Below are 72,089 nucleotides of genomic sequence, written 5' to 3' on the forward strand. Positions count from 1 at the left end.
TGTGTACATTTCAGGTGTACATCATTATAGTTCAGTTCTTGTATAGACTGCAATGTGTTCACCACCAAAAGTCTAGTTGCCATCTGTCACTGTACACATGTGCCTCTTTACCCCTTTCACCCTTCCGCCATCCCTTCTCCTCTGGTAACCACCAATCTGTTCTCCTTATCTGCGTGTTTGTTTGTTTATCTTTCACATACGAGTGAAATAATTTTTACTTTATTTTCATAGCTATGCGTTCTCAGTAAGTATGTATGCTCCTTTATCTCTGGGCAGGAATAGCCCCTCTGGGATTGATAACCATCCTCGCTCTCCACATCCCCCCTTCTATATATGTGCAGTTGTCTAGTGGCAGCCATTTTGTCTCACTTTCCTCCTGGTCCCCAGCCCTGACATGACTTCCAGTGCTCTTCCTCAAACGTGGCTGCTAAGTTGTTAGAAATCATTGCTCTGACCAATGTGTGCCCAGTGTGGTATATTTTGTTGTAGATGATTTATCCAGATTCCAGGCCTTGTAGCAACCTCAACCCAAATGCAGACTCAGCTGCAGACCTCAGTCCCAGTTGCCCCCGAGTCATCTATCTGACCTTAAATCAGTGATTCTCAGTGTGGTCTGAGGAAGACAAGAATCAGAGTCACTTGGAGGATAGTGTTAAAATATAGATTCCTAAGGGGCTGGCCCCGTGGCCGAGTGGTTAAGTTCGCGCGCTCCGCTACAGGCGGCCCAGTGTTTCGTTGGTTCGAATCCTGGGCGCGGACATGGCACTGCTCATCAAACCACGCTGAGGCAGCGTCCCACATGCCACAACTAGAAGGACCCACAACTAAGAATATACAACTATGTACCGGGGGGATTTGGGGAGAAAAAGGAAAAAAAATTTTTTAAAAAGTCTTTAAAAAACATATATATATAGATTCCTAAGTCCCCCATAGGAACCCAATCTGCTGGATCAGAATCCCTAGGCATGGAGCCTGGGGATCTGATTTTTTTCTTTTTCTAAGTAACTCTCAATTGCAAGTTTGCTTTGGGATGGAAGGAAGGGTAGTGAGAGCATGGAGGAGTCTATAGAAAATGTAGGTGATAGTGTCAAAGGGAAACTCTGCTCATCTCACCCTTTTTTTTTAATTATTACTCTTTTGCTCCCCCTCAACCATGAAGGGCAGAGCTTAGGCAGTGGAAGAAGAGTTGCTGGTTGTTCTGAACCTGCATTCCAGAGCTGACTGGGAAGCCTGGTCCCGTGCCCAGATTGTATCATCTTAGGACAATTTGGCTAATCAGGTTATGGTAATATGATAAAAAGAAGTAATACAATGACGTGTTCTCCTCCTAGGGCTATAAGCTTTTTAACAGAGATTCTAAGAAATAAATCTTAAATGCAGGAATGACCTATGATAGAATTTCAATCCTGCAGCAGGCTGGTGGAAAGAAGAGGCGGCTACTAAGAGGTGGAGACAGAGAGAGAGAAGATAAAGGAGAATCGTAGCAATTCTGCTGATACATCATGTTGGCAACTAACCTATAAAGGGACTCATTTTCTGTGTTGCTTCCTGAAAACAACCCTCTTAGGCAATCTCTGGGTGCTGCTGGGTGGCATCGTTGTTTAGCCTGAAACCCCTGACCTAAAGAGCATCGCGTTCCTAGGAAGTGGGTGCCCCTGTAAAGTGCACTGTGCATATCATTGTGCCTCCAGGAGTCCAGCTGGACCTTGGCAAGGCACAAGGCTTGGTTAGCAAATCCAATGAAAGTGGCTGGTGGCCGGCCAGATCTGTTTGGTAGCCTTAGCAGTTCTCCCTTCTCTTGTCTCAGTGGGTATTAAGTTAAATCTAGCATGATCAATTACAGTGTTTGTATGGGAAGGAATTGTTTTTCTAAATCATAAACCATTTTGCCTAAAGAAGGAGTAATCACATTTTAACTTGAAAAGCGATGATAATAAGCAGCCATCCTTCTGTGTTCCACAGGAATCTGCTAAGTGCCTGTTTTGTATGCAGTACTGTGTTCTGTGCTGTCTCTTTCCCCTAGTGGGTCCCTTTGCCAGAAATACATGACTACTTCCTAATCTTGCCTTTTAAGACAAAGCTTAAATTTCTCTTCCTCAGTCTTCCTCAGTCTTAAGTGACCCATTCACCAATCACTCTCCATCATGTTACCTGATTTCATCTTCTTCATAGTGTTTTGAGTACTTGAAATTATCTCATTTGTTTCCTTCCTTCCTCTCTCTCTCTCCCTCTCCCTCCTTCTCTTTCTCTCCCTTTCTCCCACCTTTCCTTTCTCCCTCCCTCCCTCCCTCCCTCTCTCTCTCTCTTCCTCCCCCACTGGCTAGAATGTAAGCTCCAGGACAGAAAGCAGGTCTTGTCTGTCTCTCTCATTTCAATACCCCCAGAGAGTAGCCACTCAAAAAATATTTGTTTAATAAGTGAGTGAGACACCTGAAAGACAGGGATCTTCAGCCAGGTCTTAAAGGACATGGCCGTGGATCCGAAGGGGAACCAGCTTTCCAGGTAAGGAGACTAGAGTAGAAGGATCAATCACCTGAGTTTTCCTGGGGCCAGAGGCAAGCAGCCAGCTCATAACCCTGGGGCCCAGTTAGGCAGCTATGAATGCAGTCATTGGAGGAATGGGAAAGTCTGGAGGGAACAGGAAAGAGCAGGTAGGATGCAAAGCCACAGATGCTGGGATGAGGATGTACATGATCCACAAATCAGTGAGAAAAAAATCGTTTGGTTACTTAGTAGGGAGTAATGATGCAAAAGGTGTTTAACAGAGAAAACTAGAGCAAAATCCAGTCATGTTCCATAAGTGCAATTCGTCCTCAATTAAACCTTGTTGGAGAACACAATGTAAAGCAGAAAAATGCCTTACTCCTCTCATGCTTCTCCTTTCCTTTCTGTAACACAGGAACTTAAGGAACGTCATCAACAATAATAATACAATGACGATTCTATTGTCAGACCCGTAGCAACCTTATGCAGTAAGTACCATTATGAGCCCCACTTTAGAGATCAAGAAATAGAAGTTTGGAGAGGAGATTACATAATAAGCCCAAATTCAAACCCAGATCTGGTCCAGAGTTCTGTTAAGCACCATCTAGAAGATGGAGGTTTCAAAGATAAAAATCCTATTTGTAAATTTATTGGGAAAAGATACCATCTTGAAAGAGGCATAATAATGTTGGAATAGGAGCTTTCTGAGCACCAAAGCCTGAAATGAAAATGTTGTATTCGTACTCTGCTCTGACAGGAGGCGATCTAAATGTATTATGATGTACTACGTACCTGTGTACCCTAAATGTATTATGAGGTACATCATAAATGTGTTAGGGTGTAGTGTTAAGAGCAAGGGCTTTAAGACTAGGGAAACCTGAATCTTAATCACAGCTCAACACTTCCTTTGTGTGAGCCCCTCGGAGCCTCCGCTGCCTCATCTGTAAAATGGGGATGATACTAGTCCTGAGGTCTTCAAGATGTAGTGAAGATTAAGTAAGCTAACACAGGTAACCTGCCACTGGAGAGGACAGAAGCACCAGCTTTAGAATCAGATGAATCTGCGTCCAAACCTAGCCCAACAATCTAGTAGCTGTGTGACCTTGGGCAAGATACTTTACCTTTCTGTGTACTGGTTTGCATATGTGTAAAATGGGAAAGATAATATTTACAACTCATTCTTCCAACAAATATGTATTGAGCACCTGTGGTACCAGGCACTCCACTCAGTTTGGGGATAAAAAGATGAATAATCTTTACCGTTAAGGGATTTACAATTTTGTTGTAGGAGACAACAAACACATAAGAATAATATATTATTACAAGTGTTATGATACAGTAAGGGCCCAAAGAAAGGAGTCTACAGTTCTATGTGGAGGAGTTAGAAAAGGCCTTCTAGAGGAGGTGAGGAAGTTGTGGAGAGCAAAACTGGATATATTCTAGAGTGTGAAACGAACAGTGAGTGAACGTTGGTTAGAAATGGAAAATGATGTATAGAGATTTAATTTTTTACTGTAAGGTATAACATAAATAAAAGTGCACAGGAAGTAAATGTAAAGCTCAATGTATTGTCACAAAGTCACTACAAATGTCTAACCACCACCCAGGTCAAGAAATAACACCTCACCAGCACCCAGATGTTCCCCCATGCCCTCTCCCTATTACTACTTCTGTCTTCTCTCCAAGGGCCACCATCACACTCACTTTTAACAGCAGAAATTAGTTTTGACTTTCTGAGCTTCATATAAATGGAACCATACAATAGGTGCTCTTTTTACGTCTGGATTCTTGTGTCCCGTATTGTAACTGTGAGATTCATCCATGTAGTTATGTGCATACTACATGGTACAGTATGCTATTGTCTGAAGATAGCACATTTTTTATTTTTCCATTCTGCTGTTAATGGAGATTTAGACTCCTTTCAATTGGGGATATTGCAAATAATGTGGCTCTGAATATTCTTGGTGCACATTTCCATGTGTCTCTGTTGGGTATATACCTAAGGGTAAAGTTGCTGTGTCGCAGGGTAGTATATGTTCAACCTTAGTAGGTAACAACAAGCACTTTTCTAAAGTGGTTGTACCAAAATACACTTTCCCAAGCAGTGCTTGGGAGTCCCTATTGTTCCACATCCTTCTCCAACACTTGGTATTGTCAGTCTTTTTAACTTTAGTTATTTGGAGGAGTATGTAGTGGTATGCCATTGTTTTAATTTGCATTTTCCTAACTACAAATGAGGTTGAGCACCTTTTCATATGCTTATTGGCAATTTGGACATCTTTTGTGAAGCACCTGTTCAAGTCTCTTGACCAATTTCTGGTCTTTTTCCTAAATTCTCAATCTTGCCTTGTATCGCCTTTAACATATTAAGAATAGTTATTTTAAAGTCCATATCTGATAGCTCCATTATATAAAGTATAAGAGTTTGGGGCAGAGTTGTGAGGCCTTCCTCTCCTTGGTGAGCCCTGGACTAGAGCTTTTGTACCCCCTTGCCCCTTGAAGCTATCAAAGCACTGCTTGGCTTCTCAGTCATTCGGCAGTATCTTCTGGAATAAACAGGGGCCTTATAGGAAAAGTTGCCCCAAATGCCAGACTCACCTCTCTGAGTTTCTGCCTTTTCTTGGTCCTCTGGATCTTGGCCTCCAAAATTCTTCATTTCTTTGAAGCAATGTATCTGTGTGTGTGTATCCACACACATACAATTTTCATAGTTTCCCTCCATGAAAGAGTTGTCCACATTCCTAGTCCACTGTTACCAGAGTGGAAATCCTGCTTGAAACATTTTTTTAAAAACGTTACCTCATGTAATCCTCACAATAATCCAAATGATTTTCTCAGCATCACACAGCTAAAAAGTGGGAAAGACAGCAGTGGTAGCCCAGTCTCTCTGATTCAAAAGGATAAATAATAAAACAAAGGGCAGTGTAGCAGTCTGCATGGTACGTGATTAGAGCTGGCTAATGAGTCTTGTTAGTTTCATCTTGTCTCTAACTTTTAATGCTAATTCAAGTATTACAGGAAAAGAAAAAATCTCTTTAAGTGAATTATATATTTGAGAAAAAAATACATCAAGATAAGGATGGCTAATATATATACATCTCAGAAAAAATAAGTTGAGGTAACTGGCTTCTACCCAGTGAAGAATGTGCTTGTCCCTGCTTTCCGTCCTCATTACCATTGCCTTAGTTGAGACTCTAATCATCTCTCATCTGGATTTCTCCCTGTAAGTTCTACTGCAGAAGAAGATAAGGAGGATCAGTCTTCCTAAAGCGCTAACAGGGTCACCACCCTGCTTTAAAACCTTCAAACAGGCTCTAGTATTTCCCTTGACTCCACATTCCTCTCCAACTACTCCTTCAATTCTCTGCTCCCTTTCACAGTAAAGTGCCTCAAAACAGTTGTCCCTTCACCGGCTATTTTCATTTCCTTACCTCCCATTCTCTCTTATACCCATTTCATTCCAGCTTCTGCTCCAGAACATTAAAACAGAAAAAAAAAAACCTGCTTATTTTTTAGGTCACCAATGATCTCCATATTACCAATTGCAATGGACCATTTTCCTACGTCATCTTAGTCTCAGCAGCACTCTACATGGTTGTCCACTGCCTGTTTCTAGAAACACTAGACTAGACTCCTCTTCTGACTTCTCTTCCTCTCCCCAACGTCTTAATGTTGGTGTCTCAAGTGTTGGTCATAAGAAACGCCTATCTATATTTTCTCCCTGTATGATTCCATCTCGTCCTAGCTTGAAATACTACCTATATGCTATCTCCCAAATTTACATCATCAGCCAGACTGTTTCTGAACTTTAGCCTCATTTACCTAACATTTGATTTGATGTTTCCACTTGGATACCTCAAATTCAACATGTCAAAAACAAAACTTTGACTCTTACATTACTCCATCTCTTTCCTTGTTTTCCTCATCTGAGAAATGTCATCTTTCCCTTTCTACCACTATCATCCTAGTCCAAACTACCATCATGTCTTGCCTAGATTATACCAGTTGCTTCCTGACAGGTATTCCTGCCTTTATCTTTGCTTTCCTATAATACAGTCTCCATAGCGCAGCCAGAATAAACCTTTAAAAGCCTAAATCAGAACATAGAACTGCCCTTCTTAAATCCCTCGGTCTATACACCCAAAGCGCTTTCATTTAGTATGAGGAATAAAAGTGTAAGACAGTGCTAGCATCATAAGTACTTGTACATCTGTCTCACTCTTCCTAAAAGATGGTTAACTTATTTAATTTCGTAGACTCCATAGTGTCTTGTATATTATTAAATATATACTAAGTCAGGAGTCTGCAAGCTTCTTTTGTAAAGGGCGAGTTTTAAGGCTTTGCAGGCGATATGGTCTCTATCACAACTACTTATCTCTGCCATTGTAGCGTGAAGGCAGCCATGGACAAGAAATAAATGAAAGGATGTGGCTATGTTCCTATTAAACTTTATTTATGAAAACAGGTAGCAGGCTGCATTTGGCCCATGGGCTGTAGTTTGCTGAGCCCTGTACTGTGTCCTGAGTCTCATCTGGACAACATCAAAGAAAAATGGATACTGTGGTAGACATGCAGGTGCACCACTCAGATCTCCCTTCAAGAATCTGCCTCAAGGGGTGCAATTATCTGACAGCTTCTGGCTGCAGGCTCCTTTAGGACCTGCTGTTTTTGAGCTGAGGCCATGTGCTTCCTAGGCAGCCCTCAGCCTATGACTGAGTATGATGGTGGTAGAAAGCCTCACCATTTCTTTTGCAGCACAGGACAATCTTTGCACATGAGCAATCTTTGCAGACCTCATTCAGCTGGTCAAGACTTTCAGCGCTACCCTGCAATCTGAGGCTCTTCCTCCCCAGTCCTCCTTCCTTCCCTCTCTGCTTTCACACGTGTCAGACTTGTATCACAGTCTAAAGACAAGTAATGTGATGGCAGCTTGGACCTCAGTGGTAGCAATAATGGTGGTAAGAAGTGGTCAGATTCTGAGCAAATTTTGTAGGTAGAGCCAACAGGGTTTGCTGATAGACTGGGTGTAGGTTGTGAGCTAAATGAAGGAGTCAGGGATGATGTCCAAGATGATTCTATCTAGTGTATCTTTGTTTTATAGTTCATTCATTTCTGCTCTTTTTATTATTACTTGCCTTCTCTTCTCTTTAGTTTTATTCTTTTGTTCTGTCTCTGAATTCTTGTACACTTAATAAATTAATTTTTAAGCCTTTCTTCTTTTTCAATGTAAGTATTTAAGGCTATAAATTTCCCACGAGTAATATTTAGGTGCACACCATGAGTTTTGATGCATAATGTTTCCATTGTCATTCAATTTGTTAGTATTTTTTAATTTTAGTATTTCTTCATTGACTCATGAGTTGCTTAGAAGTGCATTTTCAAACTGCCAAAGATACAGGTTTTTCTAATTATCATTTTTTATTGATTTCTAATTTATCTGCAGTGTGGTCAGAGAAAGTGGTCTGAAGATATTTTTAAAAAATTGTTCAGACTTTTTTTTTTTTTAAGATTTTATTTTTTTCCTTTTTCTCCCCAAAGCCCCCCGATACATAGTTGTATATTCTTCGTTGTGGGTCCTTCTAGTTGTGGCATGTGGGACGCTGCCTCAGCATGGTTTGACGAGCAGTGCCATGTCCGCGCCCAGGATTCGAACCAACGAAACACTGGGCCGCCTGCAGCAGAGTGCGCGAACTTAACCACTCGGCCACGGGGCCAACCCCCTCAGACAACTTTTATAACCCGATATGTGCTCAAATTTCATCAAAATGTTATGTTGGTTTGCTGAGAGTTCTGTAATTATTGGGCTTAGTGTTCTGTATATTCCATTAGGTTAAGCTTGGTAATTGTGTTGTTCAAATCAATATCCTTATTGAGTTTTTATCTGCCTGACCTAAGAAATACAGGGAAAAATATTTTTTAAACTCCCACTATGATGTGGATTTGTCAATTTCTCCTTGTAGTTCTGTAAATTTTGCCTTATATATTTTGAAGCTATCTTGTTATGCATATTCAAGTTTAGAATTGCTATATTATTATGGTGACTTGAAACTTTTATCATTACATAGTGACAACCCTCTTTATTTGTAGTAATGATATTTGCCCTCAGGTCTATTTTGTTTAATATTAATACAACTATACCACCTTTCTTTTGATTAGTGTTTGCCTGATACATCCCTCCCCATTGTTTGATCTTCAACTTTTATGGGTCCTCATGTCATAGACCTGTCTCATGTTTGTGAGATTCATCCATATTGTTGGGTGTAGTTATAGATCATTCATGATCAGGATTGCATAATATTTCATTGGGCAAATATACTCTGATTTATTTATCCATTCACCTGTTGGTCATTTGGGTATTTTCCAGTTTGGGGATATTATAGTGTTGCTATAAATATTCCAGTACGTCTTTTTGGCAAACATAAACTTTTCTATAGGGTATATTTCTAAGAGTGGAATTGCCGAAGATTAAGGTATGCATATATTCAGCTGCAGTAGATACTGCCAAACAGTTTTGCAAAGTTCTGGTCCCTCCACCTCCTCACCCACACTTGAATATACGCTATTTTTAATCTATTTGTTTTTGCTATTTTTTAACCCCATAAAGTAGATATTGTTATTATTTTATACTGTTAATATTTTAGATTTACTCATGTTTTCCTTTTGAAGCCTCAGCACTCCTTTTTTTTCCACTTTTATTTATTCAGTATAATTGACACACAGTGAAATGCACAGATCTTAAGTGTGATCGTCCTTCCTTCTCGAATATCAGACTTCTATCTGGGATTATTTTCCTGAAGCACATCTTTAGAAATTTGTTTCGTGAGAGTCTGTTGGTGGTAATCTCTGCTTTTGATTATAAAAATTCCTTTATATTGCCCTCATACTTTTAAACTTTTAATTATTAAAAAACCAAACATATTTAAAAATCAAGGTAAGAATATAATTAGCTCCCACATACCTACTACCAAGCTTCAACAATTATCCAATCATGCCAACCTTCTTTCATCTTTACCTCACATACTTTACCCCCACCTGGATTATTTTGAAGGAAATTCTAGACATCGTATGCTTTCATCTGTAAATATGTCAATATATATCTCTAAAATATAAATTCTTTAAAAAGTAAAGATAACAACAGTACCATTATCACCAGGAGAAATGATAATTCTTTAATATTTAAGATCATTGAATATCGTCAGTGTTCACAGTTTCCCTGATTGCTTTTTTTAAAACAATTTGATTGGTTCAGGACTCTAATAAGTCTACACATTGGAATTAGTTCATATGTTTCTCATGTCTCTTTTAATTGATAGGATCCCCCCTCCATCTTCTTGTTTTCCTCGCAATTTTTTGTTCAGGAAATAGCATTGTTTGTTTTGTTGGGTTTCCCAGAGCATGGATTTTGCAAATTGTATGTATCCCTTTGGTTTCATTTGAGTTCATTTGAACTCAAACCAACTAGCTACATACAATCCTGAACCAAAGAACACATAAAAACCAGGTCATCAAAATTTACACTTTATTTCTTCTACAGACACGTAAACAAGGATGGCATCATCTCCATCCAATGTGAAGTGCTAGGTAATCAGGCACTCTCCGTGTTTACTTACTATTCCTTTATGTGTTTTATATGTATACCAAATAGTGACTTAAAACAACTAACAGAATTTAAATGAGGGGCCAGCCCCATGGCTGAGTGGTTAAGTTCACACACTCTGCTTCAGCGGCCTAGGGTTCGCTGGTTCGGATCCTGGGCACGGACCTACGCACTGCTCAATCAAGCCATGCTGTGGAGGCATCCCACATAGAAGAACTAGAATGACCTAGAACTAGGATATACATCTATGTACTGGGGCTTTGGGGAGCAAAAAAAAGAGAGGAAGATTGGCAAGAGATGTTAGCTTAGGGCCAATCTTCCTCAAAAAGAAAAAGGAATTTAAACAAAAAGATCAGATATCAGATAGAACTGGTAGACAATTTAATTTTAAAAGTGAGGATAACATCAAATACTTTAAGAAATGTAGGTGTTAACATGGGAAGGGTAGATGGAGAATTTGATATTTTTAACTGAAAAAATATTTCTTTCAAAAATTAAGGAAAAGTTTGGCGTCAAACTCTTTTGCTACAAATGATGGTGTTTTAAGTTATATAATAAAGTATTTACTCAATCTGAATTCTTTGTGGAGGTTTTTAAGTGGTCATACTCGCAGTGGAAATAAATCTTTTAAATAATTGTCTTATTTAGATAGACTCAGCGCACTGATGACAAGCCAATTTTCTGAATGTACACGAGATAAATGGAATTAATACCACTAAGCAAACATGACATTTTTGTTGTACCGCAATCATAGATGAGTCACTAAGTAAAATGATTAATCACAAATCAATGTTAACTAGGCTCAAAAAGCAACTATTCTTCCCTTGCAAGGCAATTAGAAGCTCTAAGTTTATAAGCGAATGAGTTTATTCTAGCTATAAGCACACACAAGCATCAGAGTATTCAGGAAATTAGTGTGCAATTAACCTAAAATGAGGACCACCTTATCATATATTTTGGCATATTTTTATCATATAGGGTATTGTACAAATATATAAAATGAAATCAAACTGGAGATAAATTTTGGATAATGTAATACTAAGAGAACTAGTCTAGGATTTTAATACGTGTCACTACGATACTGAAGAATCATAAATATCTTCATTTCATCAGCCTATAAATGGCTTTGCTTCATTTTGCAATGATTAGAACTTATAAATTTAAAAAGTAGCATTATCATGATTTGTCATTTTGAAATGAACAGGAATTTACAAAGAAACAAACAGTATTCGTGCTCTCAATAAATACTCTCTTAAAACAGGAGAAAATGAAGAATGATGGTGCTTGGATTTTTAAAATAACTATTTGAATTGAAATCTCCATTAATCTCAGATTAACAAAGCTATTATTAATATTAAATTAGCAAAGTTCTTTGCGCATGTGCAAGGAAGCATAGGGATACAAAAACGAAAATGAGGACTGGTGGGGATGACAAATAAATACTTGAATCAATAAGCCAGAGCTAATACATTCAAATTAAGAATATCCCCATTCCATGTTATCACCATAACCTAGTCCAATGAGGCTGTCACTGCCCAAAATATTTCTGGAACAGTTTTCTTTAATATACATCAAAGCCAGTTTTTAGGCCACAAGAAAACCAGTCGTATTACTTTTAAAATCACATCTCCTTGACCAAATGTAGCAATTTCTAGTTTGCTCACCCACATTAACCACCAGAAAGCCTCTAAATGACCCTTGGTTATTTCCAAAAACCAAAATTGCCTTGAAAGGACAGTCTTACCCATTAGGGGGAAGAAAACTCATTTGAGAACTTGATAAAAGACATGGAGCCCTCTCCAGAAAAATACATCAGCATGCCAAAAAATTTTGCCAACGATTTTAATCCCTAGGCTCCAATGTAGAAATCCCTGATCTCAGGAGATAAGACTCACCACTACCAAGAACACCCAAATATTCAGAAAAGACTGAGAAGGAATCATTTGGAAGCAAGTACTCTGAAGGAAACAAATGCAGAATAGGAAAAGCAGCGGACTTGGGGTGTGAATAGGCACCTCAAGATTTGGATTCGGATTTGGCTATGTCACTAACCAGCTTTGGGCAAAGAAGTCACTTTGCTCTTACTGTACATTTCCTCATTTCCAAAATGGAGGCAAGGAGAAAAAGGGATTGAGCTATATCAGTGGTTCTCCGTGTGTGCAGTGGACCAGCAACATCAGCATCCCCTGGGAACTCATTAAAATGCACATTCTCAGGCCCAACCCTAGACCTAGTGAATCCGAAACTCTGGGAGCAGGGCCTGGCCATCTGTGTTCTAACAAGCCCTCCAGGGGATTCTGACGCACACTCAAGTTTGAGAACCACCAAGCTAAATGAATGATCTCCAAAGTCCCTTTAAGCTGTTAAATTCTACGATTTATTTGGAAAGTATAAACTTCCTAAGTTAAAATACAAAACCAAAACCAATAGTCTCAATCACATCCGTTAAAAAAGATTTCTTAAAATTAACTCTAAGGGATAAATGAGTAAGACTCTCTTAATTTTTCCTTGTCTCCCACAGTCCCTTTGCAAAACTCTCCCTAAATACTAGGTATTAAAATTCTTACCTTGTGGGCCACTTTTGGCTAAAAAAATATTTCTTGGACCCAGAGGTAGGTGAGACAGAAAATACCTGGTTCAACTCAGCTTGAATAGTTATTTCCCTCCCTCCTGCCTGCTACCCAAATTATCCCGTGGCTTTATTAACAAAGTAGTAAGGAAAACAACCGGTATTATTTTGCTAAAAGCAATAGATATCTCACTTTCAGTGAAAATGTGCTCAAGACACACCATCAGGACTTATCAAGCAATAATAATTATTCTACCTTAGTGCCAACAAAATGCAGAATGATTTTGAAATCAATGAGACTAATGGTTATGGTTTCGATTTCAAGCAAGTAAACCAGATATTTGATATTAAGGAATTATTTTTATTTATAAAGATATGATTATCATAGTAAAGTATAAAATAGGACTGTCTTTATCTTTTAAAAATCTCATACTGGAATGTTTAAAAATGAACTCTGTCACCTGGGGTTAGCTTTAGTATCACTGGGTTTGAGGTAAGGTGAGTGGGTGGGGGGAATGAAAGAAACAAGACTGGCCATGACAGAAGAGTTGAAATAGATATGGGTATGTGGGGATTCCTCTTACTGTCCTTCTTGACAATTTTTCTAAGACAAATCTGAAAATATATAAATTCAGTTATCTGCTGTTTTTAAGAGAAATGTAAAACATATAATGGGATCCTGGCGACCAAATGAATAAATTGGAATGTTAAAAATGTTATTTAACTATTGCAAAGAGAAAAAACACTGTTCCTCAATCTAGTATCTATGAACCTATTACTAAGGAACATGGATAAAGCAATATAAACAGGTCACTCACCATCAGATGCAAAGTGATAGCGAGAGGGTGGAGGACTGTCAAGACCCAAGTAACAGTGACTCCATTAAGGCTTTTGCATCGCAAGAACAAACATTCTGAGGGATGATTCTGAAACGCACACTTCTACGTAGTTGTAAGCACAGTTTTCAAAAATGAAGTCTTTAAAAACTTATGTCCCAGCACTGTCACTTAAGATTGCTTTTGCATCAGAGAAGGATGAACTTAGAGAAAGCTGCATGGTAGCTCTCTTCGCAACATAAAAACTGAGAAACTGGCACCAAATTTCCACATTATTCAAACATTAAATCTTATTCATAGTCAAATGAATAGTCAATATTTGAGAAATTTCTCCATTAAACCAAGTTCCCAACTTGGGTAGTGGCTTTAATGAAGTAGAAAATGAAGTCCAGCTTGCTCTCCCTCACATGCGAATCACCTCCAATGTTCACTGTGGTCAGCAGTTTGAAGTCACTGATTACTGTTAACTGATAGAATAACCATAGTGGTCACTACTACACCAGCAAATCTCTAGATCAGTCTGTTCAAGAGAACTTTCTGTGATGATGGAAACATTCCGTATCTTGTGGTTTCTAATATAGTAACCTCTCACCTTATGTGGCTACTGGGCACTTGAAGTGTTGCTAATGGGACCAAGGAATTAAATTTTAAATTTTATTTAATTTTAATTCAATTAAATAGCCACATGTGGCTAGTGGCTACCATAAGGGACAGCACAGCTCTAGAGTACCCAAGAGAAGAAAACACACACACACACACACACGTTTCACTTAATATCTAACTCACATTTATTAAAAATTGAAGATTGCAGGAAAGCATGAATAAGACTGGCTTTATTAAAGAAGCTCTATTAACTTACCTTTGACTAATCAATGAAAAGATTTAATATCACAAAAGGAATTTTGAGAATTAGGTTGATTCCAACCTCTGAAATTAAAAGAAAAGCCGCTAAAACATTTTCCAAAGGAGAGAGCAACTGCAGCCGCCCTCTAGTGGCAAGAGAGAAAGTTGCTGCTGACGAGCTGAGCTGCTTCTGTATCTATACAGAAAACTGCTCACAGACATTTTTTATAGAATTCTAACTTAAAAAGACTCTAGGTTAATATGTAAGGAAAATAGAATTGATTTTTTGTAAACAAAAGTTAGACATACTTTTCACTTACTATGAATGCTAATCTCTCTAGAAATCCGATCTCTCCAGAAAAAAATGATTTGCCAATGACGTTTGGGAAACTGGGGCTTTCACAAAACAGAAGTTTATGGAGCCTTAACCAAACTGTGAGCAAAAGAAAAGAGAGCAATTCTTCTGTGGTGACAAATGTTCTGGGATGGAACATGAAAAGAGTGGATTTAGAAGTATAAAGTAATGAGCAGCAGTGGGGTTTGTAAAAATTCATGATACATCAAAAGAAACAATTAAAATATTACAATTGTTCTTAATAACCAAAACAACACTTTTCATTCTGATATTCAGTTTCAAAAGACAGCTCTGCCACATTGCCAGTTTTAATTACAACCATACATACTCATTTAGATTTAACTACTGAACTACTACTTTCAAGTACAGGAAGGAACTCAAAATAGAAACGACTTGTGTTACAGCTATTGTTTTTCCCTCACAGCTTCAGGAAAAACAGCTTTTATATACATTGTAGTAAGTACAGAATGTACAGAAGACAGTTATATATACAAAAGTGCATTAATATAGTAATACATTTAGCAGAAATACAGGAAAATAATCCTGGTTAACAATCTGATACATTACAGTATTTAAGACTACTTGAAGATTCTCCAAACCAACTTCCTACTTGCTTTGGTTATGATATGGATGCTACAGAACTAACCTTTGAAACTAAAACAAAAAAACTGAAATGTTGAACCATCTGTGAAATGTTTTTACATATACCTGTGTTTATTTATCTTTAATAGTTGGTGACAACAGTCCTATTAAACTCCCAACACAAAGATTTCGAATGGATAATACCTATATCTAAATTAGAATATTCAAAGAGGAAATTAAATTGATACACTACAGGAACAGACATGGTCTGCTCCATTCCTAAAAGCCTCAGCTAGATAGCCTAACCCCAAAGTCTCAACTTAAATCCAATTGGTCAGCTACTATTAAAGAGCAAGCAGCTCCACGAAACAAGCCATGGCTTCAGGCCACTGTTCCTTAGAACAATTCAGAATAGGTAAGTGTTAACTTGTCATTTATACATATTAATTCTACAACTACCTTTATATAGTCAAAATGCATAAGTATAATTAGAGCAATTTTCTTTTCTACCCCCATCCCTCACCACAAGAAAAGAACACAGATTTCCACAGGTTCCATTGACCACAAAGATGTAATAAAGAAATTTGACAATAAAGAAAATGTACTGCATATTGAAATCAGAGAAGACCAAAGCAGTTTGTCTGAGTTCAGTCTGAATGTCAAATTAAAAATTAATTTACCATCATGTGGTCTAGGTTAAATCATTAATAACCTTAATTTAAAACATAATTGTGAGGGGGGCTGAAAACAATTTTAATTTAGAAAAAATATGAAAATACAATTTTAGGGAGTCAACTCAGATCTTCAGCTATACCATGCAACTTCCTTACTCTTAATAGCCAGTTAATTAGAGGAACTGTCAGAATTCCTTCTAAGCCTTTTGGAATAAGTAAATTATTTGCCAAAGAAATAAGAATTAAGCATTCTAAGGAGCTATGTTCCAGATACCACGCTGACAGAGATGCCTAGGTCTAATATCTCAGATGCTTCTCACCCACTTAGCATAATTTCATTGTAAAGATAAAATTTATCTTACTTTGTCAGACTTAAAACGAATCCAAAGTTACCACAGTACATGTGTATACAAATACTTATTTTCTAACTTCTAGTCCTCTTAAGGATTAAATTTACCTCTAAGTTTAGCTATGTTGAATGTCACTGTGCTCAACATCAATACTATTATTTGAATGCAACTGGGAATTTTCCTATCAACCATCTCAAACTATAAACTGACTTTAACACCCTCCCAATTCCAAGCAAACATTTTCCTTGAAGATAAAAGTGCTGAAAGGTAATTTGTTAAAGGGGAGGGGAGTCTTCCAGCTATCACACAAATGAATGCAAAGAATCCCTAAAGGTCACGAGGAAATCAACTTGCTATATAATCTCTGTTCTTGAAGTACTTTTGCCTTGAAAATTCTCTTCCAGATACTGAGAGTTACCTAGTTTTAAAAGTATTCTGGCTTATAACCTTTTTCAGGGAAAAAAATTAAAAGAATACATTAAGCTATATTTTAGATAAATATCAATGTTCTTCAATGACCTAGCTGGGCCAAAAATAAAGTTATGCAAATGAAATTTAAGATCTGAAGGGTGTTTTTTTGTTTTATACTCTACTACCATTGACTGGTTCAATTTAATGGCTTTGCTTACTGATATCCAACAGCATGGGCATTTTATAAAACGAATTACAACATCTAGATTATTTTTGAGTTGGGAAAAGCCTGATATGGACAAAAAGTACAGAGGTCACCTTTAAGGCACATGCGGCTATAGAGAGTAAGCCACGAACAAAAATCTCTGCTAGAGAATCTGGAATAAGACTTCTATATTTGTCATGTACTAACATTTTTGGCTTAATTATGAAGACATTTGATAAATTTCACAATTTTTAAAGCTCATCAGAATCTGGATACCTTTATATAGTAGTTTCTTGGAATTTTTCCTTTATGAGGGGATTTAGCACTTTTAAGAGATTTCTAAATAAAATGAGATATCCATCTAATCCACAGCATCATTAAATTACAAGTCAGTTTCTGGGATTAATTCAGCAATATCAGTTAACCCAATGGAAATGGACAAAACTGCCACAGCCTAACAAAAAACGACACAAGTCTCATGGAAAAAAAGTGTTATTTTACTCTAAGTTCTTGTGACAGAATGTATTAGCCCTTCATACTCCACTACACATTATACTGCAATGCCTTACTTTCAGTTGCAAAACTGTAGAAAAAGACATGCCATTTTGTTTAACTCAAGGTTCGTACTTTAAAAAGCTGTGGTGGAGACTGACAGACTTCTAGAAAAATTTTTTGCCCCCAGTTTTATGGAGATATAGTTGACATACATACAAGATCTCTAATAACATATTTCTGGATAAATCTGAGGGGACTTTATCATGCCCTCAATTAACAAGGTTTATTTCTAAAGGGACAGACTTATTTGCTCCCGTGTCCATTCTCTACAGATGAGAATGGACATTGGGACAAATAGGTCTCACATTTTTACTAACTGGTCAGTTAGGGTTTATATTTAAAAAGAAAAAATATTGAGTTGGATTTGTTTTAAATTGAACTCAGAGATATACCAGATTGAATAAATTATTACTTATGCTAAGAAAGACATATCTCAAATTTGAATTATTTACACAAAGCATTAAAACAGGAAAAAACTACATCACATTAACAAAGGCAAGAGAACTTTTTGTCTTTTTCTGCTGGGTTTTTTCTTGGGGGGGGGATGAAGAAAGACTGTAATCTCCCTCTTTGATCACAAGCAAACCCAAGTTGTTTCAATTTTTTTCTTTTAATCAGAGGAAGTATTTTCAATCTCCTCCAAACCAACTTTATGGACTCTCTCTAATTTGTAGTACCGTAAAGACAGTGCATCCAGATTTACACAAAATTTCATGGTGCACTTTACTATAAACACGTAAACCTGGATAAACTTTTTAAACTGGCTTTGTGGCGCTTTGGTAAACTTGTTTAATAGTGACTTAAGTTAAATCTAAGGTAATAAGACTATGTGATTGTTGAGAGAGTGGAGAAATTCGTCTTATTACATCATGACTCCCTGTTTCGGATCTTTTACTGGTCACCGTCAAGTAAATTGTTGCCACGTATTTAAGAGATCAGTGCTGCTCTATGGTCTTCAAAAGTGGCCTGTTTTCCTTGAAGAGTAGGTAAAGAGAACAGACAGTGATCCTCCAGAATTTTGCTTTTGCTAAGAGCAGCCAGAGAATTCAGCTGTATTTGCTCTTCTCTCCATTTACACTTCCTACACTTGGAAGGGAAAACACAATGAGGTTGACCCTTCCCACCTTCCTCAGAGTATTCTGGGGTCTATCCCCAAGCTCTCCTTGGGCCCTCTAAGCTGGTTAGGAGTACCAAAGAGGGCGTAAGAGAAAAGTGAGAAGGACTGCTCCAACTGAAACCTTATACACATATATACTTTTATTTTAGTAAAATTTTAGAGTATGAATTTAGTAGTCTTCAAACTGTTACAAGCATACCACAGACCTCAGCAAAGCTGCAATATATCAATTTTATCCTCAGTTTCAATTCTTTAACCTTCAAGGAATCAAAATGAAATCAAATTTTCAAAACACATGATTGTAAGCAAAGGTTAAGCCTTTATATCAACTGAGAATTAAGAATTTAAGTCGTTAATCTTGTTCTTAACGAGTTACTTGATATGATAAAAAGTTTAAAAAAAAGTAGAAATCCTTTCAAACTGTGATGCTATAGTTTTAAAAAATATTGATTACAACTCCTCCTACAGAATCATGATTACCTCTCAAAAGTTATCCACAATGAAAAGAAATTAATTATGAAAGTCAGAAAGCAGCTTGATTGTCAGTAGTATCAGTTTCCAGCTTCTTTAACCCATGTGAAAGGACATATGGTAGAAGAAAAGGAATCACACTACTTCTAATGTTCATGATAACAAACTCTCTATGAAAACATTTAAAGAAACTCCATGATTTCACATTTAAAATTAGCGTTCTATTAACAGCCAACAAGCTAAGGTTTTTTTTCTATTTCTCACTGCTTTGTGTATTTCTAGCGATTAAGTTTAGCAGAACTGTAAGGGTTTGCTTTAGTTAATTTTGAACATTTACCTGTTCACATGCCAGAAGCTGTTATGCCAAATGTTTTAAAATTAGAGCTGTGCTGAAAAAAAAAATGACCTACAAAAAGAACTTGAGACAGAGACTTTCTGCCTTTGAGATAGCTTCACAGCCTAAAATTTCAGAAAGCAGTGGAAAAGTAGAATTGGTTGTTTTGTTTAATTGCTTTCTCCATTTGAATGGAGCATCAAGTCTAAAATTCAGCTACTAGTAACATTATTTCTTCAGTAGTTATCACTTACAGAAAGGATTCTGAATTTACATAAAGTGAAAAACAAAAACAAACCTAACAGGAAAGATATTAGGGCCTGCTTTTACACCTCTGAGTTAATAATGAATAAAAACAGAACTAAACCTAATGAAGGCACTATTGTAAACAGCAATCCACACCCCACTCCTACAACATCAAAAAAAGATGTCCACTAGGAATTGAGAATTACGCTATGGCCCTTAGGAGAGTAAACTAAGAACTTGTAACATTAAGAAGGAAACTGAATTATATCTCTACACATGTACATATACTGACACAATAAACTACTTGTCAGCAGTACCTTGAAATCTTCTAAAGTGTAAAAGTACTAGTTTTTGAAAAAGCCCGCTTAACCACCCTAAAGTTTAAATAGTCACAACATTTACTTAATCAGTGGTTCTTAAAACTAGAGTGTGCGGCAGAATAACGTGGTGCTTGTTAAAACACAATGCTGGGTCCCGACCCCAGAGTTTCTGGTTCACTAGGTCTCGGGTGGGGCCCAATACTATGTATTTCTAACAACTTCTCAGGTGATGCTGAAGCTGCTAGTCTGGGGACCACCTGCTGAGAACCACTGGCCTAAATTATTAATGGTACATCAGCACAGCCCTAACCAAAAGTTTGGTCAAGATGCATGTAAACAAATAAGGATAGAATACTTTGATGCTTAGAAAGAACACTGATAAATTCACCCTTATTACATCAAAACATCTACATCTGCTTCGTGGTCTTCCTCAGTCACTTTCAAGGACAGCACTTCTTCATTAAGGAAGAGCCCACTGAGCCTCTCCTTCCGAGCCTGCCTCTGCTCTTTCAGCTGCCTCTTGCGTAGGGCCTTCTGCTGTAACTTCCGCTGCTTGGATCGCTTCTGTCAAAATAAAAATTTCTAAATCAGTGAAGTTCACTTCTGTTATATCCACTCCAAAGTATTTTATGGCTCAAATTCCATATTTTCACAATTCTTAGAGATGTTCAAATTCCTCTGCAGTATGATCCTGGTTCCAGTAAGTGAGCCATTGGCTTAGATTTGAAAATGATTCTTCAAGATTCGATTTTTATGCTATTTGAGACCAGTGAATCTTCTGAAAAGGGTTGAAACTTGATCATTTTGGCTACTTATGGATAGCCAATCATTTCAAAGACTTTTTTAAATCAAATTAAGTTACACTGGTGTCAGTGCAGAGTGAACACATAGTGAACAATACTGAATACAAATGTAGAGAACATTGCCAAAATCTCTAATGCTTATGCTTTCAAGGTGCCTTTCATCCAAAAACACTAGGAATTTTACAATGGCTGGGAAAGAATCATGTCTTTTTCATATTAGGCAAATACCAACTTAAAAGCCCATTTAGAAACTCAGTGGGTACTCTATTCCGTGTCACTGGTGCCAAAAAGGAATGACCACATATCCAGAGGAATCCCTTGGCAACCAACAAAGCTGGCTATGTTTCTGCTACTTCGGTAAGAGCCAGAGAAGGAATCATTGTGTATCTTCTAGTCACCACTGGTTCCCAAAGAGTTATAGAGACACCGTTATCATCCTTAAGTTGGCTCCAGACTGTCGCTACTGCAAGGAATTGAACTCTCCTGCTAAGCATCACAGAACCATTCTATATACACTTACACCTCCTATTTTTTACGTGCTCAATAATATTGTACAGCATTTTTCCAATTGTGAAAAGAGTAGACAGAAATTAGAGAAAGCATTATTACATTTTTGAAAGAGTTAAGAAGAAACATTCAAGATTAAAACATTACGAAAACATTTAACACACACCAAAGACATGCAGAACATTCTTAGGAGCTAATAGACAGCAACATTAGCAACATAGTGAGATCCGCTCAATAGTGAGTGGCAGTCAATATTGCAATCCTGAGACTCACTCATTATTTCCATCAATTTACCATACTCAAAACAGACACAAAAATCAGGTAAAATTGAATGCGATATGGCTGTGGGTCAAAACAGTATTTCAAAGCACTCGGCCTAGAGGGCTTTGTCCAAGAGCAGAGCATTCTGCTTATTCAATTACAACCAAAACCCACAGGCATCTAGATAGCAGGATAATTTTAACTCTTCAAGAAATTCATCTGAAGGAGTACTAATGTTAATAGAGAAAGGGAAAGTTTTGTATTGATTAGACGTTTTACTTTTGAATCCCGAATCCGCTCTGCTGCACTTGCAGACAGGTTGCTGTCACTGTGTGCTCGACTCATGTTGGCACTGGAGTTTGAAGCAGAGTTTCCAACACTGGACCCACTGCTGCTTGCAGAACTGACCATGCTGGCACTGCTGCTGCTGGCGCTGGCACTGGCACCGCTCACTCCACTGGTGCTTGCACAGCTAAAGTTGCTTCTCTTCCAGGCCTCTCTTGCGGGCCGTTGACGAGGGCTATGCTCCTTGATATAGTTCCTGACCTTGGAACGCACAGACAAAAACCAGTTAGTGCTGTTCCTTGATGTTCTAGCCTCAAAATACTGGAGGAAAGAATAAAAGAATGTTGTACTTAAAGACGGTCAAATATGTACATAAGTAGGGCATAAGGACAAGAGAATCTCTAAATGTACAAACAAGTACCAGAAAAACTGACAATGTTCAAAATTCTACAATACATATAATGGAGCTAGATTTTAAAAGCATATAAAGTATCAGTAAATGGAAGGCTACTCGCCTCCAGAATTTAGGATTATGAGAAAATAACACTCAGAAACAGAAACTAACAATAACATAAAATAAATGAGATCAGGCATTTTTTAAAGGACTCCACTTAAGATGACTGAAGTAAGTTGCTGCTTATATCTAAGATTAGGGTGTTTCCTAAATCTTAGCTAGGGGCCCCCAGTACCTGTCTTCAAATGCAAGGCATCAATATACCATACTAATGAAAAATGGGCTGGAATGTAGACAATTTTAGTACGTCTGTTGAGAGAAATACTAAAAGGAGAGAAATTTCTCACAAATGATGATAAATGCAAAAAATAAAAAAAAAAACAAAAGTAGAACATAAGTATTCGTTCAGCTATGTACCAGAAAGAAAGAAAGCAATAAAGACTATATTTAGAAGATACCAGAAATGTGTATTTCAGAAGAGCAGAAAGAAAATTCATTACATGTTATTTACCCTAGCCAGGTTCAGTTACTCTCTAAGACCACTCAAATCCCTCAGCCCAGATGTGCACTCAAGCATAGCTCTCGATAATCAGTATTTTGATTCTGTCTTTCTAAGTTGAGTTAGAATAAATCCATACCTTAGTGTAACCACCCCTTAAGTGGTGACATTAAGTTTCAAAGCCTACACACCGAAGCAGTAGGTTCTAGATCCACATGATCCCAGAAAAGTACTGCCAGGTGAAATGTACATAAAACCTCTTAAAATCATGCATTCTCAAATATTGCCATCATTTTTTCTAATATGACATTTCACAGCAGTGCTTTTGACTGTAATTATCTATGTGGTTACATACGATTATTCAAGTCTACATGTTGTAAGACAATGGTGTTTTCAATAGCTGTACAATCTGTATTTTCTTTACATACCTGCTTCAATTTTTCATCTGTGAGACAGTTAAGTTCAATAATAAACTCACTGTCTGTAGGGGAGATTTGAGCAGAAGGATCAATTATTTTAATAATATCAAGTTGCTCCCGAAGACCCATCTCAGTACTGACTTTACGACTCAGATATTCAATATATTCCACCTATGTGATGAAAAATTATAATAAACAAGATCAATGCCAAAATCTCAGATCTTTTAGTGTGCCACTTAGGTGTTTTAAATATCAGAAGCAATTAATATTATATTTGTTCCCTGCAAAACAGTTAAAGCTCAAAGTCAGATTGACTAAGCAATCCACATTTACCCAGTAGCTTTAAATAGGCAATAAATTGCACTTCACATATTCTCCACAGATATCCTTTTAAATAAGAATGTCGAGATGTCTACCTGCTCATCATTTGTCATTGCACTCCAAGGAAGTTCATCTAAATTCCGGTGCTTGTTTTTCTTTTTAGGAAGCAGGCAAGGTGAACTTGGAATACTGGGTATGACATCAGAAAGTACATCACTCCCACTGGCAATGTCACTGCCCGGTAACTTGATAAACATAAGGAGAAGGGGATAGGGAAAGCAAGTTTTTAAAAAAATATACATTTTAAATACCACAGCGTGTTTCATACTGATTAAAAATTACTTTAATAAAAGACTAATAACAAATACAGAATCAGAAACCATTAATTCTGATTCACTCCTATTTTAGACAAAGCAGCAACATCAGCATACTGTTTGTATACACTTATTCAATTAGAGATATTTCCCAAGAGCTTAAAATCATCAGGAAGACTTGTTAAAGGGCTAACTTAAGAGTCAATCATCATTAAGGTTTTTAATTCATAATGTGAATGTAGGCTAGGGCCTACACAGCATAATGAATAAGGGTACTGGTCTACTCTCAGGGGACCTGAGTGATCTCCCACTCCCTGGCTCTTTGCCAGACACTGTGCTAGTCAAACTGCCAATATGAAGACAAATAAATCATGGTCCTTGTCTTCAAGTCTGTATTAAGAACCTTGAGACAATCAAAATAATTTAAAATGTGGTGTTAATATAAAGAAAACCACTTTAAAGACCATAAGTATTAGAAAAGAAAAATTTTTTAAAAAATGGTAAGAGACAATGTTTAGACAGAGGAAATAGAAGTAAGCCTAATACACAGAAAATCACATCAGTTTAAAGTGAGATGAACAGCAAAAATATTTGCTATATTTTATATTGTCTATTAAAACCCAGTTAGGATGGATTTAATATTTAACAGCTTCATTGAGTTATAACTGATGTACAAAGAACTGTACGTATTTAACATACACCATTTGATGACTTTGGACATACGTACATACCTGTAAAACCATCACCACAATCAAGGTAATAAACATATCCATCACCTCCAAAAGTCAGAATGGATTTAATTTTAAATAAATGTGCTTAAGTCACTCATCAAGAAGATAAAATATTTTCTTCTACAAGGAATACATAATAATTTTCAAAGATAATCCTTTCGTTTTTTACAAGGCACAAATCAACAACTTTTTGGTTTCGTATTGTTTTTTTGGTTCTATAGACTTTGCAATTACACCTGAACTCTGGATGATTACTAGGTTTTTGAAGCTACCAAAAGAGAAAACCTCCTTTAGCTGTGAAGAAGATTGCAATCACATGTATTTGGCCTCCTACTGTACCAAGAGCACTTTCATAGGTACAGGGGATTCAAAGGAGCGCGAGTGATGGTGCTCACACAAGGACATTATGCTCTACTAAGGAAGATAATGCAATAACACAAACATACAATTATACAACATAGCAAATGACAAATGCTAGGTTTGAGACGACAGGTCATCAAAGGAAATATCTAGCAGTAAGATGATGCTGCAGGATTACAGCTTAGGAGAGCTACAAGGGGGCAGGTATCGGGGATTCAATCACATAGAAGAGACGAGTGAAGACACAAAAATGGAGTTAATCACTAAGCAAGGTGACCATGATGTTTAGAATAAAATTGTCTAAGTTAGTTACTACTCTTAAAACCACATTTTCATTTTGACAGTCATTGATGAATCCAAGGGCGTAAGTGACTTCCAGCAATTTGTATGACTTCCTTTAAGATCTCATTAACTAACACTGAATTGTTCACCCTTAGCCCTAACGTTATCTAGTCGGTGTCATGAAAGGATGATTGCCGAATGCACAGATGAAGGCCATCTCTTTTTCAGCCTTTAACGTCAAAAAAGAAAATGTTTTGCTACTTTCCCCTTGAAAGACTTCAAATCACAATACTATTACATTAAAGATCTCCCTGGGGTTCCTAAAATAAAATGAGACACTACTTATTAGATGAAAGGCCTCCCTGACTTCAAGCTCCTTTGACAAATTAGGTAGAGAAAGGAACTCTCAAAATATCTCTACTCTCAAAATTTAAGAAAAATGTTCATCTAAATCTTTAGCAAATATCTGCTAGGTGGCAGACTACATGTTAAGCACTTAAATTTACGCCTTTAATTCTGTTTGTGTTTATTGGAGGAGGGGTCGTAAAAAAGGGCAATTACTGGTTCTTTGGCCATTTTTTCAGGGAGAAATAAAAAGATCCAAAACAGAGGTCCAATCCAGTTGCACTGCTCACTAGCCGGGTGATCTTGTGGTGGTTAGTTTGCTTCTTTGAGCCTCAGAGTCTTCCGTAAATTATGGTTAATGCCACCCATCTCAAAGGACAGTTGAGAGGTTTAAATGAGGTAACATGCCTGGCACATAGGTGACAATACATCGATGTATTTTCCTTTTCCGCTCCCTTGCCATGGCTTTGAACCCTTAGAAAAGGTAGCATAAATCCTCAGAGAATGCCATGTGTTACTAAAGCGGCTGGGTTAAGTTTCACGAGGTAGTTTCTCAAAATGACAGAATGGGGAAAAGAAAAAGGCATTCAGGTAAGGAAAATAATTTAATCAAACCATAGACGAAAAAAAAAAGGATGAGTTAAGGAGACCACTATGATTAAAATACAAAATCAGTGCTAGGGATTTGAAAGCTTAGCAAATGAACCAGAAGCTGTTACGTGATACATAGTAGTAGGCCAATAACATTTTTCTAAGGAGAAGCAACTTGATGAAATTGGTGTTAAGGGAAGATGAGTTAAAAAGCAGTATGGGGACAAAGTAAAGTGAGGAAAGACTCAAATTAGACAGAAAGTTCTTATGATCTAGGCCTGGACTAAGATAAGCAAAAATGGAAAGAAAAATGGCAACAGATAGGGAAAATTTTGAATGAAATACACTTAACAAGACTATTTAATAAGTGAGTGGATAAGGATAATAGTCTGATGACCACATGTGAGACCAGAAGAAAGCTGGTGACATTTCACAATCATACAACCCATCCAGGGTGATGCACTTAAAGACCTTAATTTTTATAGCAACAGACCTAAAGCAATGTTCTAGATGTTCTAGTCCAACACTCTCGCTTTACAAATAAGGAAAAATGATGTCTAGGGAGGGTCATATGGTTAGTGGTAATATCCAAAGTAGGACACAAGCCTAGTGCTTTCAACTTGCCAGGCCGTCTTGCCTTGCAGGTAGTTTGGAATGAGAGAAGAATGTATTTTGGGATATGGAGAGTTTGTAATGAGAAAAGCCAAGTACAACTGTCCTTTGAAATAACAGTAGTCATTTTTCACTACACTGTAAGACAGGTCTCAAAGCAGAATCTATTTTTTTTCCATGGAAACACTGTAATTGAAAGTTGCATTACTGATCAAGGACTCAGCATAAGATAATGGGTTAGCATTAAATAATAAGGTCATTCGAGTGGAAATGTCAAGTAGTCAATTGGAGAGATGGGATTAGAGCTGCGGATGTACATCAGAATTAATTGTATGGGCTCCTGTATATTTATTAGACCAGCAATTTTCCACTTTATGACTGATAATATATTTCAGGATAAAAATGCTTAATAATTCTCACCCCATATTTTTCATGAGCAACAATATTTGGTTTATTTATATTATAGTCAGTAATTGTGACAAGTAGGGAGAATTAAATCAAACCTCTACCATATTTTCTGCAGTATGCAGCAAAATTTTATGAGTAAGCTCATTTCTGTAACAGCTGATGTGTAATTTCAGATTGCACCTCTAGGTTTCAAAGTGACAGCTGAATTACTCACTCTTTAAATTTTCTATGCTTTCCTGCTCAAGAATAAAATAATTTCTCAAGCTCTAAGAACAGTCAAATACATCTTTAATAATAAAAGGACTGCAAGCAAAGAAAACTATCAGCACAGCAAAATGCTTTGATGCTACTTCAAATGCTAAGATGCTGCTTCATTCTCAGGTAACATCCTGCCTTATGAAGTAGTTAGTATTTTTCTTCCCAGAGAATCTATGAATCATTTATATTTACTTTAGTAGTAACTGAAATATCTGTTAAAAAGAAAGACTTCAAGAGATGCGGTTTTTAATCAGAACAGAGGTAATACAAATTTTTAAACTACAGTCGATGATTGTTAGTCTATATGAATCCTAACACATAATTTGTAATTATCTTCTTGGATAATTTACTGCTCATCATTATGAGGTCCTACAAAGACAAGAGAGCGTTTTAAACCTTTCAGCATATTTAAGTAGCAAATATCCATGGTAACAGAGTACCCACACTCCAATTTGAGAAGCGGGAAAACACATTACTAAGGCAGGTCTTATTTTTGTTCAGTATTGTAGGCAATGTTGTAGTCAGTCATGCACATTAACAGCGAGTGGTTGGGGACAGTTTTCCACTATAATTCCTCATGAAATGAGTGAAAAAGTCAGCAATTAAAATAAGAAAAAACACCTGCCACTTGGCAACATTATGAAAAAGAACTCTAAATAAAACATATGAAAAAAGCATAAAAAATTTTTCTCAGAATTATCATGAGTCCATCTGACTACACTTTATTAAGAATCCTTGTAGTCTGATTTTAAATACAAAGCATGCATTTAAAAAAATGAGGCACTGAAGAATAAAAAGGTACCCAGATAAACATGCTCACTGCTGTATCTATAATAGAAAAAAGACTGAGGCAGATGTAAATAGGGGAATGGTTTCACAAGTTCTGGCACATCTAGTATCAGGGATATTATGTAGTCATTAAAAAAGTCATTATGAGGGCCAGCCTTGTGGTCTAGTGGTTAAGTTCAGCGTGCTCTGCTTCAGTGGCCCAGGTCTGCAGGTTCAGACCCCAGGTGTGGACCTACACCACTCATCAGCCATGCTATGGTGGTGACCCACATATAAATAGAGAAAGATTAGCACAGATGTTAGCTCAGGGCTAATCTTCCTCAGCAAAAAACAGAGTCATTATGAAGATCATGAAAAAGTTTACATGTTAAATGAGAACAACTTATTACAGTATTTTATCCAGAAGAAAGAGGAATACTTCCTAACTCATTCTCCAAGGCCAAAGCGATACAAACACATCACAAGAAAACTACAGATCAATATCCCTTATGAATACAGAAGCAAAAATCCTCAACAAAATACTAGCAAACCAAAACCAGCAGCATATTAAAAGGATTGTATACCATGACCAATTAGGATTTACTCCAGGAATGCAAGGTGGGTCAGCATACAAAAATCAGTCAATGTAGTACATCATACCAATACAGTCATGTGCTGCATAATGATGTCTCTTTCAACGACGGACCATACATACAACCGTGCTCTCATAAGATTAGTATTACAGAGCCTAGGTGTGTAGGCTATACCATCTAGGTTTGTGTAAGTACACTCTTTGCTGTTCACACAATGACGAAATTGCCTAATGAAGCACTTCTCAGAATGTATCCCCACCGTCAAGCGATGCATGAGTGTAGAATAAAGGAGAGAAGCTGCATGATCATCTCAATAATGCAGAAAAAGCATTTGAGAAAAATCTAATACCCTTTCAGATAAAAACACTGAAAAAACTAGGAACAGAAGGAAATTCCTCAATATGATAAAGGGCATCCATGAAAAACCTACAGCTAATGTTACACTCAATGGTGAAAGACTGAAAGTTTCTCCTCTAAGATCAGGAAAAAGACAAGGATGCTGCTTTTGCTGCTTCTGTTCAACATCGTATTGGAGCTCTAGCCAGGGTAATTAAGCAAGAAAAAAAACCTATCCAGATTAGAAAGGAAGAAGGAAAACACTCTCTCTTCACAGATGACATGATCTTTAATATAGAAAACCCTAAAGAATCCACACAGAAAAAAAACTATTATGGCTAACAAATGAGTTCAGCGAAGTTGCTGTATACAAAATCAATATACAAAAATCAGCTGTATTTCTATACACTAGCAATGAACAATCTGAAAATGAAATTAAGAAAACAATTCCATTTAAAACTGCATTGAAAGAATAAAATATTTAGGAATAAACTGAACCAAGGAAGTACAAGACTTGAACAATGAAAACTACAAAATATCACTGAAAGAAATTTAAAGAGACCTAAATAAATAAAGACATTCTATCCCATGTTGATGGAGTGGAATATTTAATATTGTTAAGATGGCACTATTCCCCAAATTTATCTACAGATTCAATGCAATTCCTATCAAAATTCCAATTGCCCTTTTTGCAGAAATGGACAACCTGATCCTAAAATTAATATGGAACTGCAAAAAAAACCCCAAATATCCAAAACAATCTTGATAAAAGAAGAACAAAGTGGGAGAACTCATACTTCCTGGTTTCAAACTTTACTACAAAGCTAGAGTAATTAAAACAGTGTGGTACTGGCATAAGGACAGACATATATAGCAATGAAGAAGAATTGAGAGTCCAGAACTAAACCTATACATCTATGACCAATTCACTTCCACAGGGGTACCAAGATCATTTGATAGGGAAAGAATATAGTCTTTTCAACAAATGGTGCTGGGACAACTGGATATCTACATGTAAAAGAAAGAATCAGGACTCCTATCTTACACCGTAAATCTAAAATAACTCAAAATGGATCAAAGACCTAAATGTAAGAACTAAAATTCTAAAACTCTGAAAAAGAAATGTGAAAATCTGCATGACCTTGGATTAAGCAATGGTTTTTTAAGTATGACATCATAAACACAGCATTCAAAGAAAAAACAGATAAATTAGACTTCTGTAAAGTTAAAAACATTTGTGTGCCAAAGGACACTATCGAGTGAACAGACACTATCAAGTGAAAAGAACCCACAGAATGGCAAAGATTTTTGCAAATAATTTATGTGAGGCTCTAGTAGCCATAATATACAAAGAACTCTTACAATTCAACAATAAAGGACAAATAACACAATTTAAAAATGGGCAAAGGATTTGAATAAACATTTTTCCTAAGATATACCAATGGCCATTAAGCACATGAAAAGATACTCAACATCTTTCATCATTAGGGAAAGGCAAATCAAAACCACAATGAGATAGCACTTTACACACAGTAGGATAGCTATAATCAAAAGACAGACAATACCAAGTGTTGGAAAGGATGTGGAGAAATTGGAACTTTCACATATTGCTGGTGGAAATGTAAAATGGTACATCCACTTTGGAAAATATTTTGGCAGTTTCTCAAAAATTAAACATAAAGTTATCACATAACCCAGCAATTCTACTCCGAAGTATATATTCAAGAGAATTAAAAATATATATCCATATAAAAACTTGCACCTGAATGTTCACAGCAATATTATTCATAATAACCCCAAAGTGGAAACAACCCATGAGCTGATGAATGGATAAACAAAATGTGATGTACCCATACAATGGAATATTCAGCCACAGAAATGAATTGTTGTGGACTGAATATTTATGTCCCCCCAAAGCCATATCTTGAAGCCCTAATTCCCAATGTGATGATATTGGGAGGTGGGGCTTTGGGAGGTAATTAGGTTTATATGAGGTCATGAGGGTGGAGCCCCCATGATGGGATTGGTGACCTGATGAGGGGATGAAGAGACCAGAGCTCTCTCTCCCCACTCCATGTGAAGATACAGCAAAAGGCAGCCATCTGCGAATCAGGAATAGGGTCCTCACCAAACCTGACCATGAAAGCATTCTGATCTTGGACTTTCAGCCACCAGAACTGTGAGAGATAAATATTTGTTATTTAAGCCACCCAGTCTATGGTATTTGTTTTAGCAGTTGGAGCTAAGACAGGAATGAAGTACTGTTAGAGGCTACAACATGGATGAGCCTTGAAAACATTATGCTAAGCGAAAGAACCCAGACACAAAAGGCCACATATTCTATGAGTACGTTATAGGCAATGTCCAGAAGGGCAAATCCATAGTTAAAGTAGATTAGTAGTTGCCAGGGCACCGAGGTAGAGGGGAATTGGGACCATTTGCTAACAGGTATGGGTTTCTTTCTGGAGCAATGGAAATGTCTTGGAATTAGATAGAAGTGATAGCTGCACAACACTGTGAATATATTAAAAGTCACTAAATTATACACTTTAAAAATTATTTAAAAAGTGAATTTTATCTCAATTTTTCTAGTTAAAAATTTTTATAAGTTTTTATCCAAATCATATTTACAACCATAAATAAAATAGAAGCATTTGAAATGAGACAAGATATAAAAATAGAAGGGCTGTGGATGTTTTTTCCTCTTTAAAAGCTCTTAGTTTTCAGTGTAGCATTGTTTATAAAACAAAAAAACTGAAAACCAATCTAAACATCCATTATTAGGGAACTGATTAAATAAATTATGATGCAGCTATCAAAAAGAATGAGATACATCAGTCGAAAAGAAGCAAAGAGCCAAACAGTGGCTGAAGTATGATCCCATTTGTGTGTCTGTTTTTGTTGTTTGTTTGTTTGTTTTGGTGAGGGAGATTGGCCCTGAGCTAAACATCCTTTGCAGATCTTCTTCTTTTTGCTTGAGGAAGATTGTCCCTGAGCTAACATCTGTGCCAATCTTCCTCTATTTTGTATGCAGGATGCCACCAGGCATGGCTTGATGAGCGGTGTATGGGTCTGGGCCTGGGATCCAAACCTGCGAATCCCAGGTCGCTGAAGCAGAGTGCGCGAACTTAACCACTACCGGACCTGGCCAGCCCCTGTGTGTGTGTTTTTAACACTATGCAAACACACTTGTATCTGCACAAGCTCTTAATAGTGGTAACAAGAGCAGAGTGGGACTTGGAGATTTATTTTTAATTTTATGCCATTCTGTATTATTTGATATTTTAATAAAAAATTGTTTGAAATAAAGTAATATTTGATTCCTCTTTTGGAATACAACTTCAAGTATTTAGATGGCTTTCAAATATAGCGGGCATTCAAGTAACTGTTACATCATTGCTGTGTGCAAGCAAAGCTTCTTTAAATGTTATTGTCTTTTACAACCAGAAAATAGATGTCACAATAACATGATCTACATTTTCTGATAGATTGCACTCATTACAAGACAGCATTTTCAAACAATCTGCCACAAAGCCATTTTACACGGGATATGTGCCACAAGAAGAAAAAACATTGTCAGGTGAAAAACATCTCTTCATATGAAGAGAATACAAATTAGGAATTATATTGTATTTCTGATAACAGAACTAAAAATTATGCATTCATGGTAATAGTGGTTTGTGATCTTAGATCTATAACGTGACCCTGATGTAAAGATATTGTGCCTATAAGGACACAAAGACTATTTATTATAATGTAGGAAGAGTAAATTTGCTTGCATTCATGCACAGAAAGGTACTGATGATATATAATAATGGAAACATTATACAAGTATTAAATTACATGAAATCTACAAAAGGATATCTGTAGCATCAGAAGCCTAAAAGGTACATTAGCAAAAATAAAGGCTACATATTCCATCTAATTCTTACTGCTGTCAGAGAATCTGCAGGATTGGATAAATGCTAGAGAAATTTACTTTAAGGCAGAGATGAAAATATCAAAATAAAAATCCATACTTCTACTTATGGAGTAATGATGGCAATATAAGAAAAAAAAAACACGTACCTGCCACTCAAACTCGCTATCTGACCAATCCCAGTATGTGCTAATTGAAGAAGAGACATCACTGCAGACACTCCCCTCAGGGAATAAATCAAAAGAAGTGAAGTCTTGATCATCTAACAGAGAATAGCAATCATCTTGATCTCCAACAGAAACGGATGAAAACAGCTCCTCACTGCATTCTGAGCTGGCAACGCTTGTTCCACAAGAAGTTAAGTTCCATCTTAAAAACACAACACAAAAGAAATCACAACAGGAACTACAGAATCCACACAATCTTAAGATATTAATAGGATACTTCTATGACATTTATGAGGAATGTGGGTATATTTTTAGGCATGATAATGATATTGTGATTATTTTCTTAGGAGCACTTAGGACTTATACTAAAATATTTATGAATGAAATATGTCTGGGATTTATCCCAAAATAATAAGGAAGGGTTTGGGGAATGAGTAGGGGTAAGATAAAACACACCACCACGTGCAAATAATTCCTGAAGCTGCATCATGGGTATATGGGGTTCATTACACTATTCTCTCTACTTTTGTATCTGTCTAAAAATTTCTATAAAATACTTTAAAAGAAAAATGTATTTAAATTAGGAGTAAAGTAAAACCTTCATCCATAAACAAAACATAGCTTAGTGGTTGTGAGTAAGCTCTGGAGTCAGACTGAGTTCAAATTCTTGCTCTGTCACTTGCCTGCTGTTTATCTTAAGCAAAACACAGCCTCTCCAAGCCTGCGTCCTCATCTTTAAAATGTGCATACTGTGAAGATTACATGAGAATGCAGACAGAGCACTTAGCATACTGAAAAAGTGCTCAAGACATGGCAGCTATGATTATTATTATTATTATTATTATTATTATTAAAGGAAGAGGGTAGTCATTGCAGGGCAGCGAAAAGCACCAACAAAGTACACAGGTAGAAGCTCAAAAAGTGTTTCTTATATTTAAGTAACATTTACATATCAATGTTATACAGGATCATTACAAAGATGGTGGAGTAAGAAAGGAGTGATGAAGAAGATTAAAATGACCAATAATTCCATTACCCAGCAATAACTAATCCCTAATATTTTGGTACTTTTTTCTACATGCATACATATTTTTTTACAGAATCAGCATTCTGCATAGGTATATTTTAGTATCCTGCTTTTTTTCACTTAACATTATATACTGAACATTTCCCCAAGTATATTACTTGAAAACATTCTAATATCTATATAATATTCCATTTATTAAGTGTATCACAATTTATTTAACCTTACCCCCTCAATTATAGATACTTTGGCGGTTTCCAGGTTTTTTTGGTATTACAAATAATACTGAGATGAACCTTTTTGTTTAGAACTATTTATCCAGATATATAATCTCTCAGGCTAGATTACTGGAAAGGAAAGTACTGAGTCAAAGAATATGAACACTTCTAAGGGTCACAGTATACTTAAACAGCTTTCTGAAAGGCTACACCAACTTACACTCCCCAAAGCAGTAGCTATAAGTGCTCATTTCACCACAACCTCAACAGCACTGGAATTTTCATTTTTAAAATTTTTACCTATCGGATAGGAGAAAAACATTTTTATATCAATTTTCTTTCTTTGATTACTGGCAAGATCAAAATTAAAAATACTTATGAGCTATTTTACTACAGCATTTTTCTATGCGTTAATGCTTTCCTTACTGATTTTCTAAGAGTTCTTTCTGCATTTAAGGATATTAACATTTTGTCTGTAGTATTTGTTGTAGGGTTATATATTTTTTCTTTTTTTGATCTTGAAATCTACAAATCTGTTTTCTTTTGTAAATTTCCACTAGCTTTATACTATTCACAAAATAATCTTCATTGCTTTGGCAGTAGCCTAGGGAATTAATCCTTAAGACAATGATTTAGTATATCCGATACTAATAAGGTACTGAAATAATGACTTCCTGAAGAAAAGCCTGTTATTTACCTATTATTAGGTTGTTTCTCATCCTTCATTAAATCCAGTTTTTTCTTGACTTGTGTACTTCACTTTTTAACTTCCCCTCTTATTTTGTATGGCTAATCTTAATTCCAAAGTTCTTGATTTACAAAATTTGGGCAACTTGACAATTTTACGGCACCTTTTCCTTTGAGCTAAAGGTAGAAGATTTTAAAGCACTGAAACACACACACTCTAAACTAGTATAGTTCAGTAAATACAAAAGCAGATGTCAACAAACTTTTATAAACAGGCAAAAATCTAAAATTCATCTAAGAATCCTAGAATACTTTGTAATATGACCTAGTTTCATCACATGCTTGTTAGGTAGGCAGTATCCTCATTTTTAAAAAATCAACAAACCTAGGAGAATTAACCAAACTGCCCAAGTCAGGCAATATCAAAGCTGTGAATGGCAATCGCAAGTTTTGTTCTAGACACAGTAAACCATATCTACACTGTGTCCGGGGAAAACTATTTTTCCTCTTGTGTCTTTAAATTGCATATGACTTTTTAAAATCTTTATTCATTCACTCACTCAACAAACATTTAGTCAGTATCTTCTATGTGCCAAGTACTGTGTTATGTGCTAGGAAAAGCTATTAGACAACTGTTTTTAATAAGAATTTCTTTTCAGCTTGCAAAAAATAGGCAGAAATCTGTTTCCCTCCAGGAGTAACAATGGCTTTTCTTTTGAAAAAACTATGCCAAATTTAATAATATTGATTAGATCACTAACAAGGGAGTCAGGAATTTGCATGGTTTTGTGCTCTTACCCTAGGGCAAAACCAGTATATTCCTCAGTTTTCCAGATCCATGACAGGGTTCTGGGTATTCTCAGAAGCCTTTGCTCTTTTTTCTTTTCTTTTTTTAATTTACAGTAGCAAGGAAACTGGGCTCATACTTGAAACAAATCATTTATAAAATAGAACAATAATGCTTTTTACTATTAGAGATTTTTTTAAGTGCTATTACCTTCTAATTTGCAAACATTATTTTTATTATTATTTTAAGGCAATATGGATAAAAACAAAGTCGGAAGTACTTTTATCCACTGCTGGTGGGAAGGCTGAATTGGCATAATCTTTCTGAAAAGCAATTCAGTAGTGTATATATAAGAGCTTTAAAGAGGTTCATTCCTTTGGATTCAGTAATTGCTCTTCTAGTAATCTATCCTCTTCCCCAAAGAGAAATTTGGAAAACAGATGTCTGTACAAACATGTCCAAACAATATTATAATAGCCAAAAAAGGGAAAATAAATGCCCCCAAACATGTGGAATAATTAAGTAATAATGGTGTTCTTATAATCATTATAAATGTAATATATATTTATATAAAACATAAAGTTATTTATAATCATTAAAAATCTATTTTCCGGGGCCAGCCCTGTGGTGTAGTAGTTAAGTTGGCACACTACGCTTCAGCGGCCTAGGGTTCACGGGTTTGCATCCTGGGTGTGGACCTACACACTGCTCAGCAAGCCATGTTAGCTCAGATGTTAGTTCTGGGACAATCTTCCACAAGCAAAAAGAGGAAGACTGGCAACAGATGTTGGCTCAGGGCCAATCTCCCTCACGTCCCCAAAACAAAAAAAATCTATTTTCTGACTATTTACTGAAAAGGAAAACACTCACAATGTAAGTGCAAATACCCTGGTCACGATTTATACACACAGCCTGAGCTTGATTTTTAAAAATTGTATATAAACATAGAAAGAACATCAAAATGTTGACAGTTGTTATCTTTAGTGAAAGGGATGATGAGTGGTCTTTATAGTTCTGTATATGCCCACAATTTTCTATAATGAGCTTTTTAATAAAAATTTAAGTGTGATTCTTTTAGACTGTTCTGTTGGCTTCAAAAGTATAATGAATGACCACTGTGTGCATATGCTCAGCACTGAACTATTCAAATTTACAAAGCCCTGACATTTTATTCCACTAAGAGAAAGCTACCGAACACTAAGATCCTAGCTAGAACCCTAAAATTATTCACAAAGACTCTCTCTGTATCTTAAAAGAAAATTGTTGAAAAGAATCCCATTGAAAGGGGGTTTAACTCAATAACTAGGCTTGCTGCCCAAATTTTAATTAAAAAAAAAGTAAAGCAAGAACATTTACCTCTAAGGCTTTTCAGCAAGAATACACAGACAAAGGACTTTCAGTAATATTTTGGTAAAATTAAGAAAAGCATGTACACCATATACACATTCTTCTGCAGCCCTTTGTCTCTCAGGCAGACCTAAATATTAATTCTCAGGATGAGAATCCAGCCAAGGAGCACTGTGGAATAAAGTCCTACTGTCACTGATGAAAGTCATTCCAAATCCACGCCATGCATTCATTCTCAGGGAACAGTCCACTATCATCTATTGTATTCATTACTGACTCCCTGCCAGAATCCCGATACAGACACCCTGACCTCTACTACTCCTCCAGAGCCCAACAGGCCATCGGGGTCCCAAGTTAGAGCAGATGACACAACCCCCCTACTCTACTCACTCAAATTCCCAACCCTCCTCCCAGCGACCTCAACTGTCCTGGGATGGTTATCCATGCCTCCCACCCCCTTTTACAGTCTTGGAAGTAAAAACCATCCTATGTCACTTCTAGGCTAATTCTTCCACGTGGGCTTCTGAGTTCATCCCACCCATCTCCTGTCATCCCACCTGTCTTGTATTTTCAATTTCTCCCTTTCCTGTGGGCTGCTTCTAGGGAGCTAAAATCTCTATTCTTGGAAAAGAAAGACTAAACAAGGCAAAAAACAAACGAAGAAACCTTTACTTTTTTTCAAATTATTACATCTCCTCTCCTTCCTCTCCCTGCTAAATTTATTGAAAAGTTTCTTCTACTCTCTCAACCTTTGTAACCCACAGCTCCACTCCTATCACGCTACTAGAATTTGTTTTGATTAAGCCCAAATCCACATTTCTAGCCTGGATAGTTCTCCCAAGCCTGCTCCCCACTGTCAGCTTGTCTCAACAAGTCCCCCAAGCAAATGCCTCCTGCCTCTGGAACCTATCTCACTTCATGAAACGTGGTTCTCCCACCTGCAGCTCACAGCAATTCTGCATCTCTAATTCTACACTGAGATAGGAAAACTGTGGGTGGCACAAAGGGCACACAGCAGTCTTGGGGTTTTCCTGGTTAATGGTGACTGAAAATGGGGCTCTAAAAAATCACACAACTGAGTAACTGCTTTATACAATAGTTCATTTCGTATCCTGCCAATAGGGTGTACAAAAGTGAGGCGCTGTCCTCCTACACGCTTTTCAAGATTGCTCAAAGTACTGATGTACTCCTGAAAGATGAAGAGAATAACACATCAAGTAGTTCATATTAACTTCCTTCATCTCACATTTTAATTATAGGACCTACCAATAGCATTATAATTTTTTCAATTTGCTAAATGACATCCTTTTTTGATGACAGTGGAGGGTTACAGTGGACAAAGACAAAACCCACAATTACATCAGAAAAATCTTGTCCCCAAAACCAAAGAAAAATGTCTTAAACACTATATATATTCCATATTGACATCTCAATTAAAAAAATTAAGCTTTTTGGCTTATTGAGATTAATTTTATTCTCCCCAAGTTCTAGACAAACCCAACTTGGTCATAAAATCCTAAAAGATACTCCTGGGAAAGTGTGAATTCTTAGGAAACTGGCTGTGTTCGTGTAATTTATCTTCAGCTGAACCTAGACCAATGACACACCAACCTAAGTCACAGGTTGACTAATCTGAACACTATAAACATTCAACCTTAAGGATCATAAGTACTAGTGCCCTGACTCTCTTGGTTAACGACAACTGCAAATAGCGCCCAGAGTCTGGCAAAGGAGCAGGCCCAAAATTGTCATCATCACAAGACCCTTACATGGCGTTAAATACTCTTCACAGTTTCCTTATCAGGTAACAATGAAAAAGCAAAATAATGGCAAATCAAGTATCTACCCACTGGCAAGCTTTCTACTCTTAATGAAATTTGTTTTGTAATGACTAAACCCAAAGCAGAATGTCCGTACTCAACTATTCAGATTGATTTTTGGATTGGTGCTTGAATTGGTGAATGATGTGGTATGAAGAAAAAAGTGACACATACAAATTCAAAATAAAACAACTCCTTAAACTAAACTTTGCCCCTATACATGATTTAGCTGTTTGCTTCTCCCTAAAATGACTGGAAGCATATGGTCCTCTCAAACACCATCTTGAGGAGGGGTAAGGCGGCAGAACATTCCAGGAGAAAAGATTTAAAAAGCAAGGTAGCCTTGGGCAGAAACATCATCCAGAGTAAGTGCTGCTGATTCTGCTTCCCCGAATCTCTGCTGAAAAGGGTACAGAACAGGATACATTAGACCTCCCACTGCTGTTCCAAGCCTGCGAAAAGCAGGGTAGGAGAGGGAGGTTTTAGAAAAGCAGGCTGTAACTAGGAAAAATAATGCTTGCCTTGGAAAACCTGGGGCTGAACAGGAACCTCCCCCTCTATCTTCACTGCCCCATTCTAGAAAACAACCTTGACTTACCATGGTCTCTAAGAAAGGGGTAGAAAAACAAGGAAAAATGGGGAGGAGGAGAAAGAAGAGAACAAGCAGTAAGAAATGTATTCTTCTCCTTGCTTCACTCCCCATGACCCCCACCCTTTTTGGCAGGGCTTACCCTCTGTCCCCACTCCCTTGCCCTCATCAACAGCGGGCTAATTCTGAAATCGTTTAACTTTCCTGCGTATACGACTTGTTCCCAACCTGCAAAACTTAAATATCAAATATGTGCAAAAGTATTTTTTATATTATTTTCCAGCGTAGACAGCCCTAAGCACACTTGGTTTCGTGAGTATGTTACATTCGTGTTATAGTCACATCATCATGAGTTAAATAGGCTTCTGGGAGTTAGTCTAAGAAACTGTAACAACCATTTATAACACTGGAGCCATTAGTGCTGTTCCAAGTTTCATCACTGGTTCCAAAGGAGTAGTCCTGGCTTTGCCTAACTCGGTTTTATGACCTTGTACTCAGTCTTTTCTCTCTGGGCCTCAGTTTCCTAATTTTTGCAATGAGGATTTGGAATAGTCATAACAAATTTACTACCACTTTTCAAATATGTTATACTAATGTTCTGTATAATTATTTAACTACATCACCTTGCTTCCAGACTAAAACTTTCTTTCAAGTAAGAATCATGTTTTATACTTTCCTTGTACCTCAGAAGCTCAGTAAATCTGCAGACTGATTCAAGAGGCGGGGGGCACATGCAAAAGACATTAAAATGTTGAAGAACTTGTTCACGCTCATATTGTAAATTGGATCAGAAATCAGAACTAGACTCCTTAATTCAACTCCAGTGTTTTCCATAGCTGAACCCTTCTCCTCCTCCCTTGTCCACACACCCTCCCAGGCCTTTGTATATGTATCTCAAATATCTACCTATATTAAAGGTTGGAGCTATGTGTAAAACATCTTCAAATTCCCTACATTTGGTATAACACTGAAATGCCTGCATGTGAGAATTCTCCAGAACACTCTACCTTCCAATAAAACCAGTTAGGGAATGCATCCTCTGAATAAATTTGTTTAATCAAGCCCATCCCAAGCCTCACTCCATCCCTCCACTGGGGGAGCAAACCAAGGGATACGCTACATGAAGGAACCTTCCAGATTTAAGCTTATACATTTTGGCAGGGCCTAACGCGCTAAGGCAGGGAGTTAATAAAGGAGAGGGAGAAAAAACAATCGTCTGGTTTGCTAGAGCTTCACTAAAAAATGGGGGGGGAGGGGAATAGGGCTGTGAGACAGGTTAGAAATTGGGAAAAGGAAGATTCTGGCTTTAAAAGTGCCACATTTCAAAAGATCCATGGGTTGATTGTGAGCCATCCGAAAGCCACTCTAATAGCGTACCGGAAATGGAAGGGGTTAAACTTTTGCGGCTGGATGGAAACAGGGGAGCATCGAAATACCAAGGGTGGGGGTTTGGGATTCGCAGGGCACAGAAGGGGCGGGAGGGGGAAGGGAGGAGTCGCTGTGGTCAGAAGATGAATGGGGGAAGAGAGGGAGAGTAAAATGCCGGCCAAAAGAAAACCAGGAGGGCGAGGGTGAAAACGGGGGGGGGGGAGGGGGGCCGCCGGGAAGGAGCGCGGGGCGGGGGGCGGGGGGGAGGGGCGGGAGGGCGCAAGGCCAGGCTCCAGGCGCCCGGCGACCTGCCGCTGGAGCAGTGGGGGTGGGGGGGTACCCCGCCCGCACCCTCGGCCGCGGTTCGTACCTGTTGGTGTGGAAGCGGTGGAGCGGGTCGGTGCGATGGCAAGAGGAGAGCTGGCAGCCGAAGTCGCTGATGTCCAGACAACCTGGCTCCTCGCTGGGGCAGGTGCCCACCCCGCGAGGGGCTCCCAGCAGCGGGAAGGGCTCCTCGGGGGTTAGAAACTTCTCGTACGAGGTGGTGGCCGACGCCTCGTCGGACATGGCTGGAGATGGCCTGGCTCGGGCTCCCTCTCTGCCCCGGGCTGCGCCCCTGCCCCCACGCCAACCTGTCCGCTGTCGCCGCCGCCGCTCCCTGGCGGGCTGAGCGCCACTGCCCGGGGACTGAGTGCCCGGCCGCCCGAGAGGCTGCCCGAGGCCACCGCGGCCCGCCGGCCACCCAGTCCGCACCTCGGGGGCCTCCGCCGCCGCCGCCTCGGTCGTCGCCGCGGCCCGGCCACTGCGCTCGGGCTCGCGACTGCTGCAGTCGGCCGGCGCCGCCGGGAGGGGCGGGCGGCGGGAAGCCGCTCCCCGTGCCCCCTGCTGGAGCGGAGGAGGAACTGAAGCGCCGCCGCCCGCCCGCCCGGCTGCACGCGCTGCCGCGGCCGTCGCTTCGCCCCCTCCTCCTCGCTCTCCCCGCGGCTGATGACTAAGCAGCCAGCCGCAGCCCTGAGAGAAGGGACTTGGCCAAGGTCACACCGCGAGTGCGTGAGAAAGAACCCAGATGCCCCGCTTCCCAGCACACTCCATCACCCTGTCCCAATTCAACAAGTTTTTATTGCGCTCCTGCAAGGTGTGTGCTCCGCACTGTGCAATGAGCTGTAGGGAAAATGGGCCAAGTAGGAAAAAGTAGTCCCTGCCTCGTCCTTGGTCACCTAACCCCGAGAACTGGACGCAACAGCCACCGGGCTACTTAGCGCAGCTGGACACGTCGTGCTCTTTTGTGCTCTGTGTGCTCGCATTATGCATTCTGCTCGGAATCCCCTGCCGATCTCTCTTGCTAATCCTTAAAGCCCCAGCTCAAACCTTGCCTCCTCTGTGAAGCCTTCCCTGACTCCCAAAGGAGACTTATGGATTCCCGCCAAGGCTCCCGTAGGAAATATATTATGGCGCTTAACTTGTTCAACTTCAATTAACTTACTAGGTGTCACATACTCCTCTTTCTTCCTCTGTCTTCTGTTTTCTCTGTATTCTAGACAAATGGTTCCAGATCTTAGGCGCGTACAATTTTTAAAAATATTCGGAGGAAAAGCCAACATTGCCAATCCTTATTTTTCCAAATGAAGGGAATTTTTAAAACTACCTACTACTATTTTATAAAAAGAAGCACATTTTCATTTAAATGATGAGGGCATAATCTCTCAAGAAAAAAACATTAAATATCTTCAGCTTTACGGAAAAATTCGTTACATGGAACCTTAAGAGAAGCATAGAACTAAAGTAGGTGGAAAGGGGAAAACGCACAAGAAAAGGAGGGAGAAGAGGGGAGCTGTCACAAACAAGCCTCAGTGAAACTCTGTGACTTGTCCTACCAAGGCAGCTTATCACGAAAACAACTCTCTCAAACGCTGCTTTAGAATGTATATATTGTCTTGCTTCAGTTATTTGTTTACCTGAGTGTGGAGCATGCCTGTCTTCTTTCATTGCAAGAAGGTATGTTACACTGTGAATGTGGCTTTAAAAATCATTCATTAATATCTGATGGGGCCGGCCAACTTAAAAACCATGTCAGTGAGGATGATGATGGTTTGAGCTATGGTCCCCAATGCACCAATCTCCAGGGGTCTGGGGAGAGTGAGGTTGAATGGACCATGGCTTAGTCCCCCCAAACAGGAGACTTGATTGTCCAAATGAAAGGAGAGTCAACTGCTGCATAATAATGTGGGTCCTCAGGTAATAGCAGCAGAAACTATTAATAAGTTAACAAAGTAGTCTAACTTAAACATGTATATTTATACATATACTGTAATAAGATAGTGTTTTTTGAACTGAGTCTAATGACAGAGTCTGTGAGTTTTCTACAAATATGTTTTACTTTTGTGTTTAATTTTAAGCATATTCTGGGCTATCTGTATGACAGCATGATAACTAACAGCTGCCACATAATTAGGACACGTATTTCAGTTTGTTTTTACAGTCAAGTTGGCACAAGGTACTACTACTTTAATTGTCATGAACTAGTGAGAAAATAAGGTGAACCTCCACTTCATGGCTTGCTATACAAATGAAGGTTTTGTGGTAAATTGAGAAGAGGAAAGTGATGGGAAAGCAGAGTCCTCACAAGACACATTTACCAGCACGTCGAAGGCCAAGAGCACACCTGGCCAGTCAGTAGTATGTCTAGGTTTCTAAGGGCACTGTTGTCTCAGCCACATCATGTGTCACATTAAATTAACATTATTTTTTATTTGTGCACAACTTGTAAATTTATTTTACTGTTAAATTTGTATAACAGCTTTACGAACAGCAGAGTTTATATTTAGTTTTCTGTTTGTTTACATGTAAGAAATATTATTATTAAAAGAATTTATACAAATGCTTGAGTCTGAGAGAATATTTTTCCTTTAAAAGAGATCTCTCCTATATATTTCTCCATTGAGAAACACTGATATAGATACTGACTGCAGTATACAGAGTATGTTTACTAAGTATCTAAGTATCTATCTAAGTAAAGTACTAGAGTACCTTTACTAAGCTCTTAGCCACTAGGAAATTGATGACTATTGTGCATCTTACCTTCTGGCCCCACTTCAGTTTGCTTGGTTTGTCCTTGGGGTGTACCTAGTCTGAATGGATTTACTGAATTCATCCCTCCCTTCCGTTCTCCACCAAAATCTTTACTAATTTCTATTTCTCTGAAAACAGGGATATAGTAGTTCCCTACCTTCTCTGAGGGTTCGGGCCTGGAAGGAAACCCTGGGGTGGTCTGCATTCTTCAGACGCGTAATTTCCCTCCCAGAGAGCTGATGGGCTGCGGGAGGGCTGTGGAGAGACTGAAAGGGACTGAGAATTGTCAACTAACCTATGTCATTTTGGTTGCTATTGGATAGAACTATATTGGACTTCACCCAATGATCTATCTTCTAACCATTGTGATTTTTTTTCATGTGATTGATGGATGCAAAATATGAGTATATCTACATTTATAACTACATCTATATATATATAAAATCATATATATATATATGTATGTATGTATATATTAGCTCCCCAAATATCACCAATGCAACGTGCTGATAAAACAAAGCTTGAGTTTATTTATTGCAGCAAGGGAGAACACCACCTCCACAAAGATTTCACAGTGTCTTAGAGGGGAAAGGTGAGGACAGATTTTATTAAGAACTGGAAATTTGGTTTCAAGTGGGGATTTCAATGTGGAAACTTGATTAGGATTGACTAAGAATCATGATACAACAGTCCAGGAGTGGTGGAAGCAGCAAGGTGAGCATTTTGAGGTGAGAGATTCAGAGAATCTTAGGGTACAAACTTGGTTGATGCTTTCCGTTGAAGAGTTGGTGGGTCTTTCTTGTGAAAGGTGTAAGATCTGTATCTGGACTCATGTTTTTGCACGTGGATGTCCAGTTGTTCCAGCACCATTTGTTGAAAAGTCTATCTTTTCTCCATTGTATTGCCTTTACCCCTTTGTCAAAGATCATTTTATGTGGGTCTATTTTTGGATTCTCTATGCTGTTCCATTGATCTGTTTGTCTGTTCTTTTGCCAATACCACACTGTCCTGATTACTGTGGTTTTATAGTAAGTCTTCGAGTTGAGTAGTGTCAGTTCTCTTACTGTTCTTTTCCTTCAATATTGTGTTGGTTATTCTGGACCTTTGTCCTCTCCATGTAAACTTTCGAATCAGTTAATCGATATGCACAAAATAATTTGTTGGAATTTTAATTGGGATTACATTGAATCTGTAGATCAAGTTGAGAAGAACTGACATCTTGACAATATTGAGTCTTCCCGTCCATGAACTTGGACTATCTCTCCATTTATTTAGTTCTTGTTTGATTTATTTCATTAGAGTTTTGTAGTTTTCCTCATATAAATCTTGTATGTATTTTGTTAGGTTTATACCTAAATAGTTAATTTTGGGATGCTAATGTAAATAGTAGTGTGTTTTTAATTTCAAATTCCACTTATTCATTGCTGATATAAATGAAAGTGATTCACTTTTGTATATCAACCTTGTATCCTGGAGAAGTTCTTGTGATGAGCAATCAAACCATTTGCCTGGGCAGGACAGGCCTGGAAAATAAAGAGATGCTCATGAAGACAGTGGAATAGCAAAATTACCTTAATGTAGACAGTAACGTGTGGTTGTGGCTCTCAGAGACCAGACTGAGAATAGGGCTAGACAGTGTTGGTTTTCAGTCCCTCCAGTGCTCATCCTTCAGGCTAAGCTGAAGGATTGACAATTACTATCTGAGGGTGTGATCATTCTGTAACTTCACTATTGTTTGAGGTGTCACAATCATATGTCAAGTTTTCATCTATGGTTGTTTCAATCTCCAGGTTTCCAGGAGTGGTTGTTTAAATCTCTGTAAATGTCAAGTTTTCCTGCTCTTTCTGCTGTATGGCCATTTTCTGGATCATTTGACAGGACAGTGACTGTGATGGAGATGATAGTCTAACACCACAAAACAGACAATACTGAATACTAAAAGAAAGATTATGATCAGAGTTTGTATGTTTGATTATGGTCAGGTTATATAGTCCACTTCTCAGCCAGGAGCCAAGAGTGCCCATATTAAAGCAAGGAAATAGATACCATCCCTAATCTGAAGAGTCTGCTGAACCAGCAATGAGTCATTCTCCAGCTTACCCAATTTCTGATTTCTTGGTTTACTTCCCAGACTTTTAGTAGTATTAGAGATCTCAGAGAGGTATGCAGGGATGTAAGCAAAACATTCTACTGTTAAAATAGCCTAGATTCTCCCTCAAAAAGCCAATCTTACATCTAGGGCAGCTCTATTCTGAACCACTGCCTGTTCAATTTCATGAACTTCTGGGGCAAGACGTTTTATAGTCTCAGTGGCTTTATCTGGTGTAACAGATTTTAGGCTGGTATAACAAATTACCACAGACTTGGTGGCTTAAGAAAACAGAAACTTATTCTCAGACAGTTCTGGAGACTGGAATTCTGAAATCTGGCAAGACCACCCTCACTCCAGGGGCTCTAGGAGAGAAGTGGTTCCTTGCTTCTTTCAGCTTTGGTGACTTGTGGCCTCATCACTTCAATCTCTGCCTTCGTCTTCACATCACCTCCTCTTCTGTGTATCTGTCAAATCTCCCTCTGCCTTACTCTTATGAGGCCACTTGTCTTTGGATTTAGGGCCCAACCAGATAATCCAAGATAAGGCCCTTCTCTCAAAATCTTTAACTTAATCACATTTTTTGCCGTATATGGTAATATTCACTCATTTGCCAGATAAGGTAATGTACACAGGTGCCATGCATTAGGAAGTAGAAGTATCCTTTGGGGGACCACCATTCAGCCCACTGCAGTGGCATCATCTACATTGCTGGTCCTCTTGTAAAGCGTGAAATAAAGAAGCCTCAGGAGAGAAAAAAGAAACCCAGAATTCCCCTAAGGTAGTTAGAGTTTCAGTTCTCGAATCAGAGCCTCCCTCTCACTTTTTCTTTCTTGAATTAAATTATCTACTGATCCTTTTTCCTAGAGGACAAACCAATGGGCCAAAATGCGTCATATTAGAGACAATCCCAATAATAAAGCCAATTTTCAAAGTTTAAAAAAAATATTTATAAGGATAATGATCGAGCCTATGCTCAACAAAAACAGTGTTACATCAATGTTACATCTGAGTTACAAAAAGAATAGATGAACGTAATTTTTATAAAGGGAAAAAATCTGAAGATATAGAATAATAGAGATATAATGTACATTCTACACCATGAATATACCAAACATACAGGAAGAATATATATTGAGAGAATATCAAGAATAGCAACTAAAGAGATTCAGTAAGTCTGGAACAGGCACAAAAAAGTCTGTATTTTATTTTATTTTATTTATTTATTTATTTATTTATTTATAAATCAGCTCTGTCTGTTTTTTTTTTTTTTAAAGATTGGCACCTGGGCTAACAACTGTTGCCAATCTTTTTTTTTTTTTTTTTTTGCTTTTTCTGCTCAACCCCCCTTGTACATAGTTGTATATTCTAGTTGCAGGTCCTTCCAGTTGTGGGATGTGTGACGCCGCCTCAACGTGGCCTGAAGAGCGGTGCCATGTCCGAGTCCAGGATCCGAACTCTGGGCCGCCGCAGCGGAGCACGTGAACTTAACCACTCGGCCACGGAGCCGACCCCAAAAGTCTGTATTTTAATAAAACTCCACAGGTAAGTCTGATGTGCATCCTCAATTAAAAACCCCTGCCCTTGAAGATGCTAGATTCAAATGAAGAAGAAGTAAGGTTGAGGCCAAGTAAACATGTAAAATAATAACTGAAATTATGACTGATAACACTATACTGCTGTTGCCTAATACTCTCAGGCAAAGCACCACGAAGACGCTGATAAATAGAAACATCTTAGAAACCGAGGGCATTGAGAAATCTCTAGGTACTTCCCATAGCGCATACAATTTCTGAAACTTTTATACTAGTAACACTTTGCACATACAGATTTAACCTGGGGAAGGCTGAGCATCTCTTCAGATTGGACAGCTCTTCCCATGCAACTCATCAATAGTAATATCAAATAAACATAATGGTTTCTAGTACCTCTCTTTTTATAAGGTGAAAGAACAAGTCTGATTGTCCAGAGGGTCTATGGAAAATCTCAAAGATAGCTTTAGGTGCCAAAGATATCCAGCAAGTTATTTTACTTTATTTTACATTTAGGATTCAATCTTAGGAAGGAAAAATAATTAAAAGTTGTCAGGCTATTGGAACACTTAAAGTAGGACAGCTGGTGATGAGAAACGATATTTGGCTATTCATATGTAAGTAACAATAAAACATTTAAAAATAAGAATACAAGGTAACATGATTATCAAGAACCTTAGTTCTTTCATAGATGAGGGAGCTTTGTTTTCTTAAATAATCAAGGACATAATAAAGTCAACATACAGCACAGAAAATTATTCTGGTAAAAGATGGAATCTTTTTTATCTAGGCAGATTACACAGAATAACCCTTCATATTGTAGATGAAGGAAATAAGCAGTAAACCACTGAGTGTCTTGTACTGTGCTGGGCCCTGGAAATACACAATGAATGTGGCATACTCTAAACCTTTCAGGATTAACAATCTAGGTAAAGAAACAGATATAGCAAAAAAATAAAAAATAAAAAAAAAGGAAGAAAAGAAAAAGTGACAGAGATTGCTAGTTGTCTATCACATACCGTTACTCCCTGTTCTTTCTCAGTAACAAAACCTGATTTTGTTGCGGGGGGAGGGGTGGTGACCATGTACCCAGATGAAAAAAATGTAACTTCCTAGCCTTCCTTTTAGATAACCATATGACTAAATATAGGACAACGGTATGTGGGTAGAAGTTGTTGGGTGGGGCTCCCTTGAAAGCTTCATAATTTTGTCTGTGTGTATGTGTGTGTGTGTGTGTGTGTGTGTGCATGCACATGCATGTACTGGGGTGGGAGAGGAGGAGTGATGGTAACTATGAGGCTGCTAAGCTTGGAGGCCCTTTTGTGTTACCTTATTCACCCTTGCCTAGGACACAGATGTGATGGCTGGAGCTACAGCAATTATTTTGTTACACTGAGGAACACTTGAGCTAGGAGGGCAGAGCTTGATCTTGGAAAACAAACAGAAAGATGAAAGAAGCCACCACAAAAATATTGAATTGCCTACCTTTGGATTTCTTTTATGTGATAGACAAGTAATTGGTTCTTCATGACAGCCAAATGCAATTAGTAACTGACACAACATATAATTCAGTACAATGAGATACAAGGTCTAAAAGAGGTAAATGTAAAGACCTATGAGTGCACATTTGAGGAAAGGAGTTCTGCCTGGGAGACAGGAGTTTGGGGAGGCCTTCACAGGGGGAGTCACATTTGACCTGGGCTTTTAGATTATGAGTAGCTGCCTGCTAGGCCAGGAAAGATGAGTATTTTAGATGAAACAGTGTAACACTGAAATTCCATATTATTTCTGTGGTGAAACTGGTGAATTTTGAAAGATAGATGATGGATTTAGAAAAAGTTTTTGATTAGAAATGGATGATGTGTTGGGGCCTGGCCCGGTGGCATAGTGGTTACGTTCATGCACTCCACTTTGGCAGCCTGGGGTTCACAAGTTCAGATCCTGGGTGCGGACCTAGCACCACTTGTCAAGCCACACTGTGGTGGCTTGCCACATAAAATAGAGGAAGATTGGCACAGATGTTAGCCCAGTGACAATCTTCCTCACACACACAAAAAACAACCCCCCCCCCCCAACAAACAAAACAAAGAAATGGATGATGGGATATTAATCATATGCAATCACTCCTCCTTAAGGGTTGATGGCCAGAAAAATTTTGAGAAATATCAATCAAGGAGACTGTTATAATAAAATTTACATATTTGCCTCATATAATTTTCTTCTTATTTCTAAAAGGAAATAAATAAATTTTTCCCCTGTATAATTCTATCCATACCAATGTTTAAGTTCTTTAAAATTTTAAATAAATGGGTAGTTTACCATTCTTCAGTTGCTCCTACCAAACCTTCATTTCACTATTGTTACAGATAACTTAGGAAAGTCATATCTCCTCTTCAGTATATGTGTGTTAAGAACATAAGTAGAGTATTACTTCCTATGCTATATTGAAAGTCTTGTACACGACTAAAATACTACACAAGACCTATAAATATTGCAATTTATTTGACTAATGTAAAAAGGGCTTTTCAGAAACAATCACCATTTCTCACATCAGTAGAAAGTTTTAATTTCTACTGATTTTTTTTTCTTATGAAATAGAGAATGTTTCTTTTGGTTACCAAGTCAGAAGCAACCACTTAAAAGATCCTCCTGATATTTTTTGGAGGGAGGAGATAATCAATATATTTTGTTAAAAACAAATAAAAAAAGAACTAAAATAATAAACTATAATATATAAACAAAAATAATAAATAAAAAGGGAACTAATTATGAGAGGTCACACCAAAAGGAATCTATTCAAATATACTCAGAAATATTTTTTCAGATATGTTTGGGTCCTAATTAAGGTGGAAGTTAATTGAGAGGAAAATCCCAGTGAAAATTATCGCCCTGGCATTTTTACTGTACGCCAGAGAGTGGATTTTTTTTTAAAGATTTTATTTTTTTCCTTTTTCTCCCCAAAGCCCCCCAGTACATAGTTGTATATTGTTTGTTGTGGGTCCTTCTAGTTGTGGCATGTGGGACGCTGCCTCAGCGTGGTTCGATGAGCAGTGCCATGTCTTCGTCCAGGATTCGAAACAACGAAACACTGGGCCACCTGCAGTGGAGTGCACAAACTTAACCACTCGGCCACAGGGCCAGCCCCCAGAGAGTGGATTTAGTCAGCTGAGATTGGTAGGAGCGGCTGTACAAGGGATATATGATAGGATATATATAGTGGAAGAAAAAACTGAATGAGATGCCAGATGTTATGGAATTTGCATCTTTGCAAATGTAAATTTTAAAAATCGGGTTGTTCTCAACCTGAATATTACTCTTAACTCACAACTGTACACTTCTACAATATTATGATTGAGGTTTATAATGATGACACCAATATGTGTCTGAATCATAGCAGAATTATTTATTTAGGATATACTTTTATTATTTGCAAACTGGTAATCTGGTCTGCTTTTTAACACCTCTAGATTAAGCACAGCATCCTTATCAGGTATCCAACCTTGGGCTCATTCTTTGGCCATCTTCAATAACAGTTTAGACTGAGCAGTAATAAAACAACCAACAGCTGATAAATTTAAGATTTACGCTATTATAGCAAGAATATCTGTCACAAAATAATTATAATTTAACCAAATTTTTAAGAAATGCCACGCAGATCTTCCTAATAATTATAAGAATTTTTCATATTCTGCAGTGAGAAGAAATTACAATGAAGCATGAACGATGTAACTTCATTTCTAATTTGATAGAATGTAGTCTGTTGGTGTGAGCAAGATAAGAGATGTTAGGAATCGGCCTGGCCTCATTTTCATTTGAGTTAGGTCATATGTCCAAATTTGATTTGAGGGGCCCTGTCTAGTTGCATCTTAACTCACCCTTGGCTTCCCCAGAGATGGATATGACTGTTCTGCCTACAATGGGGGACATGCGGAGGGCCTTCTTTACTTAGTCCTCTGATAAACACAAGATAAGGATGAGTCTCAGGGAGAGTTCCCTGAAGCAGAGCCTGAGAGGGTGGTGGTTCTCGTGCAAGTGATTTATTGAGAGAGGACCCTCACATGCAGGGGTGAGGGAAGCAAGGGTGAGGGGAGGGGAAAAAACTAAGCCACTTGAAGACCAGCTTTAGCCTGACCCCACAAGGAGCACTGAAGTAGGATTTGGACCACAGAATTGGTCCACCTTGAGGCAAGGTGGCTGGCATTATGTACCCTCACCATCAGTCAGTCATTGACTGCAGGTTTCAGGGGTGTGTGGGCAGTGGGGAGTGTTGTAGAGTACTGAAGCTCTTATTCTGTAGAGTGCAATTCTCCAGAGAAGCAAGCAGCTGTAGTCAGCAGCTACCACCCACAGTTGCTGGGAGCTGGGTCCGTCTGCCTTGTAAAGGGGGGCTGAACTTGTCACCAGCAGTGTATGTACACTACAGTATAGAAACACTGTCCTATATGTGTTAGGACCCCAGACTGGCCCTTAAGAAACATAACTGAAACATACAACGAAAGCACTGTAGAACTTGAACACTAAAACTATGTATGACATCGTTTCTAAAAATACGTTATGAGAACCATTAGCGATGCTGGGAACACATCTCCCTTTCTAACACTGGGTTTAGGAATATACTCTCTCCTCACCTACTCTTTGCTAAGCAGTAGCAGCTAGTGGTGGCTTCTAAGATCAGGGCAAGATGCCCAGCAGTGAAAGAACTGGGTTGGTTAGGAGAATTTAAGGCAGATGAAGTCTCTGGAATGGGGATATGGGGTTTAGGGTAAAAGGAGCTGTAAGGGCAGGGTCTCTTGTTTGTGTCTGAGACCTGCACCCCAATCTCCCCCTGCCCCATTTATTTCTACTGGCCCTAGAGACATCCTTGTCTGCTTGTTTTTCCTCTGTCAACACTTTTGCTTTGATCAGGATTTCTATCTTTCCCGGCCTCTGGAATTGAACTTCTCGTGGCTTTACCCTTACACAGACATTTCCTAATAGTTTGACAGCTAGAAATAATGGGGGAAATTAAGTAAAAAGCCTTCTTCTGCTCTCTCTTTCCCCTTTTTCCTTTTAAATTTAGCCACTTTAAATAGAACACCAAGCCCAAACATGCATGCTCTTGTTGGGTGTTGGGAAAAAAAAATAGAAGTTGATTCTTCTGCAATTCAAGCACAGAGGCTTTCCTTGGTACGCAGGATAATGGGTTCTGAAGTGCCAGGAAGGAGTGAAGAAGGTGGTCAGGGAGCTAAAAAATGGTACAGGGCTGAGGACAAGGCAGTGCTTGATTTACCTTCAGCAAACTTGGGGACTTGCCTTCTCTGCCTTCCACAGTCCCTTTACCATCACCAGTCCTTCTCCTGAAAAAAACCCACTGTGGACTGCCTGAGGACAAGTTGGGAAGTGGGAGTGGGTGGGTGTGGAGCAAGAATAACAAGATCCCGGGTACTGTAGGCTCTGAGGGAAAGGAGGGAAGTCCTTTTTTGTTTTAATCTGGGAAAGGGAGATTTCCCTGTGTTTTGGGGCTGAGGTAAAAATACCTGATTCTACAGACGTCTAATGTGTAATTACTGCCGCTTGGGCTAGAGTCTGAATAGTATACTAAAGAGTCTCTTGGTGCTGTTCTAAAACAAGCAAAATCTTTGACAACATCCAAGCTTTACAGAATGGTGGGGTGAGGTGGGGATCCTGCACCTTTATCTCCAGTAGCCTTGGGCTGTAGAGGCAGTAATGGGGTCTGTGTGACACAGTGGGGCACAATAAGTGAGTTGATTATGACTATTGCTATTTTAGTCATCTCCTTTGCTGCCAGCCTTCAAGGGAGAGACCCTTGTTTTATTGCTTGCTGCCCTTCTTCCTCTGAAGAGAACCAAGCCTACCCCACATGCATGGATATTGAGGCAACTATTAGGGAAAAAAAAGAGCACTTGAAAAGAATTTATGGCCATTTTCTCAGTGATATTTGAGAAGGACCAAGACATATCAGAGTTTATGTGAGTTAAGTCTTGACTTTATTTGTTACTAGCTCTGTGACCAAGGGCAAGTTTTGAGTTATCTATCTCACTGACCTGAATTTTCTTAGCTCCTTTAGAAACATACAAAGGAGGGGAGGAAAGGATAATACTGGTAACTACCACCAATAATTGTGAAGATTAAACAGTAACAACCAAAAAGTGAGTTTAAAGCACTGAACATAGTACCAGGTCCATATACGCTCAAATGTTAAGCATTATTATTATTTATTAACTAGAAAGTCTTAGCTGAGACGACATCTCCATCAAAGTCAATAATTGTAATTTCTATTTCAATATAACGTTTAACTCTATGCCATGCGATGTTCTATGTGCTGCTCATATGTGAACTTTTAAAATTCTCACCACTCTAGAGGTAGGTACTACTATTATACCCATTCTACAGATGAGGAAGCCAAGGAATAGCGTGCTTAAATCACTTGCCCAAGATTCCGAGGCTGGGTAGTGGCAGAGTGGAGATTCAAACCCAGAAGTCAGGTTTACAAACTTCTGTGCTCTTAACCATTGAGATGCCAGGTTTGTCAGACAATAACCAAAAGGAGATGGGGAATGGAGGGTAGAAAGGGCACAGGTTCAAGGTGAACAGTCAGAAACCGCAAATTTAAGAGTCTGAGTTGGTCCGGAAGCTTAAAGGCATCAGTATGAACTGTTCATGTTGTAAACTTACTTAGGTTCAGCTCGTACTTAAAAATTATCGGTAACCTTACAAGTCGACTTACAAGCAGACTGAGAAAATGTTCAATAGACGACTATGACTAAGAGAACAACACTGGTCTTTCACCCGATCTTTGACCTGGATCTCCCAATCAAGCAACCTGCATGCAAGAGGGCCTTGATGCGGCAATAAACATGGACGTGAAGGGGTTAATGCCGGCGTTGCGGGTGCAGAGGGCGAACGCGCAAAGGACTGTGGGAGCTCCGTTGTACGTCGCCCCATGGGCGGCTGGGAAATATCCAGTGCGCATCTCTATTATGACCGACCGTAAGTGAGGGCCACCGGCAGTCTGGGTTCTGGCCCCTGCTGCGGCTGAGGCTCTCAGAGGGCGCAAGGCAAGGGCTGTTGGCCACTCCCGGGAGAGCGGACGAGGCGGAGGTTTGTAGCACTTCTTTTGGGGCGAAGGGGAAGGCACGTCCTGCCTCCAGCCGCTCAGGGAGAGCGGAACGGAAGTGAGGGGTGGTGGTGAGGAGTCGGGGGAACTGACAGACCGGTGGACCCGACGTCGAGAGTTGATGGCGTCGGTGACGGAAGGGGGCGTGTAACTACGTTGTGTAGGTGTTGTGGTTGAGATGTGTGAGTTTTGGTTATTTGGGGATGGGGGAGGTGGCGAACAGATGAATGGAGGTTAAAATCAGGGTGAAAACGTGTTGCCGGCTGGGCACTAGCACATATGAATCGTACCCGTGCCCGATGGTTTTATTGGAGTGATTTTATTGGGCCCCTGGTTTCAGATTCTACTTTTGATGGGTTGATTGATTCCCTTTAGCAAATTACCGAGTACCTGCTCTGTGCTGAGCACTGCCCTAGAGGCTCTGGATGAGGAAAGGAATTAGTCTTTATCCTCGACATTTACAGCCTGTCCGCTACTATATGCATTTGGAGACAGGCAGTTACAATGCAAGGAGATAGAGATAGATATATCAAGTGTTTTGAGAAAGCTGCTGGGGGGCGCCAAACTCACGGTTTGGGACGGACTTTGATGTGGTGATTTGACGTGTATTTTGAAGATAAAATAAGCAGGGCAAAACTATGTGCAGTTTTCTCCCAGGCATGTTCCCTCCCTGTTTAGCTCAGCGCAGCTACCTGGAGAACTGAGTAGCACTTCAGGCCCAGCCTAGTTTATTCCTGGTGAGAGCATTTTTCCATCACAATGGCACTTCCAGGACCCCTACTGGAGAGTCAGTCTTACCTGAGAGCAAGGCCTCCCAATGCCTGTGGAGCCTGCAAGCTCTGGGTAGGATTACAGTGCGTGAATGAAGGGCTGTCTGGCCTAAGCATTTGAAACACTTCGGTGCCAGTTCTTTAGTTTTCCAGCAAACTCAGTTCACACAGAGAATTGTGTGCATCGAACTGGAATCCTAAGTAATCTTTTAAAACTTTTGAATCATCAAACATGCTGCTTTGTTTACCAGAGAAACAACAGTACGGGTGGCCCTCCCTATCGCTGGGTTCCGCATCCCCAGATTCAATGAACAAATCAAAAGGCCTACAATGTTGCATCTGCACGAACATGCACAGACTTTTTTTCTTGTCATTATTCTCTAAAAAATACAGTATAACAACTATTTACATAGCATTTACATTGTATTAGGTATTATAAGTAATCTAGAGATGATTTAAAATATATGAGGAGGCTTGTGGAGATTATGTGCAAATACTATGCCGTTTTATATAAGAGACTTGAGCATCCGTGGATTTGGATGTCTGCAGGGGTTCTGGAACCAATCCCCTGCAGATACCCCAGGACCACTGTATAGCAGACAATCAAAGTCAGTAGCTCTCAAACTTCCCTGTGCATCAGAATCAGCTGGAGGGCTCGTTAAAACACAGATTGCTGGGTCCAACCCGCAGAATTGCTGATTCAGTGGGTCTGGGGTAGGCCCCCCAATTTACATTTCTAACAAGTTCCCAGAAGATGCTGATACTGCTGGTTCTGAGACCACACTTGGAGAACTACTGGTCTACCCAAAACTGATAGTAGTAAACTGGAAAAGACATCTCTAGGGAAGAATAGGCACACTTCTAAAGGTTAGACATGTCTGAATTAAGTCAGAGTAGGTGTGATTTGTTTTTGTTGTTTGTTTGATATTTTGAATGAACGAGCAAAGATGAATCTTCATGAGCTAAACAAAGCAAGTTCTTTCTTCACTCATAGATGTCAGAGTTCTTTGTACCATAAACTGTAAAACAACAACAACAACAAAAAGTAACTTCTTTTCTTTTCAAATCTCTTCCTGAGTTATATTCAAGGAGCTAGTTCTTTACAGTGAAAGTTGATGTGGATCAAGGCTGTCCTAGGTAGAGAAGCCCAAGGTGACCTGGCCTACATGCTGATCTATATGACCCGATGGATTTTATGGTGTGGTTTAAGGCTGCCCCAGGGAGAGAAGCCCAGGGCATCCTGGCCCACATGCCGATCTATATGACCGCATTCATATCTAAAGTTATACGACCACACAATAACCAGACCCCATCTGCACTGAAACCATTTAATGACTTTTTACATCATCTTTTCTTTTTCCAGTAAAAATAAGTCATGTACCCATGCCTTATAAATTAAGCCCTAACCCTCAACACATTGCAGCAGCAGCTCTGACTGCCCATGAGTCCTGTCCCCATGCAGCGGCAGCAGCAGCTCTTTACTGCCCATGGGTCCTGTCCCCATGCTACTCCACACTATTCTCTAAATAAAAGAACAGTACTGCCAGACCTTGAGAGTCCAAGAAATCTTTCTTTCGACTCTTCGGCTCGCCATCCCCGCATCAAAAGTCACACCTCCACTTGTGTCATCACCAAAAAAAAAAAAAAAAAAAAGAAAAAGAGTTGTTCCTAATTTCTGGTAATGTATTACGTTTGAAGTTTAAAAAAATGAAAAAACAGTTTGTGACAATCTAAACGATACAGAAAAATTAGTATAAGGAGCCAGAATTGAGAATGTGTGATGAGTAGTAGTATTCATTTTTCACCCTCAATGAAACCCCTCCCTTCTCAGAGCACAGAGGGAACTCTAGAGCACAGAGAGAACCAGAAATCTTACTGTGCCAGAGCTTAACTTGAAACTTTCTTTTAGGGATTGGCCTAAACAGTCTCCTGGAGGGTGGCAGTCCACAGTTCTACCTACCCTCCAAACCCTCCCATGAGCCTGAAAAAGGCCAGTTCACATTTTCAGAAATGTCACTAATCATTCTAGACCCTTGTCAGTGTTGGATCCCAAATCTCTCCCCAGGCCAGTTACAAAACAAAAAAAAAATACAACTCTACAACCAAACATGCAGACACATAAAACACACAAAGAGGTCCAAACAAACTGGCCTGGGTCTATTATGAGCCTTTGCAGGGGCCAGCAAGATGCTAGGATGACCGGTGCCCTGGATGTTTCAGAAAGCTAAGGATCTGTTGTACCCACATTCCAAGGGAGTCAGCAGGACACTGTAGAGGAGGAAGAAGTTTTTCTGGACTCTTTTAGGGTCCCTGGCTAAGTCTGAAAGTTAAATTGACAAAGACAGATTAACAGGAGAGAAGCATACAAGTGTATTTAATGTAAGTTTTACGTGACACGGGAGCCTTCATAAGGAAATGAAGACCTACAGAAATAGACCTGAGTATTTTATGCTAGGTTTGATGCAGAGTGGACAGTCATGGAGGAATATGATAAGTAAGGAGTATGAGGTGAGTGTAGTGAACTGGGGGAAACTTAGCCAGGCCTGTTTGTTAGGATCCTTCTCAGCATCCCTTTGTCTTTGGAGATAAAGATGCTTCTTTCCTCTGGATGTAGATAGGGCACCTCTCAGATGAGGGTTCTATGACCTGTTTCAGGGGAGAAGGGGGGCAGCAGGTCAAAGTGGCCTTCCTGCTTCTGCCATTTTCTCAGACTCCTTCAGCTTAAAATATTCAATATGCCAAGGTACTGTATTTTGGAATAGCATGTCCTGACCCCCATCACCACTCACACACATGATTCTTGGATATTAATCAAATTTTGCATATGCTTGGTGAGCCTCTCACCTATGCTTGTGCACTGCTTCCTCTGCTCCACAGCAGCCCTCATCTCTACCTAATCTGCACCTAGTCTTATAGACAGTATAATTTTCTATGAAATGTGAGAAGATAAAAGGAAATAAAACAAATCTATGTTAGTTTGAGCTATGCATCACTGTGTCCTAAGTGATTCCTAAGTAGGAATGATTTACTTTTGTTGCTTAAACACTCAATATTTCACAGACCCCGAGAGTGGACACGTGGATGCTAAAAAGAATTTGGGGCCATGTGTGTCAGAGCAAGAAACACAGGATTATTCTAGAATTCAAATTCAGACAGGATTGTTTCCAATCCACATTTCTTACTTGCTACAACTGATTCCCTAAACAACTTTAAATCAGTATGTGGAGTGGGGTTTCAGGTCTGGCACATAACCACAAGGCTCTGGAGATCATTGTTTTATTTGTTCATCAGCAATATTGGCCTGTAGTTTTCCTTTTTTGTGTTGTCCTTGTCAGGCTTTGGTATCAGAGTGATGTTGGCCTCATAGGATGTGTTAGGAAGTATTCCATCTTCCATGATTTTTTGGAATAGCTTGAGAAGGATAAGTATTAAGTCATCTCTGAAAGTTTGGTAGAATTCTCCAGGGAAGCTGTCTGGTCCTGGGCTTTATTTTTTGGGATGCTTTTGATTACTGTTTCAATCTCTTTACTTGTGATTGGTCTATTCAGATTATCTATTTGTTCTTGGTTCAGCTTTGGGAGTTTGTTAAGAGTGTAAGAATTTATCCATTTCTTCTAGATTGTCCATTTTGTTGGCATCCAGGTTTTTCATAGTATTCTCTTATAATCCTTTGTATTTCTGTGATATCAATTGTAATTTCTCCTCTTTCATTTCTAATTTTATTTATCTGAGCTTTCTCTCTTTTTTTCTTTCTAAGTCTGGCTAAGGGTTTGTCAGTTTTGTTCATCTTCTCAAAGAACCAACTCTTTGTTTCATTGATCCTTTCTACTGCTTTTTTTTTTTTGTTTCAATTGCATTTATTTCTGCTCTGATTTTTATTATTTCTCTCCTTCTGCTGACTTTGGGCTTTGTTTGTTCTTCTTTTTCTCATTCAGTTAGGTGTAGTTTGAGATTACTTATTTGAGATTTTTCTTGTTTGTTAAGGTGAGCCTGTATTGTGATGAATTTCCCTCTTAGTACCACTTTTGCTGCATCCCATATAAGTTGGTATGGTATATTTTCATTTTAATTTGTCTCCAGATTTTTTTTGATTTCTCCTTTAATTTCTTCAATGATCCATTGGTTGTTCAATAGCATGTTGTTTAGTCTCCACATCTTTGTCCCTTTCCTAGCTTTTTTCTTGTAATTAATTTCTAGCTTCATAGCTCTGTGATTGGAAAAGATGCTTGTTATTATTTCAATCTTCTTAAATTTATTGAGACTTGCCTTGTTTCCCAACATATGGTCTATGCTTGAGAATGTTCCATGCACACTTGAGAAGAATGTGTATTCTGTTGTTTTTGGATGGAGTGTTCTATATATGTCTATTAAGTCCAACTGTTCTAGCTTTTCATTTAATTCCACTGTTTCCTTGTTGATTTTCTGTCTGGATGATCTATTCATTGATGTGAGTGGAGTGTTGAGATCCCTTACTATTATTGTGTTGTTATTAATATCTCCTTTTAGGTTTGTTAATAGTTGCTTTATGTAATTTGGTGCTCCTATTTTGGGTGCATAGGTATTCATAAGTGTTATGTCTTCTTGGTGGAGTGTCCTTTTGATCATTATATACTGCCCCCTTTGTCTCTCTTTATCTGTCTTATCTTGAAGTCTACTTTGTCTGATATAAGTATCGTGACACCTGCTTTCTTTTGTTTGCCATTAGCTTGGAATATCGTCTTCTATCCCTTCACTCTGAGCCTGTGGTTTTCGCTGGAGCTGAGATGTGTTTCCTGGAGGCAGTGTATTATTGTGTCTTGTTCTTTAATCCATCTTGCCACTCTGTGTCTTTTGATTGGAGAATTCAGTCCATTTACGTTTAGGGTGATTATCGACATATGAGGGCTTAATGCTGCCATTTTATCACTCATTTTTGGTTCTCCTGCATTTCCTTTGTTTCTCGTCCCGTGTGTTTCGGTCTCCCAATTGAGTTATGTAGTTTTTTATGTTGTGTTTCTTTGTTTTCTCCTTATTTATTATTTGTGTCTCTGTTCTGCTTTTTTTTTTTTAGTGGTTTCCATGAGGTTTGTATTCAAAATCTTATAGATAAGATAGTCCATTTTCTGATGGCCTCTCATTTCCTTAGACTAAACCAATTCAGTCCCTTTCCTCTTCCCCTCCTAAGTTATTTTTCTCACATCTTATTCCATCTTCTGTTGTGAGTTTGTGGTTAAAATGACAAGATTATCTTTGGTTTTGGTATTTCCCTTCCCTTTATCTTCAATGGTATACTTGAGTATTTGCTAACTTGTTCTGATGTATGGCTACAATTTTCTGATTTAGTCTACCTATTTATCTCCTTACTCCATACTTTGTAACCCTTTTCTCCCTTTTTTTTTTCAGGTATGAAGGCCTTCTTGAGAATTTCTTGTGTGTGTGTGCAGGGGGTGGTCTTGTGGCTACAAACTCCCTTAGCTTTTGTTTATATGGGAAAGTTTTTATTTCTCCATCATATCTGAAGGATATTTTTGCTGGATAGAGTATTCTTGGCTGAAAGTTTTTGTCCTTCAAAGATTTGAATATGTCATTCCATTCTCTCCTAGCCTGTAATGTTTCTGTAGAGAAATCCACTGAAACCCTGATAGGGGTTCCTTTGTAGGTTATTTTCTTCTGCCTTGCTGCCCTTAGTATTTTTTCTTCATCATTCACTTTTGCCAGTTTCACTACTATATGCCTTGCAGTAGGTCTTTTTACATTGACATATTTAGGAGATCTGATAGCCTATTCCACATGGATTTCCATTTCTTTCCCTAGGTTTGGGAAGTTTTCTGCTATTATTTCTTTGAACAAGCTTTCTGTTCCATTCTCCTTCTCTTCTACCTCTGGAATACCTATAATTCTTATGTTGCATTTCCTAATTGAGTCAGATATTTCTCAGTGACTTTCTTCATTTCTTTTTAGTCTTAGTTCTCTCTCCTCTTCTATCTGGAGCATTTCAATATGTCTATCCTCAATTATGCTGATTTGCTTCTCTATGGTGTCTGCTTGAGCGTTCAGGGAATCTGTATTTTGTTTTGTCTTATCAAGTGTGTCTTCCATCTCCAATATTTCTTATTGATTCTTCTTTATAGTTTCAATCTCTTTTGTGAAGTAGCTCCTGAACTTGTTGAATTGTTTCTCTTCATTCTCTTTTAACTCGTTGAGTTTTTTGATGATAGCTATTTTGAATTCTCTGTCATTTAGATTACATATTTTTGTGTCTTCAGGACTGATTTCTGGGAACTTGCCACTTTGTCTCTGGTCTAGAGATTTAATATAATTTTTGATACTGTTAGAGGACGTGGTTTTGTTCTTTCGCATCCTGGTATTATTTGCTTGCAGTTACCACCTATCGCCACTGGGTGGGGGTCAAGAGCTGTTTATTCTGAGCCCTCTGCTGGAGCCCGTGCTGGGTGGGTGTAGGGGAGGGGCACTTTCTTCTGTGTGCTCTGTGGGTTTTCTTGCTCTGCTCTGGTTGGCTTGATAAGGTCACCCTGGCACTAGCTTTCACCTCAGTAGGGGCTTTCCCTTAGGCTGTGAGGGACCTCAGGGATCTTTGATGTTCCTGTGAACAAGTGTCCCCTCCCCCCTTCCTTCCCTCTTGGAGGTCACATGCAGTCCCAGATCGCAGTCTTTTGGGGAAGAAGCGAAGTTTTCTCTTACCCTCTTCCACCTCCTCTGAGGGGGTCTCCAGCCTCTCCACCCTCTGACACGTGGCTGTTTCGGTCTCTCAGATGTCGTCTGTGTTGTGTGGATGTCCTCTGTTGGAGTATGAATGTCTTTTTCATTGAATGGTGGAGGGGAGAGATGACCAGAGAACTCACTCCACTGTGACGCTGACGTCTGATCATTGTTTTATTTGGAATATGGTTTCTGAGGATGTGAGTCCTTGCAACAGGTGAGTGAGAACTATAAAGGACAGGGAAAAAAGAGTAATTGTCATAATCAGTGTCACATTTTTTTCTTTACAAAATAAGATGAGAGAAAAATGAAGAACTCACTAGGAGGAGGAGCAGGCAGAAATATATTCTACAATCTGGTATCTGGAACTGATGACCCAGTTGCTGGGTGCATACCTATTGCTTTTCTCACAGCAGAGGCAGAGGCATAAGCATCTGTATGCCTGCAGCCAGGTTGCCTTTAGGTCCTATGACTGTGTTGGGGACAGGGAAGCTATTGCCTCTGTTATCACAAAAACTTTTCTACACTTGGTACGGTGATGAGTAAAATTGGAGGACTTAATCTCATATTAATATATATATCTTTTTAACTATAGAGGCATTTTAATAGCTTTTGGAGCTCTAAAAAATTCATGTAATTATCTTCCAAAACTGCATTGTAAAAGAGCCAAATCCAAATTCTGACTGAAAGCTGGAGTTCTGGTTGGAAATGACCTCGCCAGAAATGTGTTCTCTAATTTCAAGGTCCTTAGAGGAGTTGTCAGTGCCCTCTAGCCAAAGACCACCAGGGACATACCTGTGGGTGAACAAGTCGGATTGATTACTCAGGGTGTCGAGGGAGAATGTACACCATGGGGAACTTGTGGGGTGTCTCAGAGGGTGTTAGAAAGGATTTATTATTGGATTTGGACTTGTGTTAGGTGATTCGGGGGTGGATTTAAAGAAGTGAGGCTTTGCTCTGGATTGGATTCTGTTAGGAAGTAACAGAATATGCATAGGAGTAATTCTGTGCTCGGATATCTTAATGAATCTTACCTAGGAGGATAGACTAGAAGGAGGCTAATTGGTAAAGTAGCAGCATTCGCTGTTAGCTATGATAGGAGGATGTTTGGTCGTTTTGTGGTTTGGTTAAAGTTCATGTTTTGTCCCTTTTCAGACAGGATTATGCAGTGGTCTTGCTTTCGTCTTGGACACTGTGGTCACATGGTGGCCTTTTCTGATGTTGATGGTCTGTGAAATTGTTTATGTTCATCAGGAGAACCCCAAGGCCTACCTGTGAGGGCCAGGCCAGCTCCCATAGGTCAGTGGCTGCTTTTCTTCTCAGAGTGATCGCTGCCAGGTCCAGCAGCCTGTAGGAGACCAAAATCCTTTTCTGTCAGGAGCCATATATAACAGAGAAGTGGGTAGATGTGCTGAACAGGAAGGAATGGAGACTGGATGTGGATGAAAGCAGCTAGTACCCTCTAATGGAGCTTAGGAGCCTCAGTGAAAATAGTAGTCTCTTGAGGTAGTTTTTCCTTAAAAACAAGTCAGATCAGAGTATACTTAAGCAAGAGTAGTAGGTGGGAGAATGTAGAAGATTGTATTTTTCAAAGATGGCCACAGCAGTATCTCCCATCCCACACTCTCTTCCATAATGTGTCCTTGCCACCCTTTCATTGAGAAGTAGGATTGATGTCCCCTCTGTTTAAATATGGGTGGATTTTGATCGTATTAACCAATAGAATAGGGAGAAATGAGACTCTGGGACTTCCGAGGCTAGGCCATAAGAGGCAGTGCAGCTGCTACCTTATCTGCAGGCACATTGACCTTTAGAGTCCTGAGCTGCCATGTAAGAAGCCCGACTACCCTGAGGCTGCCAAGCTTTGAGAAAGCCCAGGCCCATAGTGAGACCATCTATAGGTCCTCTGGTCTGCAGCCCCAACTGAGGTTCCAGCTAACAGCCAACATCAACCAGGAGACCTGTGAATAAAGACACCTCTAGATGATTAAAGCTGCCACCAGTTGAGTTTCCCCACCTGAGGCCCCAGACATCATGGAGCAGAAACAAGCCATCTCTGCTGAGTTCCTGAACTGCAAAATCCAAGAGCAAAATAAAATGATGGTTTTATGCCACTGAGCTCAATCAGTGGTTTATCACAAAGCAATAGTAACCCAAACAGAGGTAGAAAGTTTCGTTAACACAAAAGGAATGCAGTAAAAGGAGCAAGGAAGGCAAGTAGTCAGTAGAGGGAAAACAGGCCAGTGACAAGGCATTTAGCTTTGCTGCTGCTGCTGCTGGGCTCTTTGGTCCCAGAGACCCCAGAGTGGACAGAAGTGAACAGAAGAGGGAAGAGTAGAAAGAGAAGTTATCCAGTGTGCTAAATGAAACTTCTGCAGATAATGCCACCTCCTTTGAAAATAAGATCTTGAACTATTTAATTATTCCTTTAACTGAACATCTTGTTTAAAACTAACAGAAGTGTGCGGGCTTTTTTTCCTAAGGGAAAAGTAGTAATATTAACATTAACACTGGCAAACTAGTAAATGAATAACAAAATTTAATATTACAGTTGCCTATGGTAACAATCCTTTGAGGATATCCCACTAATCATTTTCAGTCAATTATCTTGAGTTATTTATAAAAAATAATTTCTAATTTTCTGTGGTTACATGAAGGCTTGCCTCAGTTTACCTCATTTCAGGTGTTTACTCTGATAGTGCTAATGCTGAAACTGTCTGTGAAGACTGTTAGCTCTTATACTTCTTTGGTAACAGTACTTAATAACCAGAGGGTAAGGGACATCTGCTGTCCTCTGTCTCATTGTATGAGGTCAGAGGAGAAGACAAACAATATTATTTCCAATGACATGTATAGGAGTTTCAGTTTTTTAATCTGGCAGAATCCAGTTCACTTTTAAAGCCTCCATATGTTCCTATAATTTACATACATGAGTTGCTCTTGCTAGGTAAGTGATTCTACCTGTAAGTTAGAAGAGAAGTCGTAGTGTAACTATTGGAATTGTTTAATCGGTGAGCAATCAAAGATATTGGGTATAAATGTTGATTACAACCGCCAACTGACCTCATTGTTATGGGCCAAGTACAAAATGTCTCAGTCTCTTGTTTCGTTGTAAAATTTCCTGTGAATTTTGTGTTTGACTCTTTCAGTGTGTTCCAACCACACTCAACTACTCTCTGCGCCCCCACAGGAACCTTGGTCATCCCTCTCCTACTACTGAATCTGCATATTCCCTTCGTACATTCTGCCATGAAAAGTATTCCTGTCCATTCGCATATACACGAATCTTATCCAACACTTAAGTGCCACTTGTTTGGAAACCTTCTAGATCTCCTGTTCTCTTCATCATCTTTGCCTGTTTCTATTTTCTGTCACCTTCAATTTTTCATTATAGTTATCTGCGCACATGTATGGCCTTTCTACTGGTCTGTGAGCCTCTGGAAAACAGTGTCTGTATTAGATTGATTTGGGGGTTCCCCACAGCTCCAAGACAGGTGTTTTGTTCATCATCAGGATCTGTAGAGGGCTCCCGAGCCTGGAGATGCTGGTGAAGATCACACATCTATTACTGGCGGAGCTAGGACCAGAACCCAGGTCTCCTAGTTCACACCTTGATGTTCTTCACTAGATGAAGGAGGAAGAGGAGAGGAAGGGGGAGGAGGAAAAGCAGGAGGGAGTAGTGTGCTTCATGAGGGCAAAACTTTGTACAGTAGTTCCCCCTTATCCACAGGGGATGTGTTCCAAGACCCGCAGTGGATGCCTGAAACCGCGGATATACCGAACCCTAAATATACTATGTTTTTTCCTATACATACATACCTATGATAAAATTTAACTTATAAATTAGGCACGGTAAGAGGTTTACAACAATAGCTAATAATAAAATAGAACAGTTATAACATTATACTGTAATAAAAAGTTATATGAATGTAGTCTCTCTCTCTTGAAATATTGTACTGTACTCACCTTTCTTCTGGTGATGATGTGACATGATACAATGCCTACGTGATGAGATGAAGTGAGGTGAGTGCTGTAGGCACTGTGATGTAGCGTTGGGCTACCGTTGACCTTCTGACGCTATGTCAGAAGGAGGATTATCAGCTTCCGGACTGGAGTTGACCACAGGTAACTGAAACCACGGAAAGCGAAACCATAAATAAGGGGAGACTACTGTATCCGATTTGTTCACTGCTGCATCCCCAGTGCCTAGAACTGTGCCTGGCAGATAGTAGGTACTCAATAAATATTTATTGAAATAATAAGCGATGGTGTAAATAGGCATTCATGTGCAAGGATGATAACAACCTTTAGGGGCATGGGTATTGTTTACTTATTACAGGTTCTTTTCTCATGCTCTGCCTCGATGCGTGGAAGGAGAAACACAAAGCCAGGAAATCCCAGCTTTTTCTGTGCTTGTGTTTTTCCACTGCTTTCTTGTACCACATGTCTTTCCCTGGTAGCAATTCTGAGGACTGTGAGGCAGCTCCCACTGAACTTTTGCATTAGTGTTCAGATAAAAGAAAAATGTGATGTTCTGGGCATGAAATGTCTTAATTTTATATGAAAGCCTTGTTGGGAAAGTTAGTATTTCATTAAAATAAAAAGAAAAAAGAAAAAGCAGAGCTCATTACTGTGGCTGCCTCTTATTGGCGTTGGTGTCCAGTATCAGAGTGGCACACTGTGGCTGGGGTCTAGGGTTTCCCCAGAGGCCTTGCTGTCTCGGTGGAGCTGACCCCAGGTAATTGAGCCCATGAATGTGGCCAAAAAGCAAGAAATAGGATGGATAAAACCACTACCCTTAGCCCCTGTACTCACTGGCCTGTGGTCATCATCCTGGTAACTTCTACCTCAAGCCTCACTAAGGGAATCCCCTGACCCCCAATCTGAATTCTTCCTCCCTTGGCGGTGGTCTTTTTTTCCCTTGCCTGTGCTCATTTGGTTGTGAAGAAGATACCCGTTCCTTAGCTCTCCTCCAATCTTCCCTCTTCCTGACTCCCACCCCCAGGGTCAAAGTGATTTAAACACATTTATATAGGAAAATTGTTCCCTCCGTTGTCTGTGGTGCCTGAAGATGCGGTTTCTAAGATTTAAAATCTGGGGCAGAAGGAGTGGGAGTAAGAAACCCACTTTGGCCTCAGTCTAGTCCTAAGCCGCCTGGTTTATAAGAACCCCTCCATCGGAGGAGTTAAGGGGGCTTGCCCAGATTAAGAGCACAGACTCTGGGGCAAGACTGCCTTTGTTAGAATCTGGGCTCCACACCCTATAGGCTTTTTTGGCCAGTCTCTTGTCTTCCTCAGCTGGCATCATGGCCTAGGCAGCTGTGATGTTAAACAGTCGCCACTGACTGTGTTTGGCAAATGCCCTGTAGATAGGGCTTTTCCGACTATCTCTCTTTTTTCTGCTGAGTTGTATCAAGTAACTACAAGCCATGCAAAGGAGGCTTTTTCAGGGAGCTGACAGATCAAATAGTGACAGTGCTCTGGGGGTGGGAGTTTTTGAGGAGCTCCAAGCTGTTCTGGCCCCTCAGGTGAGTACTAGGCAGCTGGTTTTCGTAGTTTACCACGGGTGTGAAGCTGCTGCTTCTCAGGCCTATCACTGAGCAGGGGAGAGGGGGATGGGAATGGGGCAAGGTAAAAGGCCCCAGAGATCAGTGTTCTTAGCAAGATTCAGTTGTTTTCTTGAATAAATGCTCCTCGGACTGTTGCAAGCTTTTGGATCATCTCCAGAGTGCTGAACAAGCTGATTTGAACACTGTTTGCCAGTGTTCTCATTGCTCTTTTGGAGGAGTGGATCTCCGGAGGTTCTTACTGTTCTGTTCTGAAAGCCCCTACTCGTAGATTGTTATTCTATTTAGGGTGCGATCTGATCTCCGTATGAAGTAACAATCTTGGTGTGTGGATATTTAGGTCGGAACTTCTTAGCAGTGGGCAGGATTTGGACTAGCAAAGAAAATGCTGAAGGTGGCATTCTCCTGTGTCTTCTGGACTCAAAGTCTGTCCTGGACTGAGGCTGGGCTCTGTTTGTGAGCAGACCAGTAGGTGAGAACTGTGGGAAGCCAGTGAGATTATGTTGTTTTCGCCCCTACTAGGCCATTTCTCTCTATGCTCATAGACACCTGAAAACCTGGAGATAAGTTTGAGCCAAACTTCTTCTCCAGAGATGCACCACCAATTCCCCTTTACTGTTCACTGTGTTCCCCAGAAAGTTTATTAGACTTAGTCCTTTCCTTTAGAAGGAATTTGGGAGAGAACAATATTAAAAAGGGGAAGCAAACATTTTTTGAATGAACCACTGAGTTGTGAGCTGGAGAGAGCATGGAAGTCTTCCTGCAGGAGGCATGGGATTTGACCTGGTCCCTCAAGAATGGGAGTGAGTTGGTTAGTTAAAGAAAATAGGTGGTAAGTAGGAAGCAGTTAAATTTCATGCAGCCAACTGAGATATCTGTAACGAATTCCCCTCGCTGAACCACAGCAAAATAAATCCCAGGTTTATCCCTGTGAGAAAGCCAGAGACTAGGCAATGATCAAAAAAATAAGGAGGGAGGCAATATACCATAGTGGTCAACAACCCAGGTTCTGATGTCAGACGACTTAAGTTCAAATTCCAGATTTTCTGCTTATATGCTTATTAGCTGTATGACCCTGGACAATCTACTTAACCTCTGTGACCCTATGATCTTTATCTGTGAAGTGAGAATACCTTCCTGCCTCACAGGTTTGGTGAGAAGATTAAATGAGATAATGCACCAACAGTGCAAAGCACAATGCCTTGCACAGAGTAAGTGCTCTCCAAAAGGCAGCCATATTTTTGATCTATGAGTCCAGCCACAAATCCATATACCAAACGCACAGAGCCTAGAGACTGTGGGTGTGGTCAGAATTGAAACTGTTTTTGAATGCTTCCTGCAATTGCTTTGCTTATTTCTGTTCTGTTCACCTTTAGAATTTGGCAGCATCTTCTTGAAACTGCCAGCATGTTTCCATCATGTTAGGAGGAATCATAAGGAGTGTTTTTTGTTTATATTTGAGACGGAACATTAAAAGGAGCGCTCACTTCATGGGTGGAGGGAGCAGAGCTGAAATAGAGGCAAAGATCGAGCAGGGAGAATCCCCAGGAGCTAGGTGAGATTCAGAGTGATGGGATTCTGGACCAGCTTAGCCTCCTACCAGAAGATTCTACTACCTGGGTGTTTCTTTCCTGGGGTTTCAGAGGTCCAAGGTTTTTATTTATTCAATCATCAGACAGGCACTGGAGCAGAGTGGGTGTGCAGTAGTATTAGTAGTAGTGTTTCCTTTCCTTTTTTTTTTTTTTTGAGGAAGATTAGCCCTGAGCTAACTACTGCCAATCCTCCTCTTTTTGCTGAGGAAGACTGGCCCTGAGCTAACATCCATGCCCATCTTCCTCTACTTTATACGTGGGACGCCTACCACAGCATAGCTTTTACCAAGCGGTGCCATGTCCGCACCCGGGATCCGAACTGGCGAACCCTGGGCCGCTGAGAAGCGGAACGTGCGAACTTAACTGCTGCGCCACCAGGCCGGCCCCTGTTTCTTAACTAGAGCATGGGCTCTGGACCAGGCCAGGCTTGAATGTGAGCTCTTGCTTTTCCTAGCTGTGTGACCTTGGGGAATCTACCTAACCTTTCTGTGCTTCTGTTGCTTCATCTGTAACATGAAGATAATAATATTACCTACCCCACAGAGCTGTTGGAAGAGTTAAAAGAGTTAATAGATGTATATATAAAGGACTTAGACAAGTTCGTGGCATATATTAAGTGCTCAACAAATGTTAAATATTATAATTACTTTTATAGTGGTTGGGAAAGTGGCTAATTTAATTCTCTCTTTATTCGCTTAATTCTCTGTTTATATGCTCAACTAGCTTTGTTCACTGTTGTGTCTCCCATGCCTAACTTGGTGCCTGTCCTAGACATGGCACTTATGAAATAAGTTTGTTGGGTGAATGAATGAATGCTCACAGGTAAGCGATTCTCATACAGTGACAGGTACCATAACAGAGCTTGTGTACAAGGAACTTTGTGGGATGTGAGGGATGCGAAATGATATGCTCAACTCTGAGCAGTTCAGGGGACATTTTGTTGAGAGGGACTGTTCCCTTCTAGAATGTTCACAGTGCAGGCAGAACTATGAGAACAAACTGCATCCGAGAACTAAATAAAGTGATACTAGGAAGCCACCAGGTGGCAGTATTGCAGAGGGATGCAAGCAGCTGAGGACAAGACTTTCCAGCCAAGAGTTGATGTTTCTGTCTGAGGCAGTTTCTCTCTCCTCCCTACAAAAGTTCAAGCCGAGATTTCTTTCCCTTTGTCCCGCTGGTCCCGAAGCACTGCCATTCCTACCCGAGGCTGCTTGGGAGGCTGCCAGCCCTGTAGCCTCTCTGTCTTTACTGGGCAGAGGAGAGAGATGATGCCCGGTATGTTTCCAGTTCTTCAGATGTTGGGCTTCTAATTCCCACACCACTGGTGTGCTGTTTCCCCTGCTGTGCCCCTGTGGATGGAGTTAAAGGGGTGAGGGGAGAAGCAAAGCTAACATTTTTTGAGACAGTAGGCACTATATCAGAAATTTTATATAATCATTTCATTGAATTGCCACAAAACTGTGAGAGATTAATTTTGTCATTTATTTTATCCATCACCCGGCTTCAGTAGTTAACATAGGCATAGCCAGTCTTGTATCAGCTATACCCCCCACCCAACAGCACTAGATTATTTTCTGGCAAATCCTAGACAATATTTCATTGCATCATTTTATTTTTAAAAACTTTCTTACATAACTCTAAAAGATAAGGACTTTTGAACACACCACAGTACCATTATAATGCTGAAAAAACCAAGCAATGACACGTTAACATTATCAAATCTCTAGCCAGTGTTTAAATTTACCTGCTTGTCTCATTTTAAAAATTGCATTTGGTTTATTTAAATCAGGATTCAAACAAGGTCCATGGATTGCATTCATTTGACATGTAAACTGTGAACCTTTTTACACTGGGGGAAACTGAGGATCAGAGAAGACCATCTGTTTTGTATTCAAAAGCAATTCTCTGTTGAATCAGACCTGGTGCCAGTTGTTAGGGATATAAAGTTTAGGAAGACACAAGTCCCTGACCTCAAGGAGCTCAATCTTGTGCTCCTGTAATGCTCTGTGAATATATCTATCACAGGACTTATCACATTGTGTTATTAGTATGTGGTTATATATCTGTCTCCCTAGATAGTTGGCAAATTCCTTAAAAGGCAGGGGCCATTTCATGGTCAACATTGTATTCCTAGTACCTAGCATAGTTCCTTGTACATAGTAGGTATTTAATAACTATGGGGAAAGGAGTGATTTTGTCTGGCTGGTCAGTGGGAACCAGTGAAGAGTTTCAAGCAGGGCAGCAGCATGATACGGTTTTCACTGTAGGTAGGTAACTCAGGTCGCCAGTTGAATTGAAGGCATGACAGACTGGACACAGAGAGGGCACCATTACCGAGTCCGTACTAGAGAGGATGAGAGCCAGACTAGGGCAATGGCAGTGAGTATGGAGAGGAGACGACAGATTGGAGAGTTACTGAGGACATGAATTTGGCAGGGTTTGGTAATTTCTTAGATGTGAAGAATGAGTGAGAGTTCCAGGTTTCTGGCTTGAATGATGGTGGTACCACCAATAGATTCAGAGTAAAGAGGAGAAGCAAGTTTGGGGCAGGGAAGATGAGTTTCTTTTTGGACATGTTGAGGTTGAGGTGTCTGTATCACCTTCAGGACGCACTATCCATCAGGATGTGTGAG

At 39.2% G+C, this 72,089-nt stretch overlaps 1 protein-coding gene across 1 annotated transcript; it reads right to left on the reverse strand.

Annotated features, from left to right (window-relative positions):
• Positions 1-14,867: 14,867 nt before the first annotated feature.
• On the reverse strand, positions 14,868-41,832 carry FAM199X (family with sequence similarity 199, X-linked). Its single transcript, XM_046673448.1, has 6 exons — positions 41,393-41,832; positions 33,165-33,384; positions 23,594-23,743; positions 23,187-23,348; positions 21,800-22,066; positions 14,868-20,513 (listed from the first exon to the last, which is right to left on the reverse strand). The coding sequence occupies exons 1-6, from the start codon at positions 41,587-41,589 to the stop codon at positions 20,343-20,345; spliced, it is 1,167 nt and encodes a 388-aa protein (XP_046529404.1). The 5' UTR covers positions 41,590-41,832; the 3' UTR covers positions 14,868-20,342.
• Between the last annotated feature and the right edge of the window lie 30,257 nt (positions 41,833-72,089).

Source organism: Equus quagga, chromosome 10 (assembly GCF_021613505.1).
Source record: "Equus quagga isolate Etosha38 chromosome 10, UCLA_HA_Equagga_1.0, whole genome shotgun sequence".
Taxonomy (NCBI): Eukaryota; Metazoa; Chordata; class Mammalia; order Perissodactyla; family Equidae; genus Equus; species Equus quagga.

Excerpts from the sequence above, each read along its gene's own strand:
- FAM199X (XM_046673448.1), bottom strand. The coding sequence starts at position 41,589 with ATGTCCGACGAGGCGTCGGCCACCACCTCGTACGAGAAGTTTCTAACC. Across the intron at positions 33,385-41,392 it reads CACCGCTTCCACACCAACAG|ATGGAACTTAACTTCTTGTG; the intron begins GTACGAACCGCG and ends TGTGTTTTTAAG. Across the intron at positions 22,067-23,186 it reads CAGATGAAAAATTGAAGCAG|GTCAGGAACTATATCAAGGA; the intron begins GTATGTAAAGAA and ends GTGCGTTCCAAG.